Here is a 72,089-nt window from a genome sequence, read left to right on the forward strand (position 1 = left end):
GTGTGCTCGTTTTGTGCTCTTAGGGAAACATTCTAAAATATTAGTTCTGTTTAAGTGACAGTCTCATATTAGAGTCAGTAGTGAGGATTGAAGCTCCTTTGTCACTGACCCAGGATAGTAACAGACACCATTTAATTTCTGGCAGTCTGGTGAGATATAGCTGGATGTCACATTAATTGGTGGCGGTCCGGTGGGATACTGCTAGATGTCACACCCGCCTATATGGTTTGCTTCACCTCTCAACTCCTTACTTACATATACCAACTTTGGAATGTTACAGACCCATAGGTTTGAAGTATTTTAACGCATAAATTTGAAATATTTTAGTAGTAATCCCCCTTTTCTCCAAGGTTGGCATAAACAAGAATACAACAAACAAGTTGTGAAAATATCTCAATTTTACATCCTAGGCTTACTCACAAAATTCATTAAGTTATACAATGCTGTTTTGACAAATGATGGCAGCAAAGCTATATAATAAATGTTGGTTAATAAAGAGCTGCACGATAAGTGGCGACATAATAAGATCATAATAGAACCAGCTGGCATTAAATATACTTATAAGTAAGTTCATAGGTGTTTACTAGACTAATGACCACAAGGGTTCTTTTAAGCCTAGCCATACATCCCAAATTTCTGACAAGTTCTGGTACCCTTGATAAGTGTAAGCAGGAGCTTAGGAAGTGAAACATTTACAAGCAGGAACAAGCATAGCTCTCAAATGTAGAAATTTTCGCAGACTGTCCAGATTTTTGCCTCGTATTTTTGGTCTGTTTTTCATACAGTTGTAGTTTTCTGGCAAAATAGTAGCAAGTCATTAAAGACTGACATTAGTAAATAACGAAGGACATTTGAGTTTCGGACTTCTTACCCTTCAGAAAATTCATACTAATGCACAACCTGTTATTCTATCAACTTTCTAAGTTTGTAAGAGTAATATTTAAAAATTGTCCCTACTTTTGGGTCCTTGTCCCACTTTTATTTATGGCTTTGTCCAGATTTCTTGCTTTAAGAGGTTCAGAGGTATGGGAGTGAGGGAGATAAACCATTTACAGGTTGCCCGTGTCCATTAAAGGCATAGGTGCCAAACCAGAGATGAATTTTCTGTTTTCTATCCAATTGTCCAAGTTACATTTGAATTTGGCTAGAGAGGAAGTCTGCTTCACATAGATGGGGACCCTGTTCCAGAGTAAGGGTAGTCTCTGTTATACATGTCTGTATCCCAGCAGCCCCTATTTATAACACAGGCAATTTTTATGTCTTTAGATTGGGTAAATCTGGTGCTGTTTGTTTTGCAAATATGCAGGAGGTCCATCAGATTGGGGTCTGAAAATGCCTTGTATGCTAGGCATAGATGTCTCCTCAACAGCCTGTAGGAGACAAAATACAGGGATAGGGGCTTGGGGCCATCTGTACAGGACATGCTACTCATGCCATGTATTCTTTTATTGAGGAAACTCTGGACATTCTAATTGTTAGATATGCCTCGTTAGGTACATACCAAAGGGAGCATTATACTCTATGATAGGTCTGATGAATGCTGAATGCAGTAGAATAGTGACTTCCTTGGACCTAGATGCCATACCTTTGGTTAAAAGTTGCACAACATAGAATGATTTCATTACTACTGTAGACACTTAATAGTCAAAGAGCAGATTACTGTTTATGTGTGTCCCCAAGTCCATGGGGTCTATATTGCAACATCGAATGCTTAAAACAGTGAACGATGTTACATCGACACATTTTCAGTGAAAGCTGAAAATGTTGAATCCAAAGAACAGCGATTTCTTTCCTAGGGAAAGAAATCGCTGTTCCAACCCCTGCAAAAAAAACACATTACACACTTCCAAACACATACACACATACCCAATCCTAATTATACCCCCCAAAAAAACAGTAAACAACTAAATACACATATGCACATAACCCAAACATATAGCTAACGAAAAAAAAACAGTAAACATTTTAAACCATATGCATTTACCTTAACCTGCACCCTAACCCTAAGGTCAGTAACTCTCGCACATTTACATAAACAGCTCCAAACACATACACACTTACCTTAACCCTAATTCTACCCCCCCAAAAACAAAAGTAAACAACTGAAAACACATACACATGTAACTCAACCATGCATTTAACACAAAATATAAAACAGTAAACACTTTCATACATATGCACTTACCTTAATCTGCACCCTAACTCTAAGGTCAGTAACTGTTGCACAATCACGCTCATGACCTATACCGGACAAGGGACCACACTACACTTCAGAACACGGCAAAACAACTAAGCGGTCAAGCGACTTCTTTCCCAGGGAAAGAATTCGGAGAACAGCCACTTCGCTGTTTTGCCTGTTCGCTCTACATGTGTGTACGAAAATGCATTCAGCATAATGCATTTTTGTTCTACTCATAGGAACCCAATCCATGACAAATGAGTCAACTGCTAGGGGTGTGGTGTCAATATGATAACTACCAGGGGTGGATGACTTCTAGAAGGATACTATTATGCATTTCTTGGCATTTAAATTTAGTCTATGGCTCTAAGATCAGATGTTTGTCTGTGTCAGCCCTTCTTAGAGAACAATTACATTAGTGGGGGATTCAATGACAGCTCCTATTTTGCAATCATCTGCAAATTTAGTGATCCAGAGCCCATTGATATTGCTTTGACTTCAGAGAAGTAAATGCCAAAAAGGTGCAGTCTCAGGACCAATCCGTGAGGGACCCAGCTTATGACCGGCCTCTTTGTAGAGGTGGACTTCCCAGTTCTAACTTCCCGGAGCCACTCTGTGAGCCAGCTGACTATCCACTGGGTGACATAAGGGCTTGTACCTAACCTCTTGAGTTTGTCAATAATGCCCTTGTGGGGTATTGTGTCAAATGTGTTGGCAGAGTAAAGGTAGGCAGTGTGAACCATTTTGACCTCATCCATTTGTTTTGGTGATCTTCTCAAAGAGCTCCACCAGGTTGAGAAGGCATGACCCACCTTTGACAGAACCAAATTGGATTGGGTCCAGTGTCTGGAGTATTCCTATGCCATTATTGATCATTTCCATGATAATTATTTCCATGGATTTGCATATGAGATTAGTAAGACTTATGGGTCTGTAGTTTCCAGTGTCTGTAAACAGAGAGATGACTGCTGCTGTTCTCCATTCGTGAGGCATGAAGCCTGTTTGGGGTTACAATTAAATAGTGATTCCATAGGCCTGATAGGTCATATTTCAGGCTATTTAGAAGGCATCCTGTGATATTGTCTGAGCCCATTACTGCAGTGTTCTTGGTCTTAGAGAGAGTATTAAGTACCTGTACCCTAGTGACAGCAGGGAGATTTATATTTGATGGTATTTCCTGTGGGAAGGTTGATGGGGAGAGATGGGTAAAATTGGAGCTGAATTTGTCGGCCAACAGGTTTGCTATGTCTTTTGGCTTCCCTTTAATTTTTTTCCAACTCTTTTGGGTTTCTAATACCATGATGGGAATGCATCCCATACTTAAGTCAAAATACGATTAAAGTCCAAGAAATTAGTATTGTTTTGATCTTTGATGTCAGCCAAAAGTGTTCTTTGCAGCAGCCGCAATGTGCCCAATAATGACTCCTTCTGCAATTTGTATGGGGTTACATGTATTGGTAACATATCTAAATACGATTGCAGATTCTTTTTTATAAGACCTGTTGCTCCTACTACTATTGGAACTGTCAGGTATCTTTCTGCCACATTGCTCTCATTTCTGCCTGCAGATCCTGATATTTTATGACTTTGTGTCTCTATGTATGCATGACACTGTAGTCCTGGGTGTGGCGATTTCAATAATCAATGCTACTTTTGTTTTCTTTTCATGGACCACTATATCCGGTTTTCTAGCATCTGTCTTTTGAACTGTTGGTAATGAGTGATCCATATGATGTAAACTTCATCATTTTCTATGATGCCTTGTGGCTCATGTTTCCAGTGCTTTTCAACCACTTCAGTATCATAATGTTTGCACAATCCCCAGTGCACCAGTCTTGCCACATTATTATGTCTTTCAATATGCAGTCCTTCTGCCATTAGTATGTCACATCCAACAACGAGGTGTGCAACTATTTCCAGTTTGGTTTTACAAAGCCTACATTTGTCTGTTTCTGCCACATGTTCAATGGAATTTGTAAACCAGTGTGTACCATAGCCCACTATCTTGGGACTCCAATATTAACCTTTCATCTCTTTATTTGAATTCACATCTCCTCAGCCATTCCTGCATTCATTCCTGATCAACATGAGGTTCTTCCAGAAGTTTTCCATACTTGCAACTATATTTATGCATTTTACACAGTTCTCACCTTCTCATCTGATCCTTCACCTTATATTCTTACTTTTGTTTTTTGGCACATTCAGTTGCTTCCTGGTTTTTCTACTTCTTGTTTGATTTACATTCCTGCTTGACACCAATATGCTTCTGCTAGATTAAGCAGAGAAGTCATCTTAGATTTAGTCTCCTCATGTTTCAAAACTTTCACTACATTTGGGGCTTGTAAGGTTAGCAGGTATGTGTAGAGTCCCACAGTTGCAGATCTACAGGTAATTAATCTCAAGGAGGCCCATCCCTCCTTCGACATGGGGAATATATAATCTTGGTATGCACTGATTTGTATAAATCATTTGGTGAGCGTAAGAATCCTTCTTATTTTCCTATCTAGTCTAGCCAACATGTTTTAGGGCCAGTCAATCACTCCAAAACTGTAAGTTAGGACAGGAAGATCAAATTGGTTTATAGTTTGGATTTTGTTTCTAGATGTCAACGCTGTTTTCAGGATTAATTTAAGTCTTCTAAATATATTCCTTACTAGGTTTTATTTACATTTGTTCATGTTTTATTGTCAGTCCTTCATCAGTTCCCAAATATTTATACACTCTCTCTTGCTCAAGTTCTTTTATATCACATTCTTATCCCAACCTGATGTTTTCCTGGTGCTGCAGTTTTCCTGCTTTAAAGGTTACTTTTGTACATTTAGCAAGACCACATGACATTTTTATATCATTTGAAAAAGTTTTGACAAGTTGCAGTTGTACTTTCAGTTCCTCATCTGATGAGCTGTACAGTTTTAAATCAATGACAAAGAGAAGATGAGAAGTCTTTATACTTTGTTGTTTTCTAGGAGCCAAATTCCAGCCATAGCCTAAGCTGTTAAGTAGACAGCTTAATGGGTTAATGGCAAGGCAGAAAAGCAGTGGTGACAGAGAGTCACCCTGGAATATCCCCCTTTGAATTTTTATCCCTGGGATAATAATCTGTCCTTTATGATGACTACATTGCAAAGTGGTCTGACACTCTTTCATGGTCACTGTAATGTAGTTGATCAGTGTAGGGTGTATCTTATACATTTTTAAGCACTCTTTTATCCATGAATGTGGGATACTATTGAATGCTTTTAGTAGTCAATCCATGCCATACTTAGATTCTTCTCCTTTTTACATTTCTCCATTATGGCTTTATTTAAAAACCAATGATCCTTTGTTCCATATGACTTTTTTTATTTCCCTTTTGTTCTACTGCCATAATTGAGTTTTCTTCTAAATGACTATAAAGTCTGTTGGCATCAGTTCCTGTGTATAGTTCATATGTCATCAGAAGGCAAATTATTGGTCTATAATTTTTAGGGCAGCTTTCAGGTTCACTCTTAAGTAGGAGCATTGTTTTTCCTGTTGTTAGCCAGGTTAGTGTTTGTTCAGGATGAACATATAAATAATTCTTACTCATGGCTAAATCTTCGTGCAAATATGTTAACACTTTTAAACAAAAGTTAGGTACTGCATTTGGGCCTGGGATTTTCCAATTAGAGGCTTTTTTTTAACTTTATTTCAGTCTCTCTGGCTGTTACTTCATCCCATTTCATATCCTGTACCTTTGAACTTCTTATTCTTTCTTTTACTTCTTCTGTCCATTTAGCATCTTTGTTATGTTCCACAAGATCTTCATAGATACTTCTCTAAAATGACTCTATTTCTTATTTTTTTTTTTTGGTGATCTTTCAATTCCTTTTAACTTGTTTCCCAGTTCTCTATAAAACTTTTTTGGATCATCAATAAATTGCATATTTTGTACTTTTCCTTATATTTTTCTGTGTATCTTCTAAGTTTTTCCGCCTGTCCTGAGATTTTCAGTTTGTTATTTGCAACCCAGTATAGGTTGCTCGATTAACAATGAGCTCTGCATACAATTGTCTATTGCCTTTGAGGTTGCAGACATAACTAAAGAATGCCTTCTGGATTTGCTTGGCCTGGGAGGCCAAATGTACATTAAATTTGGCTTTGGTAGACTTCATTTGTCCTCAGAGTTGTTTGTTTAGTTTGATGAGAGCGCTGTTATCATGCTGGGTACTGCGCCTCCTAATTTTTGCCATGATTTTCTTCTTTCTGTCATACAGTGTATTGATGTTGTGATTCCACCAGGATGGCTTGTTTATTGAGAAAGTTCTGTGCTTCTTCCTGGTGAGTACAGCTGCCTATATGCAACTAATAACATGCTTGTATAGGGTTTCTATGAACAGTTCCTCATAGGCAACAGTGTCCTTAGGGTTTATGGGGTCTTGAAATTTTGCTAGGTTATCACTTAATTATAAAAAGTTAGCCTTAGTGTAGTTCCTGAATATTCCAGGGATAGCTAGTATTCCAGGTTTTATTTTTACTTCAAAAGAGACCATTTTTTGGTTTGACCTTACCAGACAAGACATTACACTAGGGAGTATACAGCACTCTCCCATATTAGTGTGGACCAAATTTAGTATGGTTGCACCCCTGGTTGGTGTACTGACAATCTGGTCCAGGGAGTTTGTGTTTAAAAAATCCAGGAATCTCTGTGCCTGTACATTTGGGGTCATATATGATTCCCAATTAATAGGGGGGTAATTAAAGTCACCCATGAAAATGGTATTGGATTGGATGATGAATGTTTCTAATTAGTTTAAATGCCTGTTATGGGTTTCCTGGGTCATACAGGGATACATATATCTTGCAAGGATGTGGTATTAGATTTTACCTATGGTGATTTGAATGTGGAGAAGGTAAAGTGCATTGTCCTCTTTGACCAGACTTGAAGTATATTAATTTCTGATGTTAATTCTTGACACCTTCACCTTTAGTCCCTGTGTCTGTCGTAGCTGGTCTAAATGTATGGGAGGTATTATAACCTTACACAGCCAGTGTGCTTTCCATGGCTTTAAACCATGCTTCAGTGACTGTATAGATGTCAACACTCTCTAGGGTTAGGAGAGACTCTAGGGAGTGGAGTTTTATTGTTTACACTGCTGGCAGGGAGCAGTAACACCTTTAGATTTTCTTGGTTTTGATTTGCTAGGTCTAAAGTATTTTCAGTTTGGCATTGCCTAATAAAGGCACTATGGGGGAGGACAATATTTTAACTAATATTCAAAAGCCTAGAGGGGGAGACATGGTCTGTTTGCCATCTCCTTCCACTCTGACAAATATTGCACCCTCTTAGAATGACACCAGAAACTAAGTCAATTATTAAAGTCAATCATTTTTGTTCATATTGTGGCATCTTTCATGGAGAAGGCAAAATGATGCTCAATGCTTGGCTCGTACCAGCCTGGGACATATATTCTGAGAGCTCCATGATGTCTCTTCTCATACAGTCTTGGGAGGTATGTCTCAGATCATTTACACTCACATAGACTATGACTGAGTCATACTGGTACTTGTGGTCCAATGACCTGAGTGCATGCAAAATGTGGCAGATCCTGGCCTATGATGAGCAACTGACCATGACTTTCTCCTTACTCAGCCTGGTGAGAGGGTCATCAATGTGTCTCACAATAGCATCTCCTATGACCAGAATACTGGATTGTGTTGTTTCTTGCCTTAGGGGTTTAGAAGCAAAGGCCCAATGAGATGTGGCTATATGTGTTAATTTTGGAGCTGTTTTGAAAGAGTGCATTATGGGCTGCTGAGGGTATTTGTTATGTGTACTTTGTCTAGGAAGTCATTGGGGATTACATTTAATTGCTTCAGCATCTGTGGGTCTATGTGTCTGCTTTGAATTGTGTGTAATCTGTACAGCATGTGTACAACTGACAACCTTATTGGCATTGAGAGTGCTTTTTGTAAGAGCTTTGCCTCCAGTGACATTGTGTAAATACATCCCTCACATACCATTTTAATTTGTTTTTAGAATTAACTGGTTGTCAGTAAACGTGAGGAAATTTCTACATTGCCTCGGAATGCACATAACCATCAAGCTGGTAACAGAGACAGTCGGAAAGTTCATACCCATGGCAGCAGACCCTTTTTTATTGACGAGACAACTGGAGTGAGACTATAAAGTAATTCCATGAATATCCGGTTTGCAACTGTAGGGGCTTGCCACTGCAAGCTAGTTGTCTTGTATGCAACTAGGTATTGTTGAAATTTCAATGGTGCTTTTGCAGAAAAAATCTCAACTCAAGGTGTCTGCTTCCATACAGGGCAATGCCAGACATTTGACGGGAAAATAATACATAGGCTCTGATGATTTATGGATGAAGTATTTACGCAGATTTTTCTGAGGTTAGAAGCAAATAAAGCAGAACTTTCTGAAAAGAAAGAATTAGCTCATCAAGAATGAATGGCTACTGCCTGGCTACTACTCGTGCTGGCCTCATCACAGCTTCATGCTGCTGGGATACAATGCTCTTCTGATTTTTCTCTCTCACCAGAGGAAAACCGTAGCATCAATCCCAAGGTTATCAAGAAGTTATCATTAGAGTAGTTCCTGAATATTCCAGGGTTAGCTGGGGTTTCGTTTCGGGTTTTATTTTTAATACATACTCGGAGGCTCTAAATAAAGATCTGCCGAAGCAGCAGAGACCTCCAAAGCAGACACCCAAGCAGCCGCTACCCCAAAACAAAACACGTGCAACACATATCTCACAAAGCCAGTGTGCCAAACAGTCACAGCCCTTAAGACTAAACAACACACCTGATACACTTGTAATAGGTGATTCTATCGTCAGGCACACTGACGTCCCACTCACCAGGCTGAACAAGGAGAGGGTCACGGTGAGCAGCCTGTCGGGTGCTAGGATCCGCCACATAACACAAGCACTCAGGTCACTCCAAGGCAAGTACAAATATGACTCAGTCATTGTCCATGCTGGTGTGAATGACCTGAGACGTACCTCCCTGGACTACATGAAAAGAGACATAAAGGAGCTCTCTGAGCATGTAGCCCAGGCTGGTATGACCCTGACCTTGAGTAGCATCTTACCCTCACCAAGAATGATGCCACAATATGAAGACAAGATGATCAATTTCAACAATTGGCTTAAGTACTGGTGTCATTCAAAGGGGATCCAATGCCTGTCAGCTTGGGATGATATGCTCGACAAGCCACGATGCTTCGCTAGGGACGGCTTGCACCTGTCACCCCTGGGCTTTTGGATATTGGCAAAGGCTCTTGCTACCCCCATAGTGCCTTTTTAGGCAAGGCTCAAAAGACAAACCCACCTCCATAGGTATCACAAGGGATAAGAAACTAAGAGTAATGCTACTCAACGCCAGAAGTCTAAACCTCAAGATGCACGCACTCAAAACTCTCCTTAGCATGGAGAACATCGATATCTGTGCAGTAACAGAAACCTGGTTCAGGGCTCCCGAGAGCACCCCAGCACTACCAGGTTATACCTCATACCATGCTTTTCGGCCCCAAAACTTGGACCGAACCACAAAAGGAGGGGGAGTATCGATATTCATCAAAGATACCCACACCTCCAGGTTGGTGGCAAAGCATGAAGCATCAGAGACTATCCATGTGCAACTAACAGTGGGTAAAACTGCCTTCCAGTTTATAGCCTGCTACAGACCACCCTCCCAAACCCAGGAACCCCACTCGGCCTTCCTGAGTACACTGGAAAATATGAAGGTCTCTCCAAACACCATTATATTGGGCAACTTCAACTACCCAAACATAGACTGGGAGCATTACTCTAGCTCCAACACCCTAGCCAAAGGTTCCTAGAATTTATAAACTCAAATGCTATGGAACAACTTGTTACCACTCCCACAAGAGGGGAAAACATACTGGACCTGATCATCACCAACATGGGGACTCTATGCTCCAGACCAGAAGTGTATCCCTCACTGGTAAGATCAGACCATAAACTAATCTCACTGGATATTTACATCCCGACCCCACCCCCTGCCCAGAAAACCACAGTGAAAAACTTCTGTAAAGCAAATTTCTCACGCCTCAAAACTGAGGTGGAATCCTTCAAAGCCCCCGGGCCTGTGGAAAATACGGCCCAGACCGCAGAATCCTTTATAAACACATTCTATGAACACCTTCAGGAATGCATGGATCATGCGATCCCAAATAAAACCAAGACCTAATCCTCCAAAGGCAGACGTCCTGTCTGGTGGACCCCAGCCATAAACAAACTATACAATAGAAGGAGGAAGCTACTAAATGATAGAGCAAAATCCCAAAAAGGGAAGGCATCACTGATCAGTATCGAGAGAAAAATTGCACAGGACACTAAGGATAATCACAAGGCTTTCTTTAGTTATGTTAGGAACCTGGGTGGTAATTCCCAGATATGCTCAGAATTAGTCCAAAATGACAAAAAATACACCGAACCCACAGACATTGCCAACATCCTAGCTGACAGGTTCAGCGCAAACTTCTCCCCCCCCCCCCACCAAAAGGGCAAATATCTATCCCAGCAGAGTACTGCCCCCCTGACATCTCAGATGCTCAGGTAACAGCTGCCCTCTCCAAAGCAAAAAGCACAGCATCAATGGGACCAGATGGTGTCCCAGGCTGCGTCCTACATGAACTCCAAGAAGAGCTAAACCCAAACATAAAACTACTGTTCAATCTCAGCCTTACTACAGGATATGTGCCCAAAGAGTGGCGTACAGCAACAGTGGTCCCTCTCCATAAAGGTGGTGCCTCAACGGATCCTGGAAACTATCGCCCCATAAGCCTGACTAGCTTGGTCTGCAAAGCTATGGAAAGGATCATCATGGACCTAATAAATAAAGATATCGGGGACCTACAAACACTGGATCCTACCCAGTTCGGCTTTGTTAAGGGCAGATCCTGCCTCTTAAACCTGGTTGATTTCTTTGAAACAGTCACCAAGGCCATTGACGAGGGGAAGGTGGTCCACACAGCCTACCTGGACCTCGCAAAAGCCTTCGATACAATACCCCACTCGGGCATTAGAGATAAGCTCACCAGCTTAAATATAAACCCCTATGTCACTAGATGGATTGCAAACTGGCTCAAGGACAGAACCCACATGGATAGAATTGCTGGAGTCATGTCAGACTCCAAACCAGTTACAAGTGGTGTCCCACAAGGCTCAGTCCTGGGACCTCTCTTGTTCGGTATATATTTCTCGGAGGTACAGGCCAACACGGAAGGACTGTGGCTGACCAAGTTCGCAGATGACTGCAAACTGGGCGCCATAATTGACTCTCCAGCCGACACAAGCATCCTCCAAAAGGGCCTCATAGAAACAGACAACTGGTGCCAGAGCCATGGCCTCAAGCTAAATGCCAAAAAGTGTATAGTCATCCCCTTTGGCAAAAACAAAGTGCCCATAAATTACCACATAGGTGGTAATCCATTAAGTACAGAAGAAGTAATTAGGGACCTGGGGACCCAAGTTGATAGCAAACTCTCATTTGACATCCACTTGGCCAAAGTGGTTAGAAAAACATTTTATATAGCCCACCTAATCATGAAGGGATTCACATCTAGATCAGGGGAGGTCATCGTGCCTCTTTACTCATCCCTCATCAGGCCCATAATTGAGTACAATGCCCCTTTTGGGATGTACCTTACCAGACACCTGCAGCAACTGGAAAGACCCCAAAAGTACCTCACCAAGAGGATCAAAGGGCTCAAACAGATGCCATATGCTGCCCGGTTAAAGAAACTCCAGCTCTACTCAGTGGCATACCGCCTGTTCAAAGGCGATCTGTGCCTGACGTATAAAGCCATGTCCAACCCGGAATTAATGGACATGCTGCACCTCAGAAAATCCAAATCCCATCGAGCTACGCGCTTGAGAGACTTGAACCTCAGCACTGAAATAAATAGGACATGCTGGAGGGACAGATTCATAACCCAGAGGCTCCCTTCACTTTGGAATAAAATCCCAGTCCAGGTTAGGCAGAGTCCCACATTGACTCTCTTCAAGAGGAATCCTGATGAGTGGATGGGAGATCATAGGTTTATCCCGGGTATCACTTCTGTGTCACTGTTAGACAGAGGCACAGTATACTAACCTCGAAAAAGGGCATAGCAAAATAAATTTAAAATGGGCGGCGAAAGCCAAACACATTCTGACTAGGCTTATAAATGCCCTAGGGCAGATAGCCTAGTATGAACCTATGAACCTAATTCAAAGGAGACCATTTTGTGGTCTGACCTTATCAGAGAAGGCATTACACTAGATGATGTGCAGGACTCTCCCATATTAGTGAGGGCCAGGCTACAGGCTGTTTGGTTATCCACAGACTTGTTGCAGATGTTGCAAGGGTCTGTAGGCTTGTTGTAGCCTTTTTCTGGTAGATGCCTTGAATAGAAACTAGATCAATCAAGAAGGTCTAACACAGACACTCACTGCCCAACCAGAATCAGTCACAAATCAATGCACTCTGCTGCTTCTCTCACCAGGAGCAAAGTATAAGAAACATTTAAATCTGGCACCTATGAAGCAGTTATTAAGCTTTCTGGTGATCAGCAGTCTTGAGGAAATAATGCCCCTAACATCTTTCTGTGACCAGTAGCAAAACAGAAACATGTATCCCTAGAAGATTGCTGAGATGCAGAATGTGGGCTTAATAATTGGTGATCTTGGAGTAGATCCTGCAGATTTTAATGGTAAGATGAAAAAATTGCTTAATATCCTAAGAGTTGCAGAAAGTGGGAATAACTTAAGCTTTAGCTGTCTGAGCGTAGAGCCACTAATTTTGAAAGAGCAGATAGATTGGAAGGAGGTGAGCACTCTGTATTCTGGTTCTATGAAATACAGTTGGATAGCCAATAAATTTAAATAGTTGAAGAGGAGTGATTTTACAAAATGATAATTTTGTGCTTACTTACAATATCTAATGAAAGAAGAAGGGGAAATTGATATGTGGTCAAATTAAAATAATCGGCAGGCAATTGCAAAGGCAGTTGAGTTTAAAAACACAATAGCACCAAGGTGCAAGTGTAGGGAAAAACTTAATTGCTGTGTGACTCACAAGATAGACAGCTTTGGTCTCTTTCCAAGTTTAAATATGTAATTAAAAGTAGAATACAAGTAAAACACAGTATGAAGAAAATAGATCACAATATACAAAATAGAAGAAAGCAACGAAGCAGCATTTTCACAGTGTGCAGCATTTTCTGCACTACTTCTGAACATTATTGGGAATTAGGTCTTAATTTCCTTACGTAACTAAAGAAAAAATATAATTATTTTTGGCTTTATTGGTTATTTTAAGTTCTTACTCAGCTTTGTGTTTCCTAAGGATTCCTGTAAGCTATTTGCTAGGTTTCTTAACTACGCACTTCATGAAGGTAGAATGAGATCTCTTACTAGTACTAAATCATTTCTTTCTCTTGTAATATAATTTATTTAAATGGGTATTCTGTCAGCATGGTTTATTTTTAAATGTCTCAATATATTTGGTGCAGATAGGGACTGCCTTATTGATATAACTATTTAATTAAGGCAACATACAGACTGTGTTGATTGCATTGTTGTGGGAGGTTGGCATAATGGTTAAGGTGTTTACCTTACAAACACAAGGTGCAGGGTTTGATTGTCACCTGGGATATTTAGCTAGGCTTAAAATGGCCAACAAGGGCAGTTAGCCTAGTGATAATCTATGCACTTATGAATTCATTTACTTATTTGTAAACTAGTTTGTGAACTCATTAAAGTTATTTTCCAGTTATGACCCATGACAAAAGGTAGAAGAAATACACATACAAAACATTAGGACTTGTTGTGATGGACATGACTTACAGAAATAGCCTTACAAAAAATGAATGACTTAAGACATATTTAAGTAAAATAGCACTTACAGATGAAAATAATGATTGAAACTAAGGCAAAAGAATATTATTTTTCAAATTTATATTAAACAGACCCTATGCAGAATTTGTTAAAAAAATAAAATACAATACAGTAAAGACGCATGACTCCATGTATTGCCAATTGTGTGTGTTGCTGCAGTGGCCAGTATTTCACCTGCAGAAAAGTCCCTTTTCTGATAGTGAGTCAGATTGGCTGCAGCACTAATTGATGTGGTGTTCTTTCATTAGGTCCACTTACTACATGTGCACTCTAGTGACTGCTTCCCACGCACATAACAAAGGTAAACTTATACCACCATAGCACCCATGTCTGACTAAAGAACAAAATGCACTGATATGGACTGTGCAGCAGAATATTCATTGTAAAAAACATCAGAAGCATTACAAAATATCTTATTCTATAAATAGAAATGGACACTATTATCACTGAAATCATCATGTGGGCAAACACCACAATGTACAATAGACAAGTCTTATGGGCAGCTTGGTTTATCTCTGGCTCATAGCAGCAGGGTTAATCCAGGTAAGATGAAATTGGCAAGAAAAAGAAAAGAAAGTAGTATTGCTGGAACTGAATTCATCAAGTCATGGTGAGTACCTTCATGAGGCAGGCTCTGTTTTACAAAATCTCACCAAGTTAACACTGATATATTGACTGCATGTTATATATTATGGAGAAAGGTAGTTTACAAAATAAAAAAAAGAAGATGGGGGAACAGGTCCCAGGATAAAAAGGGCGGCCGATCTTGGTATATGTACTGGTATAAGGACTAGAGAAAATGCAGTGTAGAAACCTCAGGGAATGGAAACATTCCAACCATAGGGTTAGGCCAAGCTCAGGGACAGGGTGCCCCTCCAGTGATAGAATGAACATATACTCCATGAAAAAAATAAATGACAGGCCAAAAAAAATGCATCGAGGTTGCAAATTGGACTGTTGATAGTATGTAAGAAATGATATATTATTATCATTGTACAAGGAGCTCAGAATTTCTGGATAGAGCATATTTAGAAAGATTAGGACAAAAATTAGTGGAAAGAAGAATTACTTGCACAAGCAAATCTGTCAAAAGCTATAAGTAGAAATGCATATTATTTAATGCAGCAGATAGATGAAAAACATCATATAGATGAAGAAACATTGGACCACCAGGAAAAAATATAAACAGTAAAATCCAGAGCTTTATGAAAGGCATAAAAAGAATCATGGAAATGGGAAAGAAAAAGAGATCTGTTATGTTGCAATATGTATGCAATGGAAAAAGCCAAAATCAGTCCAAAAATGCAGTTCCAAACATATTTGTAAAGACATGCATGCAGAGGCACCCAAGTATTGTGTCACATTACAAAAAGCAAGATTGCAATGCCAGAATGTAGAAAAGAGGATTAGTGAGTTGGAAATTAAACATAAAAACTGAAGTGATGGACCATCTGCAAACAAAGGGGTTTAGTGTGGAAACTCTAACATAGGCAGTGTCACAACATGATGGGTCAGTGGGTGCACAGACAGAGGAGCAGCAGGTAGAAAGTGATGCATTTCAGCAGGATTAACCACAGCGTGATGCTTTGGAACCTCCTGTAGGAGACTTGTGTGATGCAAGGAGGCAGTGCCAGCACAGCTAGCTGGAATTTTGCAAACAATTATATATCATTTGTGAATATCAAACTACTTCATACAAGATACTTGTGTTACAAATGTATTTGAACTGTATGTTGTGTGTATATCAAATTGTTTTGTACAAATGTTTGTGTTGAAAGGGTATTTGTATAGTGCTTCTGCTTACAATGTATCTACAGTGTGCCCTACTGGAAGAGAACAGCAATGTACATGCACTATTGTAGCTGTTTAAATGTATATGTTAACAAAGGAAACCAGATGGTTAACCTCAGTCCAGCAAACTTTAGAAAAATATCTGAAATTAAATTACTTTATAGGCTATACCATAAAGATGCTTCAATACAGCCAGAGACACAAAATCTGTACTAGGAAGCTTTCTGTATTTTTTTTGGGGTGAACTGATTGCTAGTCTGGAAGCATGAAAGAATGCAATTGTTTTAAGACTTCCATAACCTGCCAAAGATCTGAGCAAAAGCCCTTGTCTGGGATTTTTACAGGTAGATGTTAAATACTTGCAGCTGCCAGCAATGGGAGTTTGAATGACAACTAGATGTCAGGTGACCGAAATGATATAATTCCGGAAGCTATCCCAGCAGTAATATTTTAGATATTATTTTAAGAAGTTTCTCAGTGAGACAGAGCATTCTGCATTCTGTCTTGGACCTGACAACAAGAACCAATTACCACATCTGCCTCGCTCTAAGTAAGTTGCAAGGATATAGTAACTCTCTTAGATTACGTCAGGAATATAGTGAAGCTTGGTTTAGATTTTGTTTTTCTTTATTTGTGTGAACCTGTACTGCAAAGTTATTTTAAATATTTCCTGTGGTTTTGAACTTTGATGTCACTGTGAATATATAATGAGTATTTTCTTGTTCTTTTATTATTTATTATTAAATATATTTAAATATTTCATTGTGGCTGATCTGTGTAGAGATATTTAAGTGTGAGAGTACTTGCATATTTATTTTATGACACTGTGTGGGCCACTCCTAATAGCCCTGTTTTTGATCAAGCTACCATTTGTATTAATATTAATATTACACAGTAAGATTGGACATGCTTTGTTAAGGGCAATAAAGCAGCTGATAAGGAGTGACTTGTGGCAGTGGTAACTACCTTATAATCTGTGCAGAAGGCGGCATAGCTAATAAACATGTGCCAGCATTTCCCAGGTGTGCGTGTGCATGTGTGTGTGCATGTGTGTGTGTGTGTGTGTGTGTGTGTGTGTGTGTGTGTGTGTGTGTGTGTGTGTGTGTGTGTGTGTAAATCAAACCTGAAAGAGTGCATGTGTCAGCTACTTGGACAGAGACATGAAGCACTGTTTGGACAGAGAGGGTGCAGGGGGTCTTGGCTTGGTCACTCAGCTGAGATCTCAACTCTATAGCTCTGCCAGTGGAAAGTCTTACTGGGGATCTGGAGGAAGAGGGAGAAACCAGCCCCAGGCTGACTGTGGTCTCTGTGTGCTCTTAAGGGAAATTGCACTTGATGCAGAGAGCACCATCTAAAAATACTGTATGTGCATCTGTTATCCTCCCAGTGAATCTCTCCCCACAAGTGTCAGTAATGAGGATTGAGGCTACTTGATTACTGGTCCAGTGGTGGGTCATCACATATTAATTGGCTGACAGTGGTGGGATCACCACATCACATATTGGGATTCAGTGATGTGGATACTGAGCTCGTATAGCCTGTGAACAGTGGTCACTAAAGACGTTGTTTGTATTCTCAAGCAGCCACACAGTATACATTTGAGTTTCATATCACAATAGTTTTGTTTACTTTTTGTTAGCTTAGTTAGTCAGGGAGAGCAGGTAAGGATGTCAGCAGAGAATTATGACAAGCTGAAAAAGAGCCAGTTGGCTATGCACCAAGTCAAAGGACTGGTGCATGCCAACCTGAATAAAGTGGAAATGATTGCAGCCTTAGTCACAGCTGCATCACACACCAGCAAGCAGGAAGATAGCCAAACTGGCCCTGGGGATGTAGAGATCTCAGTATATGGCTAGTTCAACTTTTCCTAAGAGGACTTAAAAATCTGTCTGGAGTTAAAAAGACTTGAAATGGAGGCCAAACATTTGAAAATAGAATCAGCAGATAGACTGTGGCATTGGGAGGCTGAATAAAATGAGAAACTGCAGCATTTGGAGCTTGAAGAAAAAGAGACACTGAGACATTTTGAGGCTGAAGAAAATGAGAAGCAGAGGCAACATGAAAAGGTGATTCTGACTCTTCACCAGGGTCATGGAGGTAATGGGGAAGAGAACAACCAAACCCAGAATCAATAAAGGTTAGTAACTTTCTTTCACAACTTACAGAAGGTGATAATTTTGATAGTTTATTCATATGTTTGAAAGGGTATGTAAACAGTATAATGTTGAACAAGGGCTCGGGGTACGTTCCTGACCCCCTTACTCCAAGGTAATGCTGTAACTGCTGTTTTTGACTTGTCGATACTGATTGCTTAAATAATACAGTTAAATATTGTTTATTGGAATGATTTAAGTTAATACCTGAAGGTAATAAAAAAAACATTTGTGAGCATAGATGCAAGGCAGATGAAAGTGTGTGTGATTATATTGCTGAGTTAAGCACTTATTTTCATAGGTGGGTGAGTGGATGTCAGCCCACCACTTTTGAAAAGCTGGCTGTCATTTTTGTGAGGAAACAAGCCCTTAGCACTTTGCCTGAGGACATGAGAATCTGGTTGGCAAATAGAGAATGAAACACCACAGATGAGTTGGGGATGAAGGAGGCCTATACCTAGCAAGCAGGGCATCATTGCACAGGAAAGGGATACCCATTGCTACTCATGGGTATAAGGGACCCCATGGCAAGCACACTAATCTGCCTTAACAGAGTCAGCCAGTGATAAGGGAAGCTACTAGTTCAAGAACACAGCCAGGATCAAGGGTTAAATGTTTTAAATGTAACCAGTGGGGCCATGTAGCATATAGATGTCCATGGAGGCAATATGGGGAACAAAAGGTGGGAGAGCCAGCAAGTAGGAACAAAATGCCAGTGGTAACTTGTCTGGAGACAACAAGGGTACCAAACTACCACAACAGGTTATATCCTATCTTGGTAGGTGGGAAACAGGCCACTGCTAAGAGAGACACAGCCTCTGACCTAACCATTGTAAATCCTATAATAGTTAAAGAGGTGCAGTACTTGCTTGGACAGTCTACTCCAGTCAGAGGTTTAGGAGGGACCCCATTCCAAATACCTTTGGCTAGGATTCACCTTGACTTGGAGAGTGGAAAAGGAAGCAAGCAAGTAGGTGTGTTTGAGGATATCCCTGCAGATGTCCTGATAGGGAATGATTTTGATAATACAGTACCTTGTGTGCATGCTACGACATGCAGTCAAGCTTGGAAAAATGCATGTGGGTCTGGTAGCCTGGGGGGACCCAGATAGGCTGCACACCTGAAGCAAGGACTGGTGATGTGGCTAATTCAGCAAGGGATCTGCTCTGTAGCAGTGAGACTGAAGGTGAGACACAGCTGCTTGTGGGTACTGATGTTCCCTTGGAAAGAGTGACTGCAAGAGCAGAGGTGAGTAGTAGTAACCAGGCTGACAGTGAGGCACCACTGTCAGAGGATACCACACTTCCTGTGGAAAGAGAGCTTGGAAAGGTTACAAAGAGACAGCTGAGACAGGCTAAGCTGTCAGACCCTACATTACAAGGCTTGAGAGAGGTAGCTAGGGAGTCATCTGATTCTCAAGGAAAGGGGGAATCTGTATACTGAGACAAAGGGTTACTGCATAGAGAGTTGACCCCTGAGGGATAGCTAGAAGGTGAGAGAATACAGCTGTAGGTAGTGCTCAGAGCCTACTAACTGGCACTTCTAGTCATAGCTAACCATAGCTATGGCTAGAAGCCATAGCCATAACTAACTACCCCACTTCATCTCAACTCCAAATACATAGCCAACTGACTTACACCTAGCTTCCTCTCACTACCACGTATACTACTCAGTCTCCTCTCTTACTCCTCTGTGTTCCCCTACCATTCCATCAGCCCATCTAGCTTGTTCCACCTTCATGTGGAGCATCTGCTTTATATCTGTTTGAGTTTAGTGCAATACTTGTATACGGAATTTAGGTATATGAGTTTAGAACAGTATCTGTTTGAGCTTTGTACTATCCGTATATACATTCTAACTTCAGTCCTAGCCTCTACCTAGATATTGGTATATCTGTTCATTACTATGTTTCATATTGTATGTATATCTAATGTCTGCTGCAGTATGTATTATTTGCTATTGTATGTATATTCAATTGTTCTTCATGTACTGTTCTGGTCATTTATTGTTCTGTGGAGCTTTTCTCCCCAGCCTTCACTGAAAAAGGACCTGTGTCCAGTTGCAATTTCCAGGTAAACAAATGTAAATAAATGAATAAATAAACAGCCCATGACATTCACTTTGCAGGTCCTATAGGCATAAAGCATAACAAGAGATGTATTATGCAGAACTGTTACTGGCCTGGGATTTCCATGGATGTAACAGGGTACTGCAGGACCTGTGAGCAGTGCCAAAAGGTAGGCAAGCCAGGAGACAAGGTCAAAGCTCCTTTGGTGCTTTTGCCTGTGCTTGAGAAGCCATTTCAGAGGGTAGTTATGGATACTGTGGGGCCTCAAGTTCCACAGGGAAGAAGTATATCCTTGTTGCAGTGGATTATTTTACCTGATACCCTAATGTGGTGGCCCTCTACTCCATTGAGGCAGAAAAGGTAGCAAATGCTTTGCTAGAGATTTTCAGCAAGTTATGTCTCCCAAAAGAAATACTGACTGACAGAGGTGCCAATTTCATGTCAGACCTGTGGCTTGCCTGTGGAAGCACTATGGGGTGAAGCACCTAAAGACCACCACCTACCATCTCCAAGACAAATGGTCTGGTGGAGAGGTTAAACTCCACACTACAGACCATGCTATGAGCATTTTCAGACCAGTTTAAGAGGGAGTGGGACAAATATTTGCCCAATCTGTTATTTGCTTACAGAAAGGTGCCACAGGAATCTACAGGTTTCTCACCTTTTGCTTCCCCCCATAAGTGCCAGTGGTGAGGATTGAGGCTCTTTGATCCAGTGGAAGGTCGTCACAACTTACACAAAGGTCCAGCTGAAATTGCACAGTGAGGGAAGGAAAAGAAGACAGTGGTACTATAATGCAGGTAATATTGCAGTGCGATGGGCCAATCTGTCCCCATTTGGAAAAGCAGTAGCTGATACAGGATGCATCTGACCAGCATATGTCACAGGAAGATGTTCTGGAACTTTCTGTAAAAGAATGGTAGGAAAAGGAGCAAAAAATATGCTATCAGTCTAGAAGAAGATTTTCTAAGATTATTTAAGGGAATACCTGCTTGAATTAATAGAGATGGCTAGGGGAGGCGAAAGCCAAACACGCTCTGGCTAGGCTTATAAATGCCTTAGGGCAGATAGCCTAGTATCTACCTATGAACTTATGAACATATAGACATATTAAGATAGTTGAAAGAAATAGATTGCAGAAAGTAAATAAGATTCAAAATGTAGAAGAGTAATAGGGACTGTTAAGAGTGATTCATGTGATGTAACAGAAATAAATAGGATATACTACCATGCAGCCAAAGTAATAATGGATAGTGTTACCACAAAGCTATAGAGTGACAATGGAAATGAAAGAAACAACCAGAAAGTATCCATAAAAAGACTTAAATACAGAAGCTATAAAGTAAGAAAAATAACATCATTGTTAGAAGAATGCAGAAAAGGGCAAATGATAATCAAAAATACTTAGAAAAAACAGATGTGTTAAAATTAATGCACAATATCAAATCAGTATAAAAGTAAAGGAAAAGTACAAATTAAGTAATTTATTAATGACCCCAAAAGGTTTTATATAGAAATGAGAAACAAAGTAAAAAAAAAGAGAAGAAATAAGTTTATAGGTAAGTACTAGGCAATCGGTCTGCAGACCATTTCAAGCCTAGCCAGAAAACCCTATTCAAAATTTCCTTCTAGCCTGAAGGAGGGCAAGACAGGATAGACTGGGAGAGAATTTGAGGCTGTCCATCCAATTATCTAGGTTTACTGTGAAGGTGACAAAGGTGCTACTCTGCTTGACATGTAGTGGAAATTTGTTCCAGAGGAGAGAGGTACTTTGGGATATGAATCTTTATTTATTTTATTTTATTTTACATTTGTTGACTGGGCTAGTCTAACTGGATACATGTCCATTTTTAGTAGAGACCCGGGGAGAAAAGCTCCAAGATAGATACAAAAAAGAATGGGGAGATAAGCTCCAAGACAGATACAATAAACAATATAAAAGGTTGCAACAGTCAAACTTAGACATCTGTTGGTAATATAAAGTACAGTACTCATCATAAGCATAACTCAAATAGTAATAGGTAAATATACAAGAGATGTTACTATATACATATATACATATATTTTAGTTGTCATTACAGAGGGCCGGATTCACGAAGGCTTGCACGGAGTCTTAGAGTAGAGTAAGACTCCATGCAGACATTGTGTCCGACGAGCGATCCAGGAACAGCCTGTAGGGGCATGTAAGAGAGCTCCTAAAACGGCTCTTACACGGACAGGGCTGGGATATGCAAATTACCTCAATTGCAGGTGAAAGGCATGCAAATGAGGTAGATTTGTGATTCAGGAAACCCGAACCTGTCCGAGTAAGAGGTGTTATTTGCAGAAATGCACTCAGGTGACAACTGAGTACTGTTCTGCAAATAGCAAAATGGAGCCGTGACAGCTCCAAATAAAGGTTGCATCCAGTGCAGGAAGCATGCCAATGGCCAAATATACGGCCATTGGAAATGTTTTCTGATGCAATATGAAAATAAAAATATTTTTTTTCCACCGATTTCCGATGTTTAAGCGTAGTGCAGCGCCGTGCAAATGGGCTGTGCTCTAAAACCCAGAATACTAAAAATTAAAACCCACAAATTTGTATTTTATTGAAATTGTTAATGTATAATGCAAGGGAATGGCAGGCTGAAGACAACATGGCCACCGAGTAGAGGTTGGTAAGGGGGAAAGCTCAGTCTAAGACATGTAACCAAGCATTAGTAGGCAATCCTATGTAAATGAGTGTTAGGATAGTGAATCACAAGTTTACATAGCAAATGAGCACAGTCAGTGGAGTGTAGGAGTAGGATATGGGGAGTAACAGAGTAGAAGATAGGTGACATCACGGGGGGTATGTATGAAAGAAGTGAAGCTCATTGGAGCAGAGTGGCATGTGTCAGCTGTCATTTATACATCATGGAAAGAGGTGTGTCAACTGGTAGGCTAGGGAAAGCCAAGAAATGGAAGGTGTATGCTGTGGATAACACCAAAGTTTCTTGCTGAAAGGGTATGCGCGTGTGTGCGCACGTGTAAACCCAAGTAAGACAGAGTGCACGTGTGTAAGCATGAGTGCGCACGTTTAAGCCGGAGTAAGCATGTATAAGGCTGTTTAAAGAGTTGTAAGCGCATTTGCGCTGGTGTGCACGTGTTTTAACCGAATAAGCAAATTTTAGTCCGTGTAAGCATGTGTGCGCGTGTTAGCTGCTGTGCACGTGTTTGCGCTTGTGTGCGCAGCACTCCCCCCCAAGGAAACAGAAAGGAAAACGGAAGCACAACAAATAGTAGGAAACTACCAGGGAGTACTAGCAGAGCTAGCAGGTGAAAACAATCAGAATCAGGCAATTAAAGAGGCAGTACACTAGCCAAGCCCAGCTTAGCACTTAAAACTCTGCAAACAACAGTCCAGTATGTTTCTCACAATAGACACTACAGTAAGCTAATAGAAGTGAAAACTGAAAAAGCTTTACTGAGACAAAGAAATGTTAGGAGCTGTCATTGCTGTTATAAGGCGACATATGCAACATGCTGAGGGTGGTGACAATGGAAATGCTGCTGGACAACCCACAGTGAGGAGACAGAAAAGAGTGTACAGGCCCAGGGTAACCTACCAGGGGCTACATGAGCTGGAGATAGTGGAGCGCTATAGAGTGGACAGAGACCTCCTGCAGCAAATTGTTGAGCTGTGCAGGCCATGCCTCACACACAGAACCAACAGAGGGGAACCCATCCCAGTGGATACCAAGGTATGTGTTGGCCTAAGAATATTAGCAACAGGTACCTTCCAGAGACCAACTGGTGATATGATGGGGATATCAAAGGCATCAGCATCCAGGGTACTGCACCAGTTCCTGGATGCCATGTCAGCACATTTCGGTGATCATGTATATTTCCCCAATTTCCGTGAGGTATTGGCCAGTAATATGTGTCTCTTCCAGCAAATAGCGGAATACCCTGAGGTAGTGGGTGCAATAGACTACACGCACATATGCATCAAAGCACCAGCCGGCAAGCGGGGCAGGGTCTACTTCAACTGCAAGGGATTCCCCTCCATCAACTGCCAGGTCGTGTGTGATGCCCACGGCATAATACTGAATGTGTGTGCTGGCTGCCCTGGAAGCTACCATGATTCCCATATCTGGCATCTGACGCAGCTGTACCAGACATTTGCCAGTGGGGACATCCCACATGGTCACCTAGTGGGGGATGCTGGCTATGCACTGGAGCCATGGCTGATGACACCCATCAGAAACACACACACACCTTAACAGGAACACCATAATGAGGCACTCGCACAAACACGTAATGTAATCGAGCATGTGTTTGGGCTGCTCAAGTCATGGTTCCGGTGCCTGGACACATCTGGTGGAGCCTTGCAGTATCACCAACTACATGTACCCAAATTGTCATGGTATGTGCTATGCTACATAATATGATCCTGTGAAAACAGCTGCAGCAGGACCAGCATAGGCCTGGGCCAAACAGCTCCCCACCATTGCCAAGGCCATCACAGGCAGAGCATGACTCGGAGGAGGAACAACCTGAGCCTGCCCCAGTAGGCAGAAGGAGGCGTGCCCAGTATGCTTTGGCCTTGGCAAAGAGGCAATGCATAGCACATACACTGGCTCAGTAGGAACTCTGGAAATGATACCTCTCTCTGACTTGCACATATAGTAAAAGGGATGTCTAAGTTGACACTACCTGCTTTCAAACATGTACAGGGAGTGTAGTATGTGCATCCGACATAGGCAGACCTGCAGCACCACCTGAGGCATGATTGCCATGTGTTAAGCAATATAAAGCAGTGATAAACAGCATTTACCACCATGTAGTATATGCAAACAAAATCGCACACACCAACTAGCACAACTGTGGTCAATGCTGAGTAATATTGGGCAATGTCCAGCAATGTTGGTGAATATTGAGCAATGTTGGACAAGCCTGGTCTAAGTAGGTCATAGCTGAACAAAAGCCAACATGCTCATATTTGCTTAACTGGCCCTTAAGCAGTCTGGTCTGCTCAGTATGAAAATATAAAGCAGTGATGGGCCTCGAACCCAGGATACTATGCACTATAGTTAAAGTACTGAACCACTAAACCATGACAGTATTGCAGTGGTCAGCCTGTATGAAGGAATGTTGATAAGTCTATGCAAAATATCTCATGGAAACCCTGCAGGCACAGTATAATCCCCGTTGAGTTATGACACAAAGGTGAGTCCTGCAGTGAGAACAGAACCTGACTTCTAACACACACAGTATAAATGTTAATATCGGTCATGTTCGCACACATCAACAAATGTAGTGGACCTCAGATAGCAACATACTGAAGGGTCACACTGGGCATGCTCACACACTTGAATAAATGAGACAAATGTCAGGCAACAAAACACGGAATGGCAGAACTGGGCCTACTCACACACTTAGGCCATGTCTGAGTACAGCAGTGGGCCACGCATATCTGGCAGTTGCATGTGTTAACCCAGGAACCTGTCACTATGCAGCAATCCGCCCTGTGCACACAGTCATATGACAACAGACACATCTATAATATAGTGGAACCCTGTCATAATCGAATATGTTCTGCAGATACCGAAGTTGTTCATAGAAACTGGTAAAGCAAAGATGATAAAGACCTGCAAACAGTATCAACAATAAACATTGTGCATCTTGAACATAGGTTGATACTAGGCTATCTACCCTAGGGCATGTACAAGCCTAGCCAGAGTGTGTTTGGCATTCACAACCCTGTCAGATTACTACACTGTGTGTGTGAATAGTAGGTCACACAAGAAAGCCCATGTATGTTTAGGCTAGTATGCCTCTGTCTAGCAGGGACACAGAAGATATCCCAGGGGTAAACATATGATCACCCATACAGTCATCAAGATGTCTCCATTAGGTGGTCAATGGGTGGCTCTGCCTATGTGAAACTGGGATTACATTCTGGAGTGAGTGGAGCCTCTGGGATAAGAAACTGACCCTCCACAATGTCCTATTAACATCTGTGCTGAGGTATACGTCCCTGGAGTGTGTAGCTGCAAGGGAGTCGGATATCCTGAGGTGGAGCATGTCCAGTAATTCTGGGTTGGGTATATCTGTAAACAATAGGCACACATCATATCTGAGTAGGTGGTAAGTGACTGAGTAGAGCTGGAGTTACTGCATCTGAACTGTGCAGGGCATGTGTGTGAGTCCCTAGATTTGCTTGGTGAGGAACTTCCATGGCTAGTACAGTTGCTGCAGGTGTCAAGTAAGGTACACCCCAAATGTGGCATTGTAACCAAGCATGGATGTGATGAGTATAGGGGCACAATGACCTCACTCGATCTAGATGTGAAACCATATGGGATAAGGTGGCCCACATAGAAGGTGTGTCCAACCACTTTGGCAATGTGAATGTCAAAGGTGACAGTACGAACAAGTCATGTCCTCAAACCCCTAACAACTCCTACCGTATGTAATGGAGTACTACCTATGTGGTAATGTGTGGGCATGTTGTTATTCCCAAAGGTGGTGACTATGCAACTAATGGCATTTAGCTGTAGGCCATGGCTCAGGCACCAGTCATCCATCTCTGTGAGACCCTGTTTGAGTATGCATGTGGCAGCTGGAGAGTTGATCATGGCACCCAGTTTGCAGTCAAGTGCAAACATGTTCAGCCATATTCCTCCTGTGGTAGCCTGTACATCAGACAAATATATACTGAACAAGACAGGTCCCAGGACCACGCCGTGTGGGATGCCACGTGTAACTGGTGTATAGTCAGACATGGCACCTGCAATTCTGACCATGTGGGTGCTATCCCTGATCCAGGTATCAATCCATCATGTGAGATATGTGTCCATATCGACGCTGGTGAGCCTATGCATAATGGCCCAGTGGGTTATTGTGTTGAAGGGTTTTGCAGGGTTCAGGTAGGCTGTGTGGACAGCCGTCCCTATGTCGATGGACCTGTTAGCCATTTAAAGAATACAAACAGGTTCAAGAGGCAAGATCTGCCCACAACAACACTGAAATGTGTAGGACACAGTGTCTGTAGGTTCCCGATGTCTATGTGTATGAGTCCCATGACAATACACTCCATAGCTTTGCAGAACAGGCTACTTAGGCTTATAGGGCAATATTGTCTGTGTTCCATTGTGGCACCAACTGTGTGGAGTGGGACCACTCTCGCTGTATGCCATTCCTTGGGTACATATCCTGTGGTAACTCCAATATTGAACAGTGATGTAATGTGAGGGTTGCGTCTGTCATGATGCTCGTGTAAGATGCAGGCTGGGATACCATCTGGTCATATTGATACTGTGATGTACGCTTTGGGGAGGGCAGCACTCACCTGTTACTGTGTGATGTCAGGGAGGTTATACTCTGTTGGGATGGATAGTTGCTCCTTAGGGGGGATGGGTGGGAGACATCTGCACTGAACCTGTTTGCCAGGATGTTGGCAATGCCAGTGGGTTCAGGGTAGGTTTAGTCAGTATGCAGGAACTCACAGCATATCAGTGAGTGTCCACCCAGGTTCGTGACATAACTGAAGAAGGCCATGTGATAGTCCTACGTGTCTGTTGGAATTGTCTAGTAGAAGCGGCCCTTAGAAAAGTTCATGAGTGATCATAGCTGTCTGCTAGTACAGATCACAGATGCCTTCCCATTCTGGGATTATGCTCTATCATGTAGTAGCTTCCTCCTGACGTTGTACAGCTTATTAATGCCTGGGGTCTACCACACAGGTCCCCTGCCATTGGAGTAGGGAGTCCTGTTGTTATTTGAGATAGCACAATCCATTCAGTCCGCTAGGTGTCCATAGAATGTGTATGTAAAGGATGCAGCAGTGTGAGCCGTATTTGCCACTGTCTCAGGGTCTCTTAAGGATACCACCTTGCTTCGGTGACATGAGACATTAGCTCATGAGAAGTTCACCAAGATTACCCAGGATGGGTGTGTGGAGGGTATATGTATGTCCAGTGAGGTGCATGTGTGTTCTGACCTTACCAATGAGGGGTATATCGCTGGTGTGGAACATAGAGTCCCCATGTTGGTGATGATCACCATCCTACAAATGCAGCCAGAGAAGGGAAGCCAGCCAATAAAGCAAATAGCGCGCCGTGTTAATGCATGTCTCTCTCTAGTATCATAACATAGTTAGGTAGGGGTTTGAATCCTGCAAACAGTGAGTGTATATGTGTGCAGTTTTTCGAGAGGTCCCCCCTTTTTTTCAGAAGAAAAAAACTCAAAAAGAGGTACATTCCTGAAAGACTGATGATGTCACCACACTACAAATACACAAAAACAAGCCAGAAGAAAGCCAGTAAATCTCTAGTATCATAACATAGTTAGGTAGGGGTTTGAATCCTACAAATGCTGACTGTGTGTGTGTCACTGTTGGTCAATGCGGTGTGGGTTTTGCTTTTACTATGGTGTGACATAGTATGATTACAACAGTAAGTGCATTGCACACACCAGGTATCTGCGTGGCAAATATATATGTGTATATGTCTCCTCAATCAGTACATAAGTGTGAAGCCTGCATACTACATGAATACATTTGTTTCCATTGACAGGGTGTGCCGCTGCTTCTCAGATCGTAGGTCACATATGTATGTATGTGACAAGGCTGTCCACTGTCGTGTTCTGTGGCACACACACCCATGACAGTTACTGAAGAGTAGTGTGAGTGAGGGTATATGCCTGGGGTATATGTCAGACATGGTCATACACAACAAAGTCTGCCAAGAATGGACAATCTTTATAGGTGTACGACTGCCTTGTGGATATGCATTCAGGCCTCTAATGTCTTATGTGATACACCTTGGGACTCCACAATACCTATGGATATGTGGATACCAAGGGACACATGACATAACATAGGTCTGTATGTACACAATGGTACCCAACATACATGTTGAGGGGTACCACCTGTGTGGTACTGACGGGGTAGTATGTATAGTACATGAGGATGACTATGCCATAGTCAGCTTACTGCTATACAGCATGTATCAGACAACAGGTATCTGTCTGTATGATACCCTTGTGTAGTATATGCATCCCATCCAGGGAATGCATTGTAGGTCAATCCATGCATTTCCAGATTTGGATGGACACATCCCTAGTGTGTCTGCATGTACCTAAGGAGGCTATATGACAAACAGGTGTGGTCACAGTAATGGGTGGCAGTCATTACCACTGGTTAATGTTATAGTGTAGCACCGGAAGGATCCAATTGATACTGGGTTCCCTACTACTGTGTGTCATTTCTCAGGACATCATCCAATGATTTCTTATAGTCATGCTGTTGAGGTTGTGTATACTACCAGACCGCAAATTATTGACAGATATTAACGGTATCACCCACAGCATAGTATCAACCCATGTCATACACACGTCTACCCATGTTAGTACATAACTGTAGTAGAATGCATACTGGCCATTGAAAGATGCTATGAGATGTTAACAATGTGTACGACAGGGTATGTCACACATCCCATGTGTCCACTATGCATGTACATCCAGACAGTGCGCACCCACCATGTTCACAGATGTACACTTGCTAATCTGTACTGCACACATCACACACATACTGTCCACTCACTAACACATGCTGGCAACACATTACACTTCAGCCAAGTGGCACATGGGTGGATAATACATACTCAGACCTAACAGTGGTGTAAACAATGCTACATTGACAATCAGAGCTTTGATGCATAATGTCTGCTCAGATATACCTACAAGGATGTAGTTAGACTTCCTTGTTGGCAACTTGCTATTATTGCTACACTGCTATAGTGTCACCCTGTGCATCAGCACCATGTTAGCCTGTCCCTCCGTCAATAATGCAGATGACAGGAGGTGGCACAGGTATCATCATATGCACAGGGAGTTTTGTTGTTTGCCAGAGCCTGGCATTGACCCATCCAATCAACATGTCTGTGTGTGTGTGTGTGTGTGTGTGTGTGTGTGTGTGTGTGTGTGTGTGTGTGTGTGTGTGTGTGTGTGTGTGTGTGTGTGTGTGTGAGGGACAACAGTACAGCATGAGCCAATGTTGATGTAATGTGTGTGTGTATGTGTGAGCCCTAGTTGTTTGCTTAATGTGTGTGTGTCTGCATGCACACAGCTACCCCATGTGGCTGCAATATATGGTAGTTTGTGGGACAGCCACAAACTGTACCTGCTAGGCTGTACAGATCACTGTCTCCGGCAACGGACACAGTACTTGTGCCTGGCAGGGGTGCTACGGACAGTATCGTGTACCAACCCTGACTGGGTACTGTCATCAGAGGCAGAGGTATGATGACTGGACCTATGTTCCTGCTGGGACTGGCCAGAGCCATGTGCACGTGGTCTACTGGGACGGTCAATGGACAGGCCAGCCCCAGCATTGCTGGGGCTGGTACTGCCACTACGGGAGTGGCTGTGAACTGTGGGCCATCTGTGACCACTGCCAGCTGTTGCTGTTGCTGGCATGCATCCGCGTCGACGTCACAACCGTCCCGCATGGTCCTGACTCAAGGAAGACATGTTGTGGAGGGCATCTATTGCCTCCCCCAGCGTCTATCAATGACCTCGGTGTAAGTCCGGATGACACTGGCAAGGTCACGGATGCTGTCATTGATAGCGGTGTAATGTGCCCTCTGCTCCCTAAGTCCCTGCCTGGTGTACGTTCCATACGTACCTGAGCCTGCATTTCAGCCCGGAACATACTGGACATCATACGACCTGTGAGGGCACGTCTGCCAGGGGCAATATGACAAGTAGTGCTCCCCCGAGAACCCCTGGACCTCCACCTATGTGGTACCATTCCAGGTCTACGGCTATGGCTGCTGTGAGGGGATGCAAGTGCCATGGGTACCACACTCTCCTGGTCAATGCCAACTGTATGCTGTCCCTCGCCTATGGCCATTGGTGGTGAGGGATGTATTGACAGTATGAGTGTGAGCATAGATGGGATTGAATGCTGTGTACTGTCGATTGGCAGACCAATGACAGACCCTGTCAAATCTCCCTGTGCCAAAATACATGTGTCATCATCACCACGATTTTTGGCAGTGGCTTCAGGTCACCTGCTGGTTTCGCCAACCCCTAACTCAGCACCTGTGAGAGGAAGACAGGAAACACTTTACGGTCTGCACATGTACACATGGACACATGCACACATGCACACAGGAACACATGCACACATGCACACAGGAACACATGCACACTCCTCACTACAGCAGATACACACACACAACAGCAATCCAAAACATACTCAATAGTGGTTGAAGGTGGGTCACAGTATCACAAGGCAAACAGTCACGTCACATTTGTCAGCATGCAGAATATGTGTAGATCACGTCCATGCAGTGTGAGTGTAGACAGCCATAGTTAATGACAGTGTACATGGCTGTGGTGCATGTGTGTACATGTTCAGTGATTTCCTACACCCTGGAACACAATGTGTACAAGGACACGACATTTGTGTGAAGTATTATAAGCTCTGCAATGTCCTGTGCACCATCACTCACAGGTATACATACCATGGCTGAATGTGTTATATGTGTGTCACATGGATTTCCATGTCTGAATGCAGTGTCTGTGTCTGTAGCAGATAATTGTGGACACAGGTGTAGCACATGCATGCTATGTACACACACGGGATGAGTGGTGCATGTATACATGATGGAATACCAATCCTGGACATGTCCATTGTACAGTGGTTATGGTGAGTGTGGGTCATATTCCAGATACGCCAGTGCCAGCCATGACATTGCATGGTACATGACTGCAACAGTCAACATCACACATACCCAATGTGTGTCATGTGACCTATATACCCAATATCATTCCAGGACAAATATGTGTCACTTTGTACAGAATGCGACTGCTATGCATATTGTGTATAGTTGCATATGTTTGCACACACACAACATGCTATGCATAATGTGTATAGGTGCATATGCACAACATGGAGGTGCAAAGCAATGACAGCTATGTGTAGTACTGTGGTCACTATAACTGTATGGGGTGTAGTACCATTAGCCATCATCATCATGCATCATGTGGTCACTCAAGGCCACTAAAGTGTGCTAGACTACCGCCTAGCATGCTGTACCTGAGCCGCAGTGCCATGGCTAAGTTCACAATTACACAGCCACGTTGCACAAGGGTGTGTGAGGTGCCCAATAGGGAGCATTGCCTAACATGACTGTGTTATGTGTTGAAGAGTGTTGCACAGCCCCATGCTAGGTCCCTACCCCTCAGGTATATTATGTGTGGTGTGTGGATGACATGTGGGATACTGAAGTGGGACCTGGCAGCGGGTGTCCGGTTACACTATGTGTAGCATGTTGAGGTGTACTGCATATGACAAACGTGCTATGTTGTGTACATGTGTGTCAACTATGCCTATCCAATGTACAGTACAGTATTGCCACATTTGTGTTTGGTGCTCTGTGCATTGCATGTGATTGAGGCAGCTACTGACTTTAGTGAGATGTTTAACATCTCACAGCAAACATGCACAGCATGCCTTATGCGTAGGTGTGTTATGTGTACATGGCCTACACCTCACCTATGACATGCACATTTCAATACCAATATTAAAGTGCTAACACACTCACCAGCATGTATTGTCTGCCTGCTGTCACACCAGAGGGACCTACAAGAATATGACACAGTTTGTCAGTGGCCACAACTGTGGCATTGCTACTGTGAGTGTGCTAAACTACAGTAGAACAACAGGCATAGGTGTATGAATACTATTCAAAATATCAGTATTGCACACAATAGGCAGCATAACTGCTAAACACAGTACACATCTCACATATGCATAATCTAACAATACAGGTAACAGTAGTCTACAGCTAGGGCATGTTACCTGCATGCTCCATGTCACCATGCTGGGTGGCTCTGGCCTCCATGATGACACATGTGTGATATTGTTGCTGCTGTAGGCCAGGAGCCACCACACTTAGGAGCAGTTCCTCCACTCTGGTGAGGGGGGATGTATGGCCACCCCACCACCTGTGGCAAGCTGTTGTCTATGGATATCAGACGCACACCGCCGGACATGTCTAATTAAATCACTGCATTGATGTTATACCTGCTCATATGTCCGGTTATGCATGCCTATGTCATTTACCCGACGAAAAAGATCTTGCCACAGTGCAGTACGCTCATGCTGGTGCTGGCTGGCCTTACTGAACCAGGCTGTGGTGGATTTCCTGTTCCTCTGCGGCTGTGTAGGAGGGACTCCTTTGATGAGCCATAAGCCTGGAAGACAAGTAAACGATATGTGTGAGCAAGTCATGTGGCACACTAACATTATACAGTAGAGATATCAGTTAACTGCCATATATAGCATCTGTTCACCTGTCAGAAGATACACACATACTGCTGTAACAGAGTATACATGTTGCTAGGTACACACACAAACCCTGCAACACACATGTGATTGCGGACATGGTACAGGCATCATTACACACACATCAGACATGCATACAACACAGAAATGTATGCTGACACAGATGAGCAATTCCTGTGTACCTTACAGTACTGTGTGCCCCTACTTACAGATACCTATGCCTGAGGTATGTAATCTGTGCAGACTACAGGAAACACAAAAGACAGTGTTACCAGGGAATGCGAACATACACCATACTGTGCTTTTTAGGCCTACAGCTTCAGGTAGTACAACAGTTCAAATGTCAGCTGGATTCACCAGCAGTACCACTTACTGAGCATACATGTATTGCTTCAGCCGACCATGGGACACCACAGTCGTACACAAGAAACTACGTCACAACATATGCCATCCTACTATGTCTGCATCCCAGTAACTGACACATCTTTCTTTGGCCTCACACCTAGGACACAAACAACCATGACAGAAACAACCTCACACTAAGCTATCACACCCTTACAGACCTTGCACACATTCACTGTCACACTCATTCCACCTCACATAGCAGGTATTGCACTGAGTACATGTGTGTATGCATTGTGTCATAGGTAGGTAATACGCTATTGGCCCTAGGGCCTACAGCAGCCTAGCCATATGCTACCCTGGCCTTTGACACACATGTAATTTGATTTCACTTGCTCCTGTCAACCGGATACACAGCGGTGATTCTCAGGGCATGTTACCTATCCCCTAGACAATCATCAGGGGTATGTATGACATCTGCTACTGAGGAGCCTTGTTTGTTAATGTTGGGTGATTTACTTCAGAGTATGGCATATTTGACAGTAGGAGCCTATCCTCCAGCATGTGCTATTTAGTGAGGTGGCGGGGATTAGGGACCTAGGCCGTGTAGCACGGTGGGATTGTGAGGTGTTGACATGATGGTTGTCTGACTGCTATGGGTGTGACATACCTCTGTATGTTCAGCAGAGGTAACCTCTGGGTGGCCGGTATGCAATGCACTGTAGCTGTGGTTATGTCAGTCAGTCTGCACAGGGTATGTGTTTGAGGGCAGTATTACTCTTTGTGAGGTATGTCTGTGGCCTTTCCACTTGCTGTAGTTGTCATGTGAGGTACATACCACATGGGGCATTGTGATGAGTACAGGGGAACACTGACCTATATTTCCATACATGACACAATGTTTGTGATGACACGTACCACGTAGATAGATTACAAGACTAGTGTGGCACTGTGAATATCAAAGGGGAGGCTACTGTCCACCTGTGTCCCATGTTCCCTTCTGACACCTTCAGTGTTAGGTTGGCAACCACCTATCTGGTAGTTAGTGGGTAAAGTGTTTTGGAATGGGGTATGGCACTGCAGTATCAACAGTGGTGTTTAGTCCATGCCTTGGTCACCAGGCACCTGTTGCAATACGTCTGACCCCGTGTCTCCCTCTCTCACTATATATATATATATATATATATATATATATATATATATATATATATATACATATATAGCCATATATATCTGTATATATCTATATATCTCTATATATATCTATATATGTATATATCTATATATCTATATCTATCTATATATGTATATATATATATATATATATATATATATATCTATATATATATATGTATATATATATATATATATATATATATATATATATATATATATATATGTAAATATATATATCCATATATGTATATATGTAGATATATATATATATATATATATATATATATATATATATATATATATATACATACTTGTAAACATCCATTGCGGCACATATACTGCCCACCTTTCATGGTGGGAATATCAATTATGAAACAGTTGTGAGACATACAATTATATAATAATATTGCACAGTGTTGTGCAGAATGCATTTCGCTGTCCTCAGGCCGTATAGCTGTAGCAGACCTCACTGGCTGTAACTCAGTCCCACAGCATTTAACTACCACATGGCATATACCTGCACTGCTTGCTTTTTTCAATGCCACACACTACAACCTACATAGATATGTGCACATAGCAACCTTCAACTACATATATATGTCCAGCCTTCACTAACAGATGCAGTATGTCCCTTGCCCTATGCACATCTGCATATGCATATAGATACGGACTGCTACCACATATGGAGGCTTCACAGTATGTAGAGTACCCTTCAGACACATCATTCGGATGCCAACAAATACATCTCTGTTACTTATCTTACCTTTGTATTTCTCACCTCTGTCTGTTGCACCTGTTGACGTGTTTTTTTTTTTTGGTTTGGTGTCTCCAACTGCCTCTGTTTGTTTGTCTGTCTGTCTGTCTCTGTCTGTCTGTCTCTCTCACTCTCTCTCTCTCCAGTTGCTGCAATGATATGATTGCATGTGTGGACAGCAAGTACAGACTGCTTTTGTAGGTATCTGCACATGTGCATGTGATGGCCTCTGCACCAATTGGTGCCCACCATTTAGTAATTGCATGCAGCCTGCTGTGTGGTAATTGCAGTTCTCACTGTGATTTCAGGACACTGATATAAAATGATAGGTTAGGTAGGCATAGGCCTTTCAGTTTTGCAAGGTGAGGACCATGCTTGTTTGCTGTGGACACTGTTGTGTCAGTCAGAAGGTTGGTATATGTCTCATATCTGAAGCTGGGTTGTAGCCAGTGAAATGCATGTTGTACTGAAACCTGACTGTTGCTTCTTCCAGTACACTCTTTTCAGTGTGTAAGTTTACTCACACCTCCTAATTCTAACACTGGATACATGGGAGTATGTACTTTCTTTTGGAATTAGGGAATTAACTGGCATACTACAGTAGTTATTGCAATGTATTCCTATGGCTTTCCTATTTTCCCTTTACATTCACTCCTTGTAATGCATGTTATATTTCTTTATTGCAATGTATTCCTATGGCTTTCCTATTTTCCCTTTACATTCACTCCTTGTAATGCATGTTATATTTCTTTCAGCACCAAGTTATTGTACATCTGCTGTGGCTTAGTGGTACATCATGCAGACTGGTGAGTCCAAGGATTGGGGTTTGAGACTGACAAGGGTATTTTATTTTGCTGCTGAGCAGTATAAGGGCCTTGTCATACAGAGTGACTAAGGCACTTTTAAGCAGTTGTAAGCGGGTTTGCATGGGTTGGTGCGACGCTTAGCGATGCTAAGCTAAGCTTAGCTTAGCTTATTTTATGTTAGCAATACTAAACTAAGCTTGGCATAGCTTATCATATCTTAGCAATGCTAAGCTAAGCACACACATGCGCACACTGGTGCAAACCCGCTTACTACTGTTTACAAGTGCTCACTCCCGCTAACCCCCGCGCTCATTTCTTTAACAGAAAAGTAAATGGGGAGATAGGAATGTGGTGATAAAGGGTGCACAAAGAGGGGAAGACAGTAGGGAAACCAGCTTGGGATGTACACGATGGGTGTGGAGTAGGTCCATAGCTGCCCCTTTCTTTACCAGCAACAGCTGTGCATATGCAATACATTAGGTGGGATATTTGAAACCTTCCACCCCTGAGAGAGGGGTGAGGACAACTAAGTATGTTGTACTACCAGTTATGAATATCAGGCACATGCACTGTTTGTGAACTGCTTTACTGTCATTAGTATGTTACTCACTTCTGAACAGTTTGTGGTTTGTTTGTGTTGACATTAGCACAGTCTGCTCAGGACAGCTGGACATATTTCTGTACTGTGTATGCCTACCTACACCCTTGGTTGTGCCTGACTACACGGGTATATAGTACCTTTGGGTAGGGGTGCAGAACTGCAGAGTGCATTATTTATTATCGTGTGATGTTTATCTTACTGAACATGCAGAGTTGCTGCATACCTGTAAGTCTATGAAGGCTTGTAGTCTGTCTGAGTAGCTCCCACCTGTGGACATATCCAGATGGCAGACATAGGTCAGCTTAGTATTCTTTGACTGTGCAGCACAGCAGTGTTTTCAGCACCTGAACAATGGCATTGTCACAGGTGGTTTCTAGCAGTACATGGCTACATCCTTTGATATTTCTGTGTTGTACTTCTACATAAGGGCATGCTTGTGGGATTCATTCTACAGCTATTTGCAGAGTGTGTAACAGCAGACAAGCTGATATGCCTGTGTGTTTCTGACTCTTCCAGGCCTCAGATACACTCACGTATATATTTGAACAGCCTCAGGGAAAGGTACATATAACTGGGATACACCTGTCATATAGTTCAGACATTTTGCAGTTCAGACTTTGGGGGATTCAGAGCATATCTATTACTACACCTTTTCTGATGTGCAAGCGGTGTCTACTCTCACTTATTGACATTTGTCATTAAGTGAGATTCAACACCTTTCTGCCTATTGTTAGTACATTTCACAGGGAGTCAGAGGGGCACAGCTAACATTTGTTTACAAATCAGGGTCATCACTGTAGAGCAGTCACTATTGGGAGGTCTGGCCTGTGACCTATCCAAATATGCCAGTGTTTATCCTGTTCTGATACTGTGTGGGGTTTGTAAGCTGCTACTGTAACCTTATTCCCTACTAGCATGGCTGATTCTCTTTTCACAGTCATGTCATGGTCATGCAATTCAACAACACCTGCTGGTTAAGGCACACAGAACAAGATTTGTGTTATGCTATTCCTATTTTCCCTTTACATTCACTCATGGTAATGCATGATATATTGCTTTCAGCACGCAGCTATTGTATATCTGCTGTGGTGTAGTGGTACTTCATGCAGACTGATGAGTCCAAGGTCCCGGGTTCGAGACTGACAAGGGTATTTTATTTTGCTGCTGAGCAGTACAAGGGCCTTGTCATACAGAGTGACTAAGGCACTTTTAAGCAGTTGTAAGTGGGTTTGCGCTGGTTTGCGTGACGCTTAGCAATCCTTAGCTAAGCGCACACAAGCTCACACCTGCACACCCCCGCTAACTACTGCTTAAAAGTGCTTACTCCCGCTAACCCCCACGCTAATTTCTTTGAAAGAAAAAGAAAATGGGGAGATAGGAAAGTGGTGAAAAAGGGGGCACAAAGAGGGAAAGTCAGTAGGGAAACCAGCTCGGGATGTGCAGGATGGGTGTAGGGAAGGTCCATAGCTGCCCATTTCTTTACCAGCAACAGCTGTGCATATGTTTGAAATTTGGTGTGAAATTTGAAACTTTCCACCCCTAAGAGAGGGGTGAGGACAACAAAATATGTTGTACTGCCAATTAGAATTATCAGTTTACATGTCCAGCGGACATGTGTGCGAATTGGGCAGCTATGTATGGGGCGTAATTTTTTTGTGGGAACAGATTGCCCTTTTTTTTATTTTTTTTTTCAGGTGAGAGTGGAATGTGAGGTAGAGGATGTAGGTATATTTGGGGAGGTAGGTTGGGGAAGTAAACAGACAAGACAAACAAGACGCATACAGGGGCGGAGTTTGACACATGGTGTGGGTGAACACAATTGACGGGAAAGGTTGTTTGGCAATCGCAAGCCCATGAGCCCACAGATGGTAACAGTAGAACTGAGATCCCCACCCATGGGCAGTCACCACTTTACCTTCACAGCCCCGAGGGTGGCTGTGCTGGGGGCTGAGTAAGACGGGCAGGCTCACCCGAAAGATGTGCCACTCTCGCCTCAAGCTGGCATAGGGGATCAGCGACTGAACGCTGGATCTCTCTACGCACCACAGCCTGGACCCTTCGAAGGGTGACAGGTGGCCCTTCTCCGCCCAAGCTTTCCGGGGGGGGGACGAGCCCCATCCCCTGCAGCGCTTCCACCCGAAGGTGGCACAGGACCAATGGAGGAGGGGAGCCTGGGCTGGGCACCGGAGCTGCTGGTGCCAGGTGCACTCGCCAACTGAGGAGGGAGAGGTGGGTCCACTGGGACCGGCCTTCCTATAATTTCTTGGATTAGGTGTGTTTAATTACAACAAAAACAACAGCATTCCAGATTAGTTGTAACAGCATGCAGTAATATTCCCATTAACCCAACACACCAAGGTTCCAACAATTGAACAGCCAGCATAACACATGCATATATTGAACGACAGTGGATATTCCAACAGCATGCAGGGATGTTTGGTAGCAACAGGCCACCATGAATGTGGTGTTTGAACAGGGCACATGCATCAACATCAATGCAAATATTTATAAAACAATAGGGCACATGTCCCAACAAATATTTAAGGTTACACATACCCAATGAGGTGTGGAATTGCATGGTTTATACACAGACGGTAGGGTGTAGAAAAAATCTCGGTTAACATCTTATAATGACCTTTTAGTCTACACTACATTCCCAGTGACTGCAAGTGTATATCCCCTACCTGTATTATTACACTTGCCACCATACATTAGGTTGTGTCATGGGTTTGGCTAGTTCAATATATGCCTGACCTATATCTGACATACTAACTGTCAAGGATGCAGATGTTACTGCTACATATTTCTTGTTTGCATTTATATTTCTTTATCTACATATCTGGGATGTTTTCACATGACATTTTCACTTTGATTTGTACAGAACCCTGCATTTCTTGACACACACTCACATTTCTGGTGAATAATTACATGCTAAACGTGTGCCAGGTTTACTTATTCATGCAAGCCAGTAACTGACTATTGTGGACTGTATATATGTTTCACAGCTACTAGCACTTCCATCATCCACTTTATATGGGACTGCATAACTCTGGGTTGCCAGCACATTTTCAAACAGTACTGTTTGTATAATGCAAAGGTACAACAACATTTCAGACTCTATGTCACAGACACACTCTGGGTTTTAGACCTTTATTAATGACATTGCACATTTTTCCACAGGCTCACTCCTTTATTTGTTTTAACGGTGTTTATGGCAGACATGTTCAAGATATATTATACCTTTATTAATAGGTTAGAACAATCTTTTTTCAGGCTCACTCACTTATGTTATATGACAGTGCCTGCAGGGATATTATTCCAGACATATGTTATCTTTCTTAATGGGTTACTACACTCTTTTTCTGCCTCTCTGAAGTTTTTATCTGACAGTACATGCAGAGGACTTATTCAGGCAATTCTATGGCTGTTTTATTGGACTACAACACTTTCTTTCATGCTCCCCTCCCATATTTTATATAACAATACATGCAGAATAATCACTAACCTGCCTGGTGGTGTAGCCTTAGCAGCCTATCAGCATAGGCTTGCTGATTCGCAGCACGGTCACCTGCAGCTGTAAAGTAAATGAAGGGATATTGAGACATACCTATCCGTTATACATACTCCATTATCAATTCTTACATACTGCATTCCATGGCTACATACTCAGTTGTGGGGCATTCTGCATCTCACGGGCCTCCTGTATCCACTGGTTCAGGCGGTCCTGCTTTCGTCTCTTCAGGTCTGCATGGTGGTGACGGACCTGCTCACCAGTCCGAGGAATGCCTGTGGCACTGGTAAGGTCACGAGCTAACTGGTTCCAAGCCTCTGCCTTGTACTCCATCCCTTGGATCTGGCCCTGCAGGAGTCTTGTCTCATGACAGTGGACAAGGAGCCAAACCATGTTTTTGGATTCCTTGATGCCCCAACGTTGCGCTCGGAAGCGTGAACCCTCTCCTGCACCTGCCATTCTGACTGCAAATGTGAGCTGCAATCAGTTATGGCGAGTATTCCCGCCTCTGGGGCTTAAATATGCCGCATTTGCCGCACTTTTTTTTGATTGGCTGTTTTGTAAAATTCTCAGCTGACTGCAGACCTGCTTAGTAATGGTTAAACTACCATTCGTAAGTTTATGAATGTTAATAGTGGCTGCTTCTCCTATGTTGTCATGGCTTAGTGGTTCTGTACTTTGATTATGATGCAAAGGGTCCTGTGTTCGAACCTTGTCATTCTTTTATTTTAATACTGTCTAGACAGGCTAGGGGGTGTGGCTGCGTTTAAGCAACTTAGCTCTACGTTGCTCCCCGGTGCCCTACAGTACCCTGGTTGGCGCAGAGCGCCCGTCCGCGCAAACACATTGCGCTGGGTAAAGCTCTTTAAACTTTGGGCAACTCTATTGCGCTGCGTAAAGTGCTATTACACTATGGGCAACTCTGTTTAGTTGGGTGAAGCTCTATTACACTATGGGCAACTCTGTTTAGCTGGGTAAAGCGCTATTAAACTATGGGCACCTGTATTTAGCTGTGTAAAATGTTGCTTAACAGCAGGCTATTATATATCTGGGTCCTTTAAAAATATATATTTTGTTCACGGATACATTGACCATGTCACTGCTTTTAATAAAATTTTAATCATATATGTCTGGTATTATTTCAAATACTGATTTAAAACATAAATAAGAAGGGGAGTGGTGGGACTCGAACCGTGAATGCCTTCGCTTTGTGCATACGGTCTACCATTATGCTATTGCTATTTGGATTAATTTGCATAAGTAGTTCTTATATGCTCTTCAATGTCACAATTGCTAACTGTGGTTAAGCAATGGGCACACCCATGCAAACAAGTGCAAATACGGGCAGCTATATCATGGATTTAAAAAAAATAAAATTAATATTTTACGTTTTATAACTGTGATGGGGGTTTACAGTGTCAGGGAGTGTGGTGTTGGGTGCAAGTACATTTGAGCGAACTCGCTCTTGTCTGTTGACATTATGCTTTTTAAAACCTTGCAGGGGCGTGGACCTTTAGACTGCTCGGCAGTCGGACACGCCCCCTGCTTGCCTACTCAGTCCGTGTAAGAGTTACGGATGAGTCCGCGTGCCCTCATGAATATTCATGGCACGCTGACATCGTACCATTCAACTGCAGCCTCCGAGTAAGACATATTAAGTCTTATACGGAAGTTTCGTGAATCCAGGGGATAGTCTTTTACAGGAACATGTCTTGTTTATCTGCTGATGAAGGTTTAGTTTCTTTAACTGAGTATTTGAAATACTGTTAGTTCTGCAAAGGAATGGGAGATCAATAGGGTTGGATATTTCATGGCATGAAAGGCTACACATAGATTTCTACAGAGGAGTCTGTAAGAGACTGAGTACAGAAAAAGGGCTGCCAGTCTCTCCTGATAACTATGATTTTTGAGGCCACTGATTCATTTTAATTATGAATTTCTGAGGTCTCTCAAGTAGTGTGATATGTTTAGAAAAATACATTCCAAAATGTGCAATATATTCAATAATGGGTCTGATAAGATATGAGTAAAGAGAATTAAGACTTCTTTGGATCTAGTGGAGATGTCTTTCAAAATTAGACAGGCCAGTTAAAAGGCTTTCTAAGCTACTGTCAAGGCATAATGCTCAAATGGTAAGGAATTATCAGAGTACCTAGCTCCTATACAGCAAGTGAAACCATTTTGTTTACCAAATATATATATATATATATATATATATATATATATATATATATATATATATATATATATATATATTTTACATTTTGGAGAAGTATTTATGAGGACCATGTTTGTTGACCATAACAGAAATACTAAATGGATAAAAGAAGTCAAACAGCAAGAAGCTGTTATATATAGGATATGATGTGAAGAAGTGACAGCCAGAGAAATGGAAAATAATTTAAGAAAAGCTCCTAATGGTAAACCCTGGGCAAAGATGCAGTACCTAACTTCTGGCAAAAGGTATTAACATCTTTACACAAAAGATTTAGCCTTGAACAATAATTACTGTTATGCACATCCCATGGATAATAACAGGAAAAAAAATGATATTTATCTTTAAGAATGAACCTGCAAGCCATCCTAAGAACTATAGACCAATAACTTGCCCTCTGACAATATACAATTGATATACTAGAAATGAAGCAGGCAGAGTTTATAGTAATTTAGAAACAAAAATCAATTATGGATATAGAACTAAAAAGCAACTAAAGAAAATCACGTGGAACAAAGGATCGTGTGTTGCTAAACAAAGCCATAGGGTCTTTAAATTGAGAAGAAAATAAGTGTGGTATAGAGAGATTGCAAAAAAGAATTTAACAGTATCCCACATTCACAGATAGTGGGATGTTTATGGCATCAACACTGTTGTTTTGTCTTGGCTCTAACCCATTAAGTGTTTACTTAGCAGGCTAGACTATGATTACAGTTTAACTCCCAAAACTGAACCCTGTTTAAAGACCTCTCATCTACTTTCTGAGGGTGGCTTAAAATTGTATAGTTCATCAGATGATGAGTTGAAAGCACAACTACAAATGGATAAAACCTTTTGAAATGATGAAAGAATGACATTTGCTCTTGATAAATGTGCAAAAGCAAAGTTTCAAAAGGGAAAGCTGCAATACCAAGAAAATATCATCCTGAGACAGGAATGTGATAAGAAGAAACTTGAGCAGTAGGGGAATGTATAAATATATAGGAATAAATGAAGGGTCCTGAAAACAAATCAACTTGCCAAACTTGAACTAGGAATTGCTGTACTCAGTGTAGGTTCACTGACAGAATGCAGTTTGGAACTGGATGGCATTAGGGTAAGGAAGGGGCTGGACATCCTATGTATCCAGGACATAAGATGGAAGGGCAGTGCAGCAAAACCAATTGGCTTGGGGTCCAGAGTCTATAGCAAAAGAGGAAGACAAACTAGAAATGGTGTTGGAATTATGGTGAGGGAGAAGCTTTAGAATACAGTGAGGGATGTCATCAGAATTAGTGACAGACTCATGGCAATCAGACTCTAGTAAAAGAATAGGGCACTATTCTTAATCCCAGCCTATGCCCCACAGCAGGGTCATGACATTGAAGAAAACAGTGCATTCAAACAGCAGTTGCAGGACTTACTAGATAAATCAGGATGACATGAGTTGGTGTTAATAATGGATGACCTAAAGGCACGTCATGATGAACAGCACAGGATATGAGGATTGTCTTTGTCCACACTGATAGGGTAACATGAATAAAGAAGGACAGGCCATTCTAGACTTCTGTCTGGCAAATGGCCTGATGCTGGCCAACACAGGGTTCAACAAAAGAAATCATCACAAGATTACATACAAGAGTGGTCAACATGCAGCTCAGGTAGACTTCTTCCTAGTAAAGAGAGAGCACTGGGACAGAATCAGATATTACAATGTCATCCCCAGTGAAACAGACATGTACAACATAAACCAGTGGTTTCTACAATCATCTGCAAACAAGGGTTAGAGAAGGCTCTGAGGTCAACAGAGACTATGATGAAGACCTAGCAGTTGACTGAAGAGAAAGAGCAAGAGTTCAAGGAATTAGTCAGGGTTCTAGCACCTCAGGAGAAGGGGAAATAGTGGGAGCAGAAGAAAAATAGCATTACCTCAAACAACATGCATAAAGACTACAGGACATGTATGTGGTCAAGCCAGCTACAGAAATATTGTACATAAGGAAAGCTGGTGGTGGAATGCAGAAGTCCAGAAAGTCATCAAAAGAAAGGACTGCAGGAAAAAGTGGGATATAGAAAAGATGGACCAGGCTACGAAGGAATACTGGTTAACTAACAAAGAGGCTAAGAGAGGAGTTGCAATAGCAAAGAATAAAGCATCAGAGGCACCCTACCAGTATCTGGAAAGGGACTTAGCAGGTGGCATAAAGAAACTCTATCAGGTTACAAGGCAAATATAGAAATATAAAGAAGTTAGTCAGACATCCTTCATAAGGAATGTCAGTAACAACCTGCTCACCACCCCACAGGAAATCAAAGGCAGATGGAAGGAGTACTTTCAGCATTTCCTGAAGGAAGAACACCCCACATAAGCTGTACTGCCCTAGACACAGCCTATGGTGAGAGAAGAAGAGGAGCCCATTATAGAAGAAGTAAGAACAGCACTAAGGAGCATGAAGCCAGGGAAAGCAGCAGGCTCAGATGAAGTCACAGCAGATATGATAAAGATGCTGGGTGACATGGGGGAAAATAGCTCCTGAGGGTATACCTATACCAGTGTGAAGACAACAATATATCCCAGATGACTATAAACATTCCAGTGCCAGTGTATGAGAGCAACAAGGACATCCACAATTAATGGCAGTACAGAGGTATCAAACTCCTGTCACACTGCATGAAGGTTCTGGAGATGGTGACTGATAAATGAATATGCAGAGTAGAAGAAAGTAAGGTGGGAGATGAGCAGTTCAGATTCAGATCTAATGTCTGCAGTGAGACAAATAGTTGGAAGAAATTAAAGATGAGGAAAGAGTCCTACTGGCCATTCCTAGACTTAGAGAAAGCATATGATAAGGTTACAAGAAAGCTCATTTTGGCAGTCCTGTGGTGGTTTGCAGCCCCAGAAACATTGGTAGAATTTGTGCAGGCTATGTACAAGGACCAATAACTCAATTACAAACAGTATTCACTCTCACAAAGGGGTTCACACTGGGAGGCACATCAGGCTTCATCTCTGAGCTGGTTATTGTTCATACTGGTGATGGACTACATCAGCCAATAGGTTGGAGGGGACAGATGAACAATATTGCTGTATGCAGACAATGTGGCATTACTGGCAGACTCTGAAAAAGAAATCCAATAAAGGATATGGGAATGGAATACAAAACTATAGGCACATGACATGAACCTGTGTGCAGATAAAACAGTTGTAATGACAGCACGAATGGGAAAATTCAGAAGAAGTTGAAACTGAGAACTGAAAATAGTGGAATAGGTTAACAGCTTTATATATCTGGGAGGGGTGGTTGAGGAGAAGGGAAGACTGAATGAGGAGGTCAAAACTAGAATCAAAGGAACTGCAGCCAACTGCCACAGAGTATCAGGTACAGTGTCTGACAGAAGAATGCCAAAAACGTTGATAAGTAAGGTGCACAAATCAGTGGTGCGACCAGTACTACTGTATGGTACAGAAACCTGGACAGTAGAAGCATAGCAGTTAAAGAAGCTAGAGGTGATGGAGACGACATTCCTGTGACAGGTGGTAGGATGCACACTGAGAAACAGTCATGGTACTGTATACAAATCTGTTGACCCCATCAGATCCAAACATAGATAAATGAGTTGAAGTCTAAGATGGCCTCTTTGCTTAGTTTAGGAGAAGCATTTCAAAGAAAACAGGAATGGAAATCAAATGAGAAATAGACAAAAAAATCAGACAACAACTGGGTGTTGTAAAAAAAAAACAAATAAACAAAAAAAAAACTACTATAACGAAAAGGACCAGATGAGAATGGAATTGAAAGTCCAGAAATACAGTGGCAAGTACAAAGATCTCCTGGAACAACTTCATGTTGGCTAGGATTTGATGCAAGAGTGGTCAAGGAAACTGAAACCAAAAGATGAAAGGCTAACAATGGCAGCACAGGACAGTAGATTACATACACATTGGTTTACAAAGTCCATTAAATTATTGGAGAAACAAACAAAGGTAGGTTCTGTAAAACTGAAATGGAAATAATGGAGCATCTTGTTACTGGGTGTGATAAACTCATGACAAAAAGCCTGCGTACTGAAAAGCGCAATAATGTGGCAACAGTGTCACAGAGATTGTGCAAACGCTACAATATAAAAGTAGCTGAGAAGCACTGAGAACATGAACCATAAAGCATTATAGAGAATTATGAATGGATTATCACATGGATTTACCAATTACTAACAGTTCAAAACTAAATGTAAGTAAATTAGATCTAGTAGTCCATGATAGAAAGACAAATGTAGTATTGACCATTGAAATTTCTACTCCCACTGATTACAGTGTCTTACATACAGAGATGCACAAAGTCATATAATACCAGGATTTATAAGAAGAAATGCCATGGCCTCAAGCTCAATGCCAAAAAGTGCATTGTCATCCCCTTTGGCAAAAACTCTGTACCCATGAACTACAACATAGGCGGTAGTATACTTAACACCAAAAGTGTGATAAGAGACCTTGGGACACAGGTGGACAGTAGTCTCTCCTTTGATAATCACATCGCCACAGTAGTCTGGAAATCCTTCTATGTGGCACACCTCATCACAAAAGGTTTCTCATCCAGAAAAAAAAGAGGTCATTGTTCCCCTCTACTCATCACTCATTAGACCCATTATAGAGTACAATGCCCCTTTTGGTATGTACCTCACAAGACATCTACAACTGGAAAGGCCGCAAAAATACCTCACAAAGAAGATTACCGGCCTCAAACAGATGCCCTATGCAGACCGTCTCAAAAAACTCCAGCTTTACTCCATTGCATATCACCTACTCAGAGGTGATCTCTGCCTAACATACAAAGCTATGTCAAACCCAGAGCTGTTGGACATGCTCCACTTAAAGAAATCCCAATCCCTCCGAGCTACATGCTCTGGGGACCTAAACCTTGTCACCACAATAAAAAGAACATGCCGGAGGGATAGATTCCTGTCCCAGAGACTTCCCATACTCTGGAATAAACTACCTATCTATATCAAACAAAGCTCCTCATTAGCACTCTTCAAGAAAAATCTTGCTGATTGGATGGGAAAAAGGAAATTCACCCCGGGGATCACCTCTGTGGGCTCAGCTCAACAGTGGCACAGGAAAATTATTTTCTTGGGTGGCAAAAGCCAGGGTACCTTTTTGGTTGGGCTTGTATAGGCCCCAGGGCCGATAGCCTAGTACCTACCTATGAACCTATGAGTGCAATATAGAAGAAAGATACCAGGCAGTTTCAACAGAAGTAATAAAAACAGGTCTAATAAAAAGAATTTACAATTACACAGAAATGTTATACCAATAAATAAAACCTATATGAAACACAGAAGGAGCTAACTCAGGGCACATTGTGGATGCTGAGAAGAGCACTCTTAGATAACATCAAAGACTGAGACAATGCTAATTTTATAAATTCTAATTATACACCTTCAAAAACATGTTGGTTGATTGGCTGCATTAAATGCCTATATATATATATATATATATATATATATATATATATATATATATGTATATGTATTCCAGTTACCTCTGCCCTTGTGGATCATGGCTGAAATGGTTTATGGATCAGCTCAGATACTCAGCTAAAAAGTCATATAAATAAAATAAATAATAAATAAGTAAGAAAAAAAATATTAGCTAAAGAACTGCAACTTTTTTATTAAACCATAGTACAGTCAGACAATGTAGGGCAATTAATCTACATGTGATGGCAGATTTTTAAGTCTGTATTATTTATGCAAAGCAAAATTGAAAATGAAACTATATGTCAGGTACATCTACAGTATAGCAGTGCTTGATTCACTCTGAGTACTACTTGGATATTTGAGAAGGTGATAGCACATGCAGATCTATAATGTGAATATGAGCACAAACGTATTACAGTATGTCATAACAGCCTTATACATCTATACTTTTGACATATCAGCATTTTCATTTAAATGCAGCATAGTATGTATATGTTGATATGAAAGTTCAATGAATATGATTGGCTGCAATGGGCAAAATGGCAAAAAATGCTTAAAACATTTTGAATATATTACTTGAAAAAAGCTGTACCATTAATTTAGCTGAATTCATGCATAATGTCTTTGAAGTGAATTGAAATCAAAAGGTATTTATCATTTACATACATTTCTGTATATATTTAATTTTCAGCATTCTTGAAATATTTAATTTTCATTGTATTCTTCAATAAAAAGCCACTAAAGGAGAAACAGGAAAAAACTGTATATGGAAACTTCATTGTGTGACCTGTTATTAAACATAATGCTATAAAAAGAATATAATATGTCTCTACAGTATGTAACCTGTGCTTATTTCTTTAAGACTGCCAATGTTCTCACTGAATCACAAAAGCAAAGGAATTAACTTCAGACCATAATCACAGATAATTGCAGTCCATGCAATATCTACTGTAGTGAGAGAGAATACATTGTACTGAAACAGTTTACAGAAAAGCATTCAATGACAAGGTATTTCGGAGTTCTCTAATACACATTTTAAAGTTTACTGTGATAAGTGAGTTGATTATAAAATATAGCGGATTAGTTTGGGAAGGGGAATATTAAATGTGAGTAATCATGAGAGATTCCTTCAGGCATTGTATCAAGGGATACTATTGGACATTGATGTTTGCATAATTTTCCACTGTAGTGCAGTTGTTCATGGAATAAAAACATCTAATAACATATTGGAAATACAACCAAAGTACAACAGCTCATTCATTTAGGACCACAATAACTTGCGCAGAAAATCTGTACCAAACCTTCAACGAGTAAAGGTGTGAGTATTCAACAAAGGTTGTAAAGGCCAGCACACAACTAGCATAGTAAAACCATTTAAACAGAGTGAAAATATCCACAAATAAGACGTTGTTTACTGACATAAAAAAAAAGAAAATTGCAGGAATTGAAGAGATAATAATGAGTTGTACAACAATGTCTGATTAACATGTTCATAATTCAGTACAACACACGAGTTAAGGCTGTAGCTGTAAACCAGCATGTTCATGTACCCCTTTTCCCCAGACAAATACACAGGGACCACTAAAGATGCTGCAGCAACACTTTAGCCAAGATAACTCAAAATTTCATCACTCAATAACCACATTAATCTGCACAACATGGTATCTCATTTGTTTACAGGCCCTGCTGACTAGGTGACATATTAGACAGCATGACTGGTCCTGTCTGTTATTCCCTCTGAGTGATGTATAAACCCAGCACTCTCCCACCCTGTAATTATGTGTGCGAATGAAGTAGGTTAGGAATGTCAATCATTTAGACCAAGTGCAGAAGATGACTGGAAGCCCATAAAAGAAGAAAGGGACAATATGAGATGAGAATATATAATGGAGGTTAATAAATGTTCATCTTCATTTTGGCCTCCCAGTCTTTCCATGACCATTAAGTACAGCCTCATCGACTAATTTTTCTAGTGTTTTCTGGCATTCAAGTACATTGGGCATGGGAGGCAAGAGCTGGGGACTGTGATGATTCAAAAGATGTTACCAAGTTTCATGTTTCAAAATGAATCTGCTTCTTAATAGCATGGTCTGCTTGGTGCTGTTGGCAGCAACTTTCAAAGATGTTAGAGTGTGTAGAATACTCAGCTTGCATACTTTTTCTTAGTTATTTATTTTATGTATTTATTTAAAGTTTGTTAATCAAAGTAGAACACTGATCTACACAGACAATGCATAGCCAATTTTCAGGCTCAGCATGGTGGAAACATAGCAAATAAATGAATACGCTTTACTCAACATCAATGCAACAGTGAGAATGTAAGAGCAAACATTCAGAGAGATATGTTAGGATAATATATAGCATAGATGAACACAGTCATACGTAGATGTGGTACAATGACTCAGTCAGTAAAATCAGTAAGAGAACCTGTACACTCTCATAACATCATATAATATAATGTCAGTATGGAGAAAAATAATCTACCAAAAACAATGAATTTGCAGTACATAATGTTGCTGGGCATGGAAAATGAAGGAGAGTAAGGATTAAATCAGATGAGGGCGAAGAAGAAAAAGGAAGGATACAGAAAAGTGAGAAAAAAATAAGAAAATGAAGTATGGGGAAAAGACAAGGGTGAAGTGGGCAGCTTTTTCCTATCCAGCATCAGGAATTTTGGGCAGCAGTTCATAAGTTTAGGAAATCCTCAACAGAAAGTACAGGAGATGTTGTATCAGGGACTAATCTAGGAGTCCAGTAGTTTACTTCTGTTTTAATATATCTTATGACAAAATGTAACATAATAAATAAATATATTATTTTTAATATACAGTAATATCATATATTTCTAATACCTAATCTGAAATAGTCTTGGAGGGAAGGGTGGGGTTGTAGATGGGGAGGTTAGCTGAGGGCCCTGCAACATGGTAAAAATTGTGCCCTCAATTGCTAAGGCTGACCCTGCCAACTGCTATCCATGGCCAGTGTCATTAACAATTCACTGCCATAGTAATTTTCTTTTTTCTTTTGTTTTTTTTTTATTAACATTTTTATCAAATTCAGCTCATATCTTAAAATAATAAAATATACCTTCATTTTAAACTTATATAATTCATTTGCTTTTGCTGTCTGTCTCTTTTTCTTTTTTTAAGTTTGACAGCAAACTCAAAGTTTTAAAACTTGTAAATACAATGAAAGATTAAGGTTAAATAAACTAATGCCTGAAACAAACAGTTGTACTGTATCTTCAGCAAACCAAATTGGAATTCTGTCAGTGAGATCTCAGTATTCAATGACTTTGAAACCTAAATGTGTAGCAGCCCAGGATACACTGTAATTTTAAAATTCTAATGTCTTTTCTAAATCTGAAGGGCTGACAGACCCAGGCATGGTATTGTCTGATAAACAGAAGTTGGTACATAGCAACTTTCATTTAAGAATTCCATCAAGATCATCCTCTCCTAAATGTACAATGAGTACCTGTAATAAACATAACTCAGGAATCACCATAAAAGGCAACAGGTAATCTCAGTTTATTCCTGGAATACCTTTCCAAAATGCTTTATAATAGTGATCATATAACCCCTAAGTTCATAATTCTATGTTCTAGTTGTTGTTCTTCTGGCAGCCTGGTCTATAAAAGAGTGGCCTGATATGAGTATATGCATTTGTTCTGAAAAGAAAGACAGAACTAAATTTTAATTAATATAAGCTCAGCACAATGAATACATCTCAAATAAGTATTAGATAAATATTTCCCAGTCAAATATTTTCACAGATTGCTTTTGCAAAGCTAAAAATGATGCAGGCCCCATTCTAAAGGAATGAGAAGAATAAACAATTGAAGATATGCCCTGATGAGATACAACATTGTGGAGACACATATCAAGAGCCTGGGGCATCAGCTGAGACACATTCAGAAAAATAAATATCAAATTATTCAGATAAATAGGGGTGCCAATACTATGCAGGATAAGGACACAGGGCAAAGCAAACTGTGCACTGATCTATCTCAGGTGGTCTACAGATCCCACAGTGTTTTATTAGGGTTAGTCTTCTGAATCCACACTATATCTGCATCATCAACCAGCAAAACCTGTTTCCATTTCATTGATTCTAACAATGTGCTGACCTGAAATGTTCCTACATACAGCCAGGTAAATACAGTAGCCCAGAGCACAGATTTTATCAAGCCTTCCCCTATAGGACATTGATAATCTTACAAGTTTCTTTATAACCTGCTCCATCCCTTCAGGAATCTGGCCAAACACCACTGCTTAGTTATGTCCTATAAGTTATTTTTTTTACAAACATAGTAATCACATTTATTTTCACTCTAATGTTATCTTGGTCTTGACCTTTATCCCAACAATATGCTAAATAATGTAGGATTAACTGAACTGACCAACACCTCTCCTTCTTGAGAAGAATCCTAAAAAATGTCTAAAAACTTTTAGTATTTGCTTTATAAGCCTTCCAGCTGCTAAACACCCACACATTCCAGTATAATGAATGTAATATCCAGATCATCCATACTTCATTCAGAATGTGAATGCAAAACAGCTGCCTGAACTTGAACACCTGCAGATGAGAGAATCAGCCAAAACACTATTACTGCTTGGCATATGCTTTGCAGAAAAAGAAAGAATGATTAATGCATAAACTGAGCAGCACCGGCAGTCTTAAAACAAATTACACCAACACTGTCTTAGATGACTTATCTATTTACTTGATCAACCACCTTGTTGTCTGATTAATCATCATTTTTTATCATGTAAATGCTCTTGCCATGCAAACACTGTCACCCAAAAAGGCATCACCTCTAAAAAGGTCTTCTTCCTACCCTTGGACTATTTTTGAGGTCAAGGTGCCAACAAGCACTGTCCCTTGAAAAAAGACCCCAAGCCAAACACCACTGTTGTGTCTGTAAATTGTAGTAAAATGTCATTAGGTACCCATTCATCTTACCAGAAGGATGTCCAATTAAAATCTGTCAAGAAAATTGACCATAATCAAGCAATACATGTAAATTCTATGCGCTTATAATTTTTAACGGTCAATCAATTATTGCAGTTTTGTTGCATCATAGTAATATAGTTACTTCCATCATGCTGTGTTAATGCACTATAAATTGTTAAAGTGAATTGTTCCTTTTATAGTGAAACAACTTAAAATATTAGTTTAATCTAGCAAAACAGGCTGCAGTTAATGCAGTTACAATGTTGACCACAAAAAAAGAAGGATATAAGGGAGGGAAGGGTAAAAAGGAAAGAATTAAAAGAGGAAGAGGGAAGGGAAGGGAAAAAAGAAAAAAGGGGTAAAATGCATGCTGTTTCACTGAGTTTAAAATTAATACTGCAGGCTTTCGCTGTTTCACTGAGTTTAGAATTAATATTGCAGGTTTTCTTTGCGAACAATGCTAGAAATTAGCTGGAATAGAAAGAATCACACTGATGGAACGGAAGCACTCTCAACTGTTCAGATTTTCTCAGAATGTCCAGATTTTTGCCTCAACATTTAAGTCTGTTCCTCATATAATTTGTGGTTTTCTGGCAAATCACTGGGATGATCTGAGGAATGACATCACTAGCTAATGACTTACATTTGGGTTTCAGACTTCATATCCTTTAGAAAATGCATTTTATTACAAACCCTGTTATTCTAGTTACTTTCTAAATTTATAAGTGCAATTTTCAAAATCTGTCCCTATTAGTGGGCCTTTTACCCCCATTATGTCAGGCTTTATCCAGATTTCTTGTGCTAAGAGGTTGAGAGGTATGAGCAGAAGTAGTTGGTGAACCAAATGTTAAATGTAATTTCAAGTGGTTTGTGAATCTGGGCTGGCATATGGCTATCCTGTGGGATTTTAGACAGCCTACAGCTGTTAAATTAAAGCCTCAACATTGGTCCACCATAAACTCAACAAAGGAAGTACATATAATCCGCATAACAGGAAACTTTGATAAATATTTTAAATTGTTCTGTATCTCTGTTTTAAATATTCTAGTGACATGGATACAATTGATAAACAAAAATGAGCTAGTGTACAATGTGACCTTTGCTCAGCTGAGGGAAACTTATACCTTACAAGCTGTAAATAATGCTTATTATTTAGATTTACAATGCAGAAACACCTTCTTACTACTGTTCCTTAGTTTAGGTTAAACTAAATTATAAACAGACAAACAAAGGTACCAGTCGCAGTGAACGAACTACAAAGAGCTGTTCAACAATTATAAAATGGCTAAGAAAACTGCCACAACACATTTTCTATATAATGCAGGCTTCATTCAAAGAATGATGTCACCAGAATTAAAAATCCAATTTATTGAAGTATAGAAGAAAACTGCCACAACACTTTTTCAATAATATATTCACGTTGCTAACTGCTACAACATGTTTTCGTAGGAGTTACACCTGAACTTCATCAGATATAAAAGAAACATCATGTTGTCACTTCTTTTTTATACATCTTGGTTAAAATACTTATTCAATTAATCAATTGAACGTTTAAAGAAACCTTGATTCAGACAGCATTTAAATAAATAATTTGCATAAATATAAACCAGTTCCATAGCATTAGATAGTAAACCAAGTTTGAATTTGAGAACCTTTACACTAATATGTATGATAGATAATATTATACTAAAAAATTGTTTAAATACTAAATGTTATACATTAAAACTATATATAAAAATTGTTATGCAATATATAATAGGATGGACTACATACTCCCAGCAATTGAATTCAGTAAATAAAGTATATTATAAATTGTATATATAAAAGATGTTATATCACTGGCGTTATTTATACTATAATTTCGCAGATCTGAGTTTAAGTAAAGGGGCAATAGATATGTGGTCATTCATGCCCGGAGGTTTATTGGCTTCTAAAGTAATTTGTCAATATGTCTCCCTAAATTCTAATTTAGTTTCCCAGGGGCCTCTCCTAAACTCTTTAGGGACCATTTCCACCACATAAAAGTGGAATTTAGCTTGGGGGCATTGGAGGGTGTGTTTGTACAGGGCATTTCAAGAACTTTGCTTCTGGATGTCATTCATATGTTCATATATTCTACGTTTTACAGTTCTTTCAGTTTTTCTTATGTAGAATCCCTCACAACCCTCACACATGGCAATGTATACTAGCCCCTAGGAATTACAATTAGAATAATTGGATGCTGTTATCCATCTCTTCCCTGCTGTCAAAAATATTTCTTGTTTGTGTATAATGTATTTACATTGGGGGCATGCCCACATTTATATGTGCCCTTAGATTTACTAGAAAATACAGAAGGATACTTATTATTTTCTAAAAAATTCTTTATGTTATAACCTTTCCGAAAAACAGTTTTAACTTTTTTCCCTTTTAAATTGGGTAAGTCTGTGAATTCATTAAATTTAGCCCATTCACTTTCTACAATGTTTTTAATTGCATAAGCATTAGCACTGATGTTAGTAACAAAAGTACTATTATATCCTGGACCAGTCTCATGTTCCTGTTGACTATCATTTTGGGATTCAAATTGTATTAGTCCCATCCCTAAAATAGGTTTGTATTTACCTTGTCTATTGGAATACACTTCCCTTTGTATGTCAATTATTAATTCAATAGGGTATCCCCTCTCCAAAAACATTTTCATAACTAAATCACATTCTCTAATGAAGTCTTCTTCATTAGATGTCATACGGCAAGCCTGAAAATATTATCCTTTTACAATACTCTTCTTTTGATATAAGGGATGGGCGCTAGTAAATCTAATGTAAGTATTGGAGAAGGTGGGTTTCCTATATATGGTAGATTTAAACCCATTTTCAGTCACTTGTAAAGAAACATCTAAATAATTAACATAATTGATAGTCACTTGATGTGTTAATCATAAAAATGTAGTACTTTGGTTTAAATACCCAATAAATTCTTCTAATAATTAATCTGTAGCAGTCCAAAAAATACATATATCATCCAGAAATCTGGTGTATAGATTCCAATACTTGGCATACTTACTGTTATTTATACATTTTTTCTCCCATACTGACAAAACTATGTCAGCATAGGTGGGGGCACAATTGGCCCCCATAGCCACCCCAGATTCCTGTTTGAAAAAATCACCTTGAAAATATAAAAAAATTATTATTCAAGACAAGTTCAGCCAGTTCAAGAATAGTATAAATATCATTTTCACTAGTCCCTAAGCCATATCGAAGAGCCTCTTCAACCCAAGCTAACCCCACATTGTGGGGCATAACAGAGAATAAATCTGTTACATCAGTAGTCACAAATTTAAGGTTTGTTAACTTTAAATCTGGAGTAATTTTCCTTAGAAACTCCCAGGAATCTTTAAACAAATATTTATCTTTGCCCCACAATGATTTCATTTTCCAGTCCAAGAATTTGGACAAAGGAGAAATCTTGGAACCTTTGGATGCTACAATGGGTCTTAAAAGGGGATCAGAGACATCTTTATGAACTTTAAGTTCCCCAAAAATAGAGAGTACCCTAGGTGTTGTATTTTCCAAGTACACATAAGTATCATAGTCTATTACCCCCTAGTAAAATAGATCTTTGAGGGCCAGATCTATATTGTTGTATGAAATATTTACTTCATTAATAGATACTTTACTGTACCTGGAAACATCATGTAAAATAGAATACATTTTACCATCATAGATAATCTTGTCCATTATAATGATCCCCCCACCCTTATCTGGTTCCATGATCCTGATGTCTGGATCTTCTCTCAAAGCTGTTAGCAATAGCTTTTCCCCTTCTTCCAAATTGGATGTATAGGTATTGAATCTGATTTTGTCCCTAATTTGTTTCTCAATACTATATTCCAGATTCTTCAATTGGGGGTGGGTGGGAGGATTAAAAGTGCTATATTTCTTAGGTACATTATTTTTTATCCTAATCAAATTATTTCCAAACATATTCTCCAGATTTAATTTTCTAATAAATATCTTCACATCTAGTATAGCCTGTGCTAAATTGCTATTCTGACTGGGTGCAAATTTAAAACCTTTTCTAAAGGTATTGTATTTTTGACAGCAAGGAAGAGATGGATAACAGCATCCAATTATTCTAATTGTAATTCCCAGGGGCTAGTATACATTGCCATGTGTGAGGGTTGTGAGGGATTCTACGTAGGAAAAACTGAAAGAACTTTAAAAAGTATAATATATGAACATATAAATGACATCCAGAAGCAAAGTTCTAGAAATGCCCTGTACAAACACACCCTGCAATGCCTCCAAGCTAAATTCCACTTTTATGTGGTGGAAATGGTCCCTAGAGAGCTTAGGGGAGACCCCTGGGAAACTAAATTAGAATTTAGGGAGACATATTGGCAAATTACTTTAGAAGCCAATAAGCCTCCGGGCATGAATGACCACATATCTATTGCCCCTTTACTTAAACTCAGATCTGCAAAATTATAGTATAAAGAATGCCAGTGATATAACATCTTTTATATATACAATTTATAATGTATTTTATTTACTGAATGCAATTGCTGGGAGTATGTAGTCCATCCTATTATATATTGCATAACAATTTTATATATAGTTTTTATATATTTTATAACATTGAGTATTTAAACAATTTTTTTTAGTATAATATTATCTATCATACATAGTGTAAAGGTTCTCAAATTCAAACTTGGTTTACTATCTAATGCTATGGAACTGGTTTATATTTATGCAAATTATTTATTTAAATGCTGTTTGAATCAAGGTTTCTTTAAAAGTTCAATTGATTAATTGAATAAGTATTTTAACCAAGATGTATAAAAAGGAAGTGACAACATGATGTTTCTTTTATATCTAATGAAGTTCGAGGGTAACTCCTATGAAAATGTGTTGTGGCAGTTAGCAACGTTAACATATTATTGAAAAAGTGTTGTGGCAGTTTTCTTCTATACTTCAATAAATTGGATTTTTAATTCAGGTGACATCATCCTTTGAATGAAACCTGCATTATATAGAAAATGTGTAGTGGCGGTTTTCTTAGCCATTTTATAATTGAACAGCTCTTTGTAGTTCGTTCACAGCGACTGGTACCTTTGTTTGTTTGTGCTTTTTGCCAGGCATACTCCATTTTCTTTGGTAAATTATAAACAGGTTCGTTCACTGCAACTGGTACCTTTGTTTGTGCTTTTTACCAGGCGTACTCCATTCTTTTGTGGTAAATTATAAACAGGCAATTTATTATTGAGTTTTTAAACATTCTAGCTAGCTGATTAACTGATTTGTGGATCTTTTTGTCTGGGTTATAATTATGTTAGATATGATTAGTACTTCCAAATTCTTAGATGTTAATATATTGATGGTGAATTAATTATTCATCTCCAGTGTATGTTAAACAATTCATTTCATGTGGTGGAGCTTAAATAGCTGCTGTTGTTGGGTTGCTGGCTGATTTCAGTAGCAAATGCTGCTCAGGTTTGGATTTTATAACTCCAAGAATAGGTTGGGTTGTTTTAAAATTACAATTTCTCACTATTTGTATTATTCAAGTTCATTTATGGTGTCTACTGCATATTCAAAATTGAATCCTATTAACTTTTGATTCTCATAGTTGTAATATTTACTAACAATTTGTTTCACACTGATGGAGCAATATTATATATTCATTTACAGATAATTTCATTGATCAAACATAATGTCACTTTTTGAATACCCAATATGTGTCTTTTAAAATGTTTATCTATTAACATTAATAGTCTAAATAATCCTTGTATGAGGGGTAGTTTAGTTAAATACTTGAAACTTCACAAATCTCATTTAGTTTTTTTTTTTGCAAGAAACATACCTTCTTGAACATGACATAGCTAAACTTATTAATAGCTCTTGTTCTGTATTATCTAGTTCAGAACATTTTCAAAAGAAATGAGTAGCCATTTTGTTGAGTAGTACTCTATCTCTTCCCAAGATTATTGATGTTTATAAAGATGATAAATTAATGTTTTGTTCAGTAACAATAGAATTTAACAAGGAGTTATTTACCCTTATTAATATCTACTCAATTCCAGGAATTGGATCTAATACAGTGAAACAATATTTAAATCAAATAATACTTCTATATGAAGGTAGTGTCATTCTAGCAGGAGATTTTAATTGTATTTTAATAGATTATGATTCAAATGCCTCAGGTAAAAGGAGAATTCTAGCTCATGCTAAACATTTGAAAGACTTTATAGATGCATATCACCTGAAAGATTGCAACAATTTTGCTGAAACAGATTCTCTTTTCTTTACATTTTTCTCTCAAAGACATGGTACGTGCTCAAGAATTGAAAGAGTATTCCTTTCAAATGTACTGACCAGCAGTCTGAGTAAAACAATAGTAATCTCTTGTTCCCTTTCAGACCACAATACTATAACTTTCGAGCTAACAATAAGTACCATCTATAATGTTCAAATTAAGAGAATACCAGCTTACATAATAAAACTAAAAGATTGCAAAGATTTTATCACTTCTGAGATTAAAAAAATAATTGCTATTAATAGTGTTTATGATACTCCTGAGATTTATATATGGGATGCACTTAAAGCTTATCTCTATGGGAAAATCACTAATTGGTATCACAAGAAACAGAAACAATAGGACAAAGAACTACATGACAAACAAAACTTGATCATTTAAAACTTAATAACACATCAGATACAAGCAAAAAAGCAAAAGAAGAAGAAATTAGCACTTTAAATAATAAATATTTGGAAATATTAAATCCCAAAACTAAGATTAGTTTGGAGAAATTTAAATTTATTATCTTTTCTGTAAATCCTATATATTTAAACAAATTAGCCAATAAAACCAAATAACATAGAAAATTCAATCATATTAATGATATAATCCTTGTAAGAGGGGTAGTTAAATACTTGAATATTTAGTTAAATACTTGAAACTTCACAAATCTCATTTACTTTTTTGTTTTTGCAAGAAACACACCTTCTAGAACAAGACGTAACTAAACTTTATAATAGTTCCTATTCTGTATTATCTAGTTATATGACATTTTAATGGAATTTAGGGATTACTCTAATAAGATCTACCAGAAATTTAGTACCTTAGACTGTGAATAAGATATAAAACTCTTTATTAAAAAATACATTAAATACATATTAACAAAATTACAAGTTGATTCTTTAGATAAATCTATATCATTTTCTGAAATCCAATTTCAAATTAATAAACTAAAATAAAATAAAACTTTATGCAATGAAGGAATAATTGTTGAACTTTATAAAATAATGCCTAAATATGCTTTAAGTTTACTGCACAAAATATTTTCTATTTCTCAAAACAAGTTTACTATTCCTCCCTCTTGGAAATATACACTTATTTCTCCCATTCTAAAAGCTAACAAAGATCTCTCAAAATGCTCATTATATAGACCCATTTCTCTCTTAAATGTCAATTATAAAATGTTCATGTCCACTTATGCTGACAGATTAAAGATATCCTTATCTAATTGATGATGATCAAACAGGTTTTATTATAAATAGAAATGTGTATGATAACATAAAGAGGGTCTTGACAATAACTGACTGTTAAAAGTATAAAACAAAATTTAACCTTAATCCGTTTGATATAAATTGTGCTTTTGATTCTGTTAACGGGACCATCTGTTCTTTCTTTTGGAAGAATTATACTTTAATAATTGTATTCAATTTATTTCAAGTCTTTATAAGGGATATCAAGCTGACATTAAAATAAGTACTATACACCTCACAAACTATAAAAATCCTTAGGGGATTAAACAAGTTTCCTTTTTCACTTTTACTTTTCATTCTGGTAATGGAACCACTGGCTAATTTAATAAAATTAGACTCAGACATTGAAGGTTTCAAAGTAAGTCATGATACATCTCCTAAAATTCAGCTATTTGGGATGATATTCTTCTTACCATGAAGGGAAACAGTGCTTTCATAAATACTGTTGTTAGAATTATGCAAATCTTTCAAAGGAAGTCAGGTTTATTCTTTAATGATAAAAAATACTCCTTATTTACTCCAATAATATTAAATTGGACAAGACGTTCAATACATTTCTAGCACAACCAAAGGAACTAACATATTTAGGAATAATATTAACCAAAATATTAAAGATATAATAGTTCTTAATTATAACAAAAGTTTAGACTCTATAAAATATATAAATAAATGTAATAAAATTCCTTTTACAGTGAATGACATACTTTCTATTATCAAAATGATAATATTGCCAAATAAATAATCCTTACCACCCTCTAAAACATTTATAAAGGAAATTAATTAATTAATTTTAAAATGTATGTGGTTCCCAAATAAATCTAGAGTGGCCTTAACTCACCATATGAGAGATTGGTCTAGTGCTGGAATAGATCTACCTGACTTAGAATTATACTCTATCTTTTCTGTTATTAAATCTATTTCTCTGTTAACTGATGAACATTACACAGCCAAATGGAAGAAATTCTTAGAAATTGTATCCTTTAATCCATGTAATAATTCTAATTCTCTTAAAACATTAATTCTAAACAATCCATTGCTTGGTTGCTAAAAGACTTTTTCACCATACATAATTCTCAAATATATTCATCTCACTATATGTTACTTATGCTAAAATATTTCAGAAATTTTATTTACAAAAGATCAGACTATAAAGCTTGGAACTTCCTTCTTTATCCTATTGTGTTTACACAAGTAAATACGTTTTCTTCAGATTTCACAAAAACGATAATGTTCAAGGACAAGAATTTAATCTATTGGTTCCAGTTGTTGATAAACAATTAATTTAAATCTGTTGATGATTTGATTAATGAATATGAGTTAAATAAAAAATTATGGCTGGGAATACAAGCTTGTAGACATTTTGTGTCTAATCAAATAGACTCAATATCACATAGTATAAAGCTGAACATCCCTAAGTTACTTAGCTTTATGGTCATATCTTTACAACATAAATCTCACAATTTTAGCAAACTATCACAGATATATAAAATTGTTAGAAATGAAACAAACAATTACTCAGAAAATTACTGGAACTATTTTTCCTTATTTAATAATACTTCTCCTAATAATCAAGACAAGAAAATAAATTTAGAATCATCAAATTTGACTACTTCCTCTCTTAGATGGAGACTGTTTGCCTGGAAATTTAGGAACAGATCTTTTCTAACTCCCCATATAATGGGGAAAATTAAGTAAAAGGACAGTATATGTTGGTAATGTAACATAGAAATAAAGGCTGATTGGTCTCATATGTTTTATAATTGCATACTTAAATCTCATTGGGATAACATAAACAAATTCTGTCAAGCTTTGTTCTCAGACAATTTTGTTATATCTAAATCATTGATATTATTTAATATATCAGTTCCTGCATGTGTTCAAAAAATAAAATACCCCCTGGTTTGGTCTATCCTAACAGTTTCTAGAAAGGTTATTACTAACAATTGGAAATCTGATACAACACCCTCTTACTTAGAGTTTAAGAACATTATTGCTGATGTCTGTAACTTGGAATTGTTGACAATCAAATCTAGATCCATCAGAAATACTTATTGATATGTGGTATAAGTTAAAAGTTTTATTGGATACAGAGTCTGTTCAACTATAAAATCACCTTAGATATTTGATAGTTTAATATGTCTTTTCTATTTATAGTAGACACCTTTGTAAATACTCCAGTTTGTTTGTTTGTTTTTATTTACCAATTATTTCACTGTATGGTTACATCCTCTGTAAACATTGTATGCAATAGATTGCTTTTTTCTTTTTTGAAATTTAATAAACATGTTTTCAAAAAAGAAAAAGAAAACTGTGCATAATCAAAGGTCTTATGTTGCATTCTTACTAATCCTGACTCTATGGTGCTTCTTCAGCCTGCCCTGCAAGAGAGTGACTGATGCCTGACAAAAGCTCTATCTAGATTAATAGTCAGGCACACAGAATTCAGTATTCCATAACTTGCCTGACTCTTTGATAAATTAAGTGAAGAGGAAAGCACGTCAATTTCAAGACCTAAAACTTAAGAAGTTTAGTAGGTCCTTCTGTCTTATCATCTGCCACTGATAGGCTCAACTCAGCTCTTGAAATGTACAAATGCCATCCTGGCTATCTATCTGACCTTCATCCCCAATCAGAAAATTATCCACATAGTGAACAGGACACTGCAAGGGCACACTCTGCTCCCATCTCCACTGCAGGGTTGAATTAAATTTCTCATAAGTGACACAAGCCACTGAACAGCCCACGGTCATAGAAAAAGTAAAATAATCATTGCCCTCAAATTGTAAAATATACCACCTTGAGGGCAACTAGGGAAAAGATGAAATGCTGACTCTACATCAAGCTTTAGTAGCCAATGGTACTTTAAGAACTGAGTAATCTTAATAACATCCTCTAATTATGGATATTAGATTTTCAACTCTTCCTTATTTATTATCATCATCATTCACAGAAGTACCACCCAGAAATTAAAGATGATGGATTCAGTATAATCTGTTTCTCTTTTCTTTGGTACAAATCCCAATTGGGAGAAATTAAAAAACTCAGAAAGGGAGTGCCTACAAAAACTAATTATTCTAATCTACTCAATCTCCTTGATCAAAAGATTTCTTAATTACTCTTCCTTCCTTTTAAGTGATTTCAAGTTATTCCAGTTAGTTGAATTACTGATTGCCCTGGACTTAAGGAAAAAAAAACAGATTTAAAGCCATTTACTCATCCAACATGCTATTAGGATATCATTTTAATACATAACCCAAAATACCTACTTTTATGGGAACATGATTTCATTATGGTTACCCTAAGTCCTTGAAAGGAGTCTGGGATGAATTAAGCTTGAAAGGAAGGCTTACCTTGACCCAATAAATTATCTGATGTGTTGTTAAATTTATTTAGATAAGGAAAAACTATAGTGCTAGTTCTATCGCAATATCAGGAAGCCATCCATCCACAACTAACAGCATTAAATACCCAGCAAGACTGAAGTTTAGGTCTGCCTGCTCTTCTTCGAGACATAGGTCTTTTTTTATCAACCATAATACCTAACCATGTATCATGATCCTCTCCACCATCTGAGCTGCTTGTCAATGGCTTTAAGCTTCCTAACTTTTAATTATTCCATAACCAGGCCAAGCCATTTCTTAAAAAATGTGCCTCTTTAGCAATTAAAAATGTAGATCAATAAAAGCAGTGCATGTGCTAGTTTTCTTTTTAAAATGACTGCCATGAAACTTATAAAGTCTAAGACCCAGTTCATAGGTTCATAGGTTCATAGGTTCATACTAGGCTAATAAAACTATGCCTATCATTTTGCTGTGCCTCTGTCAAGCAGTGTTGTTCCACAGCATAGAGTCTCTGGGTGATGAATCGATCTAGATTTTTGAGCCTTCATGATCAGGTGGGTGATATAGAAGGTTTTCTAAAACTACTTTAGCAATGAGTGTGTCAAGCGAAGGCTACTGTCAACCTGGTCCCCAGAGCACCAGTTATCCATTTCTGTGAGGCCCTTCTGGAGGAGGATATCTGTCAGATGAGTTGGATCCAAAGTCTGCAAGTTCCTATGTCTTTATTTATGAGTTCCATTATGATCCCCTCCATGGCTTTGCAGATAGGGACCACAGTCGCCGTGCGCCACTCCTTGGGGGATGTCCCCCTGAGGTGAGGCTAAGATTAAACAGCTGTCCTAACTGTGGGTTTAATTCCTCATTGAGTTCATGAAGCACACAGCCGGGGACACCATCCGGTTATCCCATCACTTGACTCTAAGATTCATAGACTGACATCTACTTAATTACATCAATGCAGTGACCAGGTCCTTTACCCCTAGTATCTTTTAATCAATTATTCACTGAACTCTATTCAGATGAATCACATAAAAAATCTTAATATACTCTCCCTGCCAAATTTTTCTTTCACTGAAAAGGGAACTATATGGTATAACTGTGGAAACATGCTGTCCCACATTGATATTAGACATTATTAATCCTGAGTCACTTGTGCCCTTCGGAAGTTTATTTGAAAAACAGCTACATATCATTGGAAATGTTGCATTACCAGAATTACTAACTTCTCTTTCATTATCATGCTTTATTCAGTTTGAGCCTCTATTGCAGATGTTAAACTCTTAGCCACCATTAACTCAAGCAACCTATCTCTAACTTCCCCATTAAAAGCATCAATGAAAGACTGTACATATTCATCGATATACTGTGACAACCCTTCCCTAGAAGCTTAAAGATTCTCTTGTGGCTGTCTACCTGCAATAATCACATCTGACACATCTTTTTCACCTAGTACAATAGACTATTTCCTTTTCCTACACTTAGTTATTGTTTATTTATTTATTTATTCATTTATTTATTTATTTATTTATTTGTTTATTTGGAGCTGTCTCTTCCTCTGGTATCTCTGGATTATCTGATTGTTGACAACTCCCCAGTTACAGCATTCTTCAAGACCTCTAACAGCCATTCTGGTCCCACAGACAGTGGTACCTTAAAAAATAAGCTAGCTTCCTCTGTAATATCTGTCACAACTCTGAAGGCTGCCAGCCCAGCCAGTTAGAATTTTGTAAATAATTCTGTCATTTATGAATAGTGATATAATTTGTATGCTTGTCTTACAAATGTAAGAAAACTATATGTTCTGTACTGAGCTTCAAGAATGTGACCACAGTGCACCCTGCTGGAAAAGAGCAGAAATTTGTATAAACTACATACCTATGCAAATGTATCTGTTGATGGTAAGTGTTAGAATATACAGAGTTAACTTGCAAACTTTAACAAAATAAGTAAAGAGCTTTACAATGTGTTATAAAGTTAGTTTATCTCAACTAAGAGACAGGATGTCTAGTGCTAGGGGCTTCTTTCTATTGTCTCAAGACAGAGAAAATTACTAGGTTTCACATGTAAAGTATTTTTGTATTGCTCGGTGGCTTTTTAGCAGCTGTACATCTGAGAGAGAAGTATTTTTCACAGACACATGTTAAATTTTAGGTTCCTGTTGGCCTGGAAGCTAAGGCAGAGGTGAGAAGAATGATGTAATCTGAGATGACCCAGTAGAAATGTTTGACAGTAACTTAAGAACTATCTGAGAGAGAAAGTCTGTGCATTTTGTATCTTGTTTTTGGATCTGACAACATCCTCTCTCCAGCACTTGTCTTTGCTCTGTAAATAAGACTTAGCTTATAGTATTTCTCGTAGAGTTAGATAGGAAAATAGTAAGATTAGTCTAGACGTTTTCTGTATTTATGTGAGATTGTCTTGCAATGTTGTTTTAAAATATTTGTTGTGATTCTGAACTGTGCTGTCACTGTGTTGAGTTAATGAGTATTGTCTTGTGCTTTTATTATTTATTATTAAATATATTTAAACCTTTTAATTGTGGCTGGTTTGTTAGAAATATTTAAGCTGTTAGAGTACTTGCATATGTATTTGGTGATACTGTACAGGCCACTCCTAAACAGCCATAAAAGTTATGGTCACACTTACCATTTGGATAAGAGTAACATTACACAGTAGAATATGTCACCCTTTGGGAAGGGCCTTATAGTAGCTGATAACAGTGGTTGGTGACAGCTGGGACTACCATATAGTCTGGGCAGAAGGGGGTGTTGCTAGTGAACCTGTGCCAGCCTTCCCCAGGAGTGTCTGTTTGTTGATAAATCAAATCTCAAAGTGTGTGTGTGTGTGTGTGTGTGTGTGTGTGTGTGTGTGTGTGTGTGTGTGTGTGTGTGTGTGTGTGTGTGTGTGTGTGTGTGTGTGTGTGTGTGTGTGTGTGTGTGTGTGTGTGTGTGTGTGTGTGTGTGTGTGTGTGTGTATGTGTGTGTGTCAGTTACTTGGGCAGGCACACAAAGCACTGGTTGGACAAAGAGGGTGCTGGGGGTTTTGGCTTGACCACTTAGCTGAGATCTTAACCCTATAGCTGTGCAGTGAGGAGTCTTATTGGAGATCTGGAGAAAGAGGCAGAAACCAGCTCCAGACTGACTGTGATCTCTGTGTGCTCTTAAGGGAAATTGTAATTTACTGTGTGTGTACTTGTCATCCCCCTAATGTGCACATCACTCACTGGTGTTAGTGGTGAGGATTGAGGCTCCTTGATTACTGTGTCAGTGCAGGGGCATCACAGCAACTACTAGAGCAAGGTCATATTCCGAAAAGTTATATCAGTCAATAAAGCAAGGAAAAATATGTTATTAAAAAGAAACTGAATACAGAAACTACATGGTAAACACATGCTCCATTAAACTGATACTGAAATCCTAGCTACTAAAAACGAGACAATTCAATAATATAATTCCTCCATGATTAGATCCAACATAAATTCTTCATTATCTATTTTCTGTCTGGATTGCATCAAAATACAAAATACACAATCAGGTTGGCAGGTTTGCATTATGGTTAAGGTGTTTATCTTAGAGACACAAGGTGTAGGGTTTGCTTCTAACATGGGATAATCATCTAGGCTTAAAATGGCCCACAAGGCCAGTTATCTTAATACTAATCTATGAACCTATGAAGTATAAATTACTTACACTTAGTAAGCTTATGATTATCTTAACAATACTATTACTGTAAACCAAATATCCAAAATACACTCTACTACTGAACCAAAGTTGAAGAGGCATTATTGGTAACGAAACACTAAAGTATTTAATTTTAGATGTCAACTGATGCCCTCTTTTCAATCAGAGTATATACAAATCCATTTGTAATATAGTTATGTATGTATAAACATATACATTTGAATATAATTACAAATGGAATCTATATTACACTAGCATACAAAATTGAATTCAGACCAATAAAGCTGCCCACATCACAATATGTCTGTAACTGCCCCTGCATTACAAAGATTACCTTTATTTCTTCAATATTACTTCTAATTTCATTATAACCTTAATGTGGCTGTTTAAACAGATACTGACTTTGAACTTATCACTTTTGCCTTTAAGTATGATATACAAATATTATTTCATCCTTACATAATAACTCAAATTCACTTAATCTTCCAACATCACAAGCTAGTAAAACTAATATTTGAGTTCCCTTATTGACTTTAAACAAAATATGCGTGTTCTGCCATAACAAATGAACAAGTAAGCTTACCACATTAATAAAGGACACAAGCTTTAAGACAACTATCGGTATAGATAATTAAAGTAATAGGTTGCTTGACTGAGAGGAGTTTAACACTCAAGCCCATTCCTGTCAGAGTGAAGCTCAATAACTTCCACCTACTGAAACAGCCATCAGCTAACACTAGCTGACAATCATACAGCCTCACCAATAGCACCCATTAACCACCTGACTAATTTAAATTAAAATATAATGGACCAAAGAAAAAACTCAAAACTATCTTCCAAAACAGAACACTGATCTGGACTACAGTAAAAACAAAATACTTTTCACATCTATTATTAATAAAGCACCTTAACACGGAGATACAATGAACCAATAAAAGAAAATAAGAGTTTGCAAACTAATAATGCCAGTGCCATGCAAAAAACCTGTGTGAATATATGAAAATCAACACACAAGGATCATGACAGAAAGCCCATTGTAAGCTCTGATAATTACTGAAATAGTCACAGTAACTGGCAAGGTACCATCATAGCTTCTCTATACAAGGCATATATTTATATATTCTATTGTATCTTCATATATATATAAGAGATATATATATATATATATATATATATATATATATATATATATATATATGCCCGCAGTCTCCTAGCACTATCATGCATGTATGCTTTATGAAGTATGCATAACGCATGGCAGTAAACTGCCACCATATGTAGCTAGTCCCAAGTTATCAGGTTTTAAATAGGGTCTTTTTGAGACAATCCCGAATGCTGTGTAGGGTCTGATAAAGGATCACCACAAACTTCATTTTATCCTGCATCAGTTGTATCACACATTATTTTATCTGTTTTTATTGCTTACAAATTAATTGCTTACTATTTAAAGGTGGTGGTATAGGGAGAAAAATTTTATCTGAGGAAGTTGTGGGACGAAAACTTAAAATCAAGTCTGTCGGCATTAATGTTGGATGTTTACTTGTTTGTGTATTAAAGTTTGTTGAGTTTTAGAACCAGTGGGACCACTGTGCTTTTTTCTTGTTATTTATTTCATATTTTATTTCTTTTTTTTGTTGAAGTCTTTAGATTCTCAGAATCCATTACTCTACAGAACTAGGATATTGTAGGCCTGCTATTGAGCTTCTCCATATTTGAGAACTATCACAACTGTTTTTGCTACTATCCAAATAGCTGGTCTTCTACCAGTAAAATCATTATGTGAACAGTGTTACTAATTTGACATTATATGTAGTAGGTTCACTTAATTTATTAACTTTTACAGAATTGCAGGTGTTTATTTGTGGATGTTTTCAAATATAGGCTAGATGAAGCAAATCTGTTCACATTTGCAACAGAATACCTTAGATATGTAAGAAGAGGAGTGTACACATTACAGCTGCATTCACTTAAGTTTTTCTCTACTCTTTTTATGTTGTGCAGACTTCTGTAGACATTGTATACAGAGCAACAATCATTATGTAACCTGAAAGTTTGGAATCTATGTGCTTTGTATTCCACAATAAGCATTACGAGAGCACAAATTAACTTAAACTCACATGCTGAAATTCAACATTTTTAGATAGTTTTAAAGGCTCAATGGAGGCCCTAAGAAGAAGGTGGTAGACAGAGGCAGAGGTTGCACTCACTGGAAAGGAATGGGAAAAGATTTTCTAGATTTACCTCTATTGTGGTGGTCTGGAATACATATATGAGTTGGATTCATAAATTGTATAAAACCCTATTCAGCGTTTTTATAAGTGAGGATTGGGGGATAGAAGATTTTGGAGATGTAGAGCAGAACGGGTGGGGTATATTCATCTGTTTTGGGAATATGGTGAAGTGAAGCTTAAAATGCTGGAGGTTTTGAAAGAATGGGAAAGTATTTATGACAAGAGGATCCCAAGATGTTGGTGTTTTGTTTTCTTGGGCTTGGGCAGTCAACAGACAAGATGGTCAGAAGTAGAAAAAGTTCAGTTGTTGATTCTTGTAGGTTAGGATAGAATGTTAATTTCAAAAGCATGGGGGCTAAGATGGAGTGGAGAAAAGAGAGGATTGGCCCTAATATTATTACAATGTATGCTACTGTGTTACAGCAGAGGTATGTAGGGAAGTTAAGCTAAAGCTAACCGGGGAATGGGTGACATTTAGGAAGAAATACCTCAGAAGGGATAGGTGAATTCCCCAATTAGGGAGAGGAATGTAGGCATGGTTAGTTTGTTTTCTTTGATGTCTATGATTACAAAATTGATGTTTGTTTTGTTCCTTTCTTTTCACATTATGCTTTAAGATATTTTGAGAAGCTACTGAGTATTTAACAGTGCATAACAGTATTTTGTTTTTCCATATATGTCTGTTTCAAGGTGCTGTGCATGGTTTTATTTCCATGTTTATGTGATGTATTTTGGTTATTAATCTTAATTATAATAAAATAAAAATAAATTCATCTGCTGAAATGCACCAGTAATTTCCTCAAAATATCCTCTAAACATATATTAAATATATTTTACGTGGTTTTCTTTATTATGGTAAATAGCATCAGCTTTTTTAAAAATTAAAGTTCACTGTTTTTCTGAGTTTTAAATAGGCTACATTAAAGTACCAAATTCATTCTCTCGTTTCTAACTAAAACTAAAGAAAATTTTCTAATGCAATTGGTAATTTATTTTTATTAGGAAGATCTCTCCAGACAGATGATAGGAATATCTCTTATGTTAAGGTGTCAAAAGGAATAAGGCCTAGCAGATGAAAGAAAGGGTGGCACCTCGTGTCAGGGATGGTACAAGCAGAAAAGGTGAGGTACAGTTGTCGCAAGCTCTACTTAAGACAAGCAAGTAGTTGAGAAGTTTGTAAAACTAATGATTTTGCAAAGGGTTCTCAAGGAGTTTGAGCAAGCCACATAATGCTTTATACTGCCAGAAATGCAGCAGTAATCCATCTATCCATCTACAGCTTCCTTTATCCCATTTTTGCACATGAAGTCGGGATGTCACATCAACAATGAATCACAGCACAAAAATATTTAGCAGTCATCTTCCACTTAGTAGCAGTGATATAAATGCAGTGCAATAGCCTTAATGGAAAAGTACTTGATTCATGTGTTTTCTGTAGTAACTTACCTTGCTGTTTAAAATATAAAAACTGTTGGACTTTAACAAAGGTAAAAGTGGTTTTATTATGACTTCTGTTTGGGAAATGTTAAAATATATGTAATCCTGCATCTTGCATTGTATATTCAAGCTGTTGTCACACTAATATTAGCGGCAGTTGGTAACTCCAAAGATAGGTGTGGCTGTAAGAGGCGACTAAATGGGTTAGTAACTCTAATTGGAGTCATCTCTGAATTTTTTTACCAGTTTAAATAAAAAAGGTGTCATAACAACACTGAATATGCTAAGCAAAAGTGCCATGTGACTTTAATCTTTCTCCTCAGATTATTAGACAGAGTTACTTTCAGATAAAGACTGAACCCCGGATTCTGCAAACCCTGCACAGCATGCAGGACTAGTGCAGGAGATCCAGCAGGCAATATGTCTGCCGTGCAATCCAGGAATAACCTGCAGGGACTGCATGAGTGCTCCTGCACTAGTCCTGCATGGACTCAACCCCTGTATGCAAATTATCCCATTTGCAGGAGAAATCCATGCAAATGAGGTGAATTTGCAATCCACGAAGCTGGAAACCAGCCGTGCAGGACTAGTGTCTTCTTCTTTCAGCTTTTCCCAGTTAGGGGTCGCCACAGTGGATCATCTGTCTGCTC

Source organism: Protopterus annectens, chromosome 1.part1, assembly GCF_019279795.1.
Source record: "Protopterus annectens isolate FY-2018-M chromosome 1.part1, PAN1.0, whole genome shotgun sequence".
Classification (NCBI taxonomy): Eukaryota; Metazoa; Chordata; order Ceratodontiformes; family Protopteridae; genus Protopterus; species Protopterus annectens.